This window comes from Cannabis sativa, chromosome 5 (assembly GCF_029168945.1).
Source record: "Cannabis sativa cultivar Pink pepper isolate KNU-18-1 chromosome 5, ASM2916894v1, whole genome shotgun sequence".
Lineage (NCBI taxonomy): Eukaryota > Viridiplantae > Streptophyta > Magnoliopsida > Rosales > Cannabaceae > Cannabis > Cannabis sativa.
In genome coordinates, this window is record NC_083605.1 from 72,223,199 (window position 1) to 72,287,301 (window position 64,103).

Consider the following 64,103-nt stretch of genomic DNA (forward strand, 5'->3'; position numbering starts at 1 on the left):
TACAATTTTTGGAGAGGTTTAAGTTTACACTAAAGAAAAATGTCATATCATTATTCACTAACTTATTATTAGAAAATGTCACATTGCTTAAAAATACTTTAGGTGTTGCTCATGAAGTCTATAAATAAAACTCTTATTTTTTTTATTTTGATGTGATACAATATTATTTGTAATTTATTTTTACTTATACATGTGATTGATTAATGACTTATCAAGTTATAAATATTTTGTAGTTCAACTAATATATTATTCTTATATTTAGATTTATTTACTTGTATTTATATTATATATATCGAGTTTATTGAGAGTTGGTAACTTATACTTAAGATTATATTTATTATTATTTTAGATGAATAATTTAGTAGCTAAAAAATATATATATTTTTATTTTATGTATGAAAATAATATTGAGAAATTGTAATGAATCTATATATTTATATAAAAGAAAGTTTAAGAGTAATGAGGTGTCATCTCATATTTTTTTCAATTTGAAAGTTTTATTAAGTTTCACTAAAAAAATCTTATATCATTTTTTACTATCTTGTTGCGATCGAACCTCACTCCTTAACAATCAAGATCAGAAGCTTACGATAGCTATGAACAAGAACAATTACAGCAACAAAAACCTCAGCTTAAGAGATTGAATAATTATGACTTTTATTGATTTTGAATGGAGAGAATTATAGAGGGAGAGATAACAATCTGCGCAAGGCTCTATATAATCAAAAGGAAGAATGAGTAGCTAGCTATATATATACATTTTAAACAAAAGTTAAAAAATAAAAACTAATAACGAATAACTAATTACTAACCAACAAAAACAGAGTGTGGCATGAGATAGATCATATCTCAAAAAATTCTCCTTGATTTGTTTCATGCCAATTTGAGAATCAACAAAGAAGTTGATTTGCCAAGTAGTCTAGTAGAAGGAGTTAACCATAACCCCTTAGATGTAGAAGATGTGTTGGAATTTGACTTGAGTCACTGTCTTGGTAAACATATCTGTAGGATTGTGGTTGGTGTGAATTTTCTGGACTTGAACTTCTTGGCTTGAGATTACATCCCTAATGAAATGCATCTTAATATCTATATGCTTAAGCCTCTCATGGAACATAGGATTCTTCATTAGATGTAGAGCACTCTGATTATGACAGAAAACAGTGATATAGGCTGTCTTGAATCCCACCTCTTTTGCAAAACCTTTTAGCCAGATAACTTTTTTAATTACTTCAATAGCAACCATATACTCAGCTTCTATTGAGGATAGAGCTTCAACCTTTTGTAGATTTGCCTTCTAACTTACACATCCTCCTTGCATTGTAAACACATATCCTGTGAGGGATCTTCTTGTGTCTATACAACCTGCATAATTTGAGTCTTCATAGCCTAAGACATCAGTTTGTGTCTTGTAATTTGTGTTGTAAGTTAGACCTAGATTAAGAGTGCCTCTAATGTATCTTATTATCCACTTAATAGCATCCCAATGTTTCTCATCAGGATCTGCAATGAATCTAATAACAATGCTCATTGCATATGCTATGTCTGACCTTGTACATACCATAGCATACATCAAACTTCCAACCCCACTGGCGTAGGGCACTAAATCCATGAATTCTCTCTCCTATTCTATCTTGGGAGCTTGCTCTTTGGACAGTTTGAAGTTAGCTGCTAAAGGAGTTGACATAGGTTTTGAGTTGTCCATTTTGAACTTCTGTAGTACCTTTTTAGGTTGTTTCCTTGTGTCAAAGTCAGTGATTCAGGTACGCTTCTTTTAATCTTAATGCCTAAAATTTTCTTAGCTTCACCTAGGTCTTTCATCTCAAATTTTGAGTTTAGTAATGACTTTATAATTTTGAGTTTAGTAATGACTTTATTTCTCCAATTTCATTCTTACTTTTCCATATTAGCAGTATGTCATCTACAAAGAGAAGGAGGAAGAGTGTGTTGTTGAAGTACACACAGGGGTCATACTTTTTTGGTGAAGCCACTTCTCATCATAAATTCATCAAATTTGAGATTTCACTATCATGGTGCTTGTTTCAGATCATAAATAGACAAACCTTGTCTTTATCTTCATCAAAGCCTTTTGGCATCTCCATGTAGATGGTCTCATCTAGTTTTTCATGAAAGAGGGTAGTTTTGGCGTCCATTTGCTCAATTTCTAGGTCCTTAGAAGCAGCTTTAGCCGTGATTGCTCTAATTGATGTCTGTTTTACAACAGGTGAGAAGATTTCAATTAGTAAATTCTTTGGATACAAGTCTGGCCTTGTATCTCTTGCAATCATCACTTGATAGCCCCTTTTTTTCTCTAAAGATCCACTTGCAATTGACTAGTTTACATCCCTCTAGTTTTCTAACAACAATCCAGGTCTTATTCCTTATTAGTGACTATTTTTCCTCATCATTTGCATGTAACCACTTATCTCTATTCTTGCAGCTAACAACTTCTTCATAAGTGGCAGGTTCAACATTCTCAATCTCACTGGCTATAGTTAAAGCATAGGTAGTGTAATCTGCAAAGCCAAATCTAGCTGGTGCTCTTATTTCTCTTCTAACCATATCTCTGGCCAATTGATAGTTTTCAAGAGAACTATCTTGTGTCTGATCAATTTCTTCAACAAATTACTGTTTATCATAGTGATCACTTGTAATATCCAGATTAAAATAGTATTTAATTTTTTTTCTCTCTCCTTGGGATATTAATTGTGTGAGGATAATTATCTTATATATTTGTGTTGTTAGTGAGTTGAGATTGTTGCTTAGATTATTGTACCAATTTTCTAGAGAGAGTTAAAGTTATATTAACTACGAAAGTAAAATATTATGGTATTTTTACAAGGTAGGTAATCATTTAATTAAAGCCCAATATGAAAGTTTATTAGGGTTTTATAAATTATTTAGTGGATTCTAATTAATGGTATAAGTGATATTAAATAACATTATTATAGAATTAATGTTAAAAATTTGTAGGTTTGGATAAATTCGTAGGATTAAAAAAACTGTTTTACTAAAACGATCATATCTGGAGTTCTAGAGCTCGGATTGAGGTGATTTCAGTGGCGTTGGAAAGATAATTCAAAGATCTATCAATTATGTAGAAATAGATTTATCGTAATTTTAACTTTATTGGAGTCAAAATTAAGGTACAAAGTGACGACCTGTTAAGTTTAGTATAGAAACCCTAAGTTTTAAAATTCAAATTTAAAACTTATATCTAACAAATAAGATTTTTATTTAATTATTCTATTTAGAGTTAAATTAGTATCAAATTACAGGGGTTATTTTATTATTTTCTTTTATGGGTTTAATTAGATTATAAAACCTAAATCTATCACATTCTTGATACGTAATATGCAGAGCCTCTAACCCTGAGAAAAAATAAAACTCAATCTCAATCTCTTTCTTTCAGCCTGAATACAATTCTTAGAGAAGACACTCATAAAATCCTATACCCTACAAGTTATCCATCTCGTTATCTATCAAAGATTTATAATTTTCCTTCTTGTTTCATTCTCTTCGCCAAACAACACTCATGATTTTCATCAACATAACATTGAGATCATCATCACCATTCTAATAATTTGAGATTTCAAGATCTAGCACTGATTAAGAAGAGTCATCAAGAGGTAAGAGAGTTCTTCCATTTATTGTTGTGAACTTTTAGGTTAAACTATGAAATCTCGTTTTTTTTATTTTTTTTCTGAAAATTATTGTCTTAGTAAAATAGTCATATCTCTCTCAATATTGATCCGTTTCCAGCGATTTTTGTATTGTTAGAAAGCTTATTCGATGATCTAAAATTTTTATGAAGAAACTATTCACCATTTCGGTGATATTCTAAGTCAAAAATTATCATCTTTCTGATATTGTTGTAAATCGTTTTTTTTCATATTTCCAGAAAAAGTACTTTCACTTAAAATACCATAACTCTCTCAATTCTTGTCCATTTTTAATGATCTATATATGGTTTCAAAGCTTATTCAATTTTCCATAAGTTGCATGAAGAAACATTTCGTGAATTCGGAGTTATACTATGTCGAAAAGTTAGTTTCCTTCTGTATCATGTAATTCATTTCTTGAATCTTGTTCTTCCAAAACTGTTTTGGAAAAATTGTAATATCTCTTTGAATATAATTCCAATTTCAGAGATTTTGGTATCATTGAAAAGGGAATTTAATTTCCTAAAACTTTCATGAAGATGTTATCTTCTAGTTCTGAACCTTTCAATGCAAAAAATTTGTATTTTTGCTAAGTCGTATAATTCGTTACTCCATATTCCTTCTCAGAAATAGTTTCAGTAAAACAATCATAACTCTCTCAGTTTTAATCCATTTTTAATGATCTTTATATCATTGGAAAGATAATGGAATTTTCTATAATTTTTATGAAGACAACTTTTACTGAATTAGTGTAGTTGTTGGTCAAAAATAGTAATCTTTCTGCTGTACTGTAAGAGTACGAATTTTAATATTAGGGCCTTGACCCATGTCTTATTATAGGTAGTAGTGACGAGATAACAACTCTTAAGCAGCGGGATTTGAGGTAAGGAAATTAGATAGTTTTGTATGTGTTTATCTGCATAAATTTAAATTCTTTATGTATTGAAATATGATTTATGTTTTGTTATTATGAATATGTATATGGTACTGAGAATGTGTGGTATGGACACAATATGAGTTTGTGAATTGATACATAGGTTATGGTTGTATGACTTGTATATGTTGTATGTTGTATTTGTATGTTTCAGGTTGTATGTTGTATGATGTATTTGTATGTTGCATGTTGTATGTTGTATGTTGTATGCTAACGTCTCAGGTAAAGTTGGGGACCATGGTGGGGTATGATACGGGATAAGGCCGTTGAATGTAGAGATACCCTACCCTGCATTTTACTGAGTCGTGTATGAGATTGTTATGGTGGGTATGATACAGCGATGTTACTGTTGAATATAGAGATACCCTATCCTATAATAATGGTAGGGCTGCATAGGCCCATGTTATTATATGGACAGATTAGGCCCAGGATATTGTAGGGTCAGGCTAGGCCCGGGTTATGTAAGTAATGGCTATGATATGCCAATATTGTGATAATGACATTATTATTTATAGTATTGATATGATTATGTTATGAGTATGATATTGGAGTTATGATCTCTGTATATGTGTACGGTGTGAACAAATAGTATAGACTTGTATGATAAAGGTTTCCATATGTACAGTTATTTGGTTATAGTTATAAAAGAGCATGTATGATATTGCTAAAACTTAATAAATACATTAATGGTATGTGTGATATTATATGGTATTGTTTGATAAGCATTTCCTTACTGAGCTTTTAGCTCACCCCCCTTACTTTCCCCCTACAGGTATTAGACAGGGAAGTATGTGTAGTGAGCAGGGTCAGTTCTGGTACGTATACTGTGAGCGGCTACGGGCGGACAAACGATCTAGAACGTCGGTGGTGCCTTAGTTTTATTTTAAGCAATTGATAAATCTAACACAGTGGAAATGCATTATTTAAAATTACTTACTTAATGTATCTTGTTTTACAAATGAAGGATCCTTCTCTGTTGCATTTTGAATTTTTTTTTAAAATCCACTGTTGTATTTAAATTTTTTTTTTTTATCTTTTCAAATTATGCATGAAAATAGTATTTTTGTAAAATAAGGCAAAATATCGGGGCGTTACATCACTTGCCTTTCCTTCTGATCTCACCTTAACTTGTAACTGTCTTGTCTTAGTACTTAATTCAGCTTTATCTTCTGGTTTAATGGCCATCACTTTCTCATTGAAGATTACATCTCTACTCACTATGCATTTTTTGAACCCTTCTTCTAAGCACCATAGTTTGTATCCTTTAACTCCACCAGGATACCTTAAAAACATGCACTTGATTGCTTTAGGCTGCAATTTATCCTGTTTAACATGAACATATGCACACTAGGGGTGTTCATTGGATATTGGATTTTGCCATCCGATCCAATCCAATTGAATTGAGTCCTCCGATCGGATCTGATCCAATTGATGTATTGAATCGGATCGGTTCCATCCATTGGATGCTTTAACTGGTTTTTTATTGGATTGGATTGGATCCATTGGATGGATCCAATGGATGAATCCAATCCATTTAGCCACTATTTAGGTTGATTTCATTAAAAAGAAAAAATATATGGAAAAATATAATTTAAAACCTAATAATTAAATAATAAACAATAGTTTAATCCAAATCCAACCTAATTTTCATGATCCCATAATAAAAATATAACACAAATCTAACTTAATAAGCAAAAGTCTTAATAAACAAGTCCAATACATCAAATGTAAATATTATATAAAATATTAAATCAATGTGTCCAGGTGCATAGTAAAACCTATTAATAATTAATATATTTTTTAAAACAAAATAATTAAAGATATAAAATAATAAATATTGAATATGATTGGATGGACATTGGATGATATTGGATTGGATCGGTTCGGTTATCCATTGGATCGGATGTCTCACCAAACATCCGATCCGATCCAATTGGATTTTTAAGATTTGCATCCGATCCGATCCGATCCAATTATGGTTGGATATCTGATTTTATTGGATCGGTTGGGATTGGATCGATCGGTTGCGATTGGATCAGATGACTTTCTGCACACCCCTAATGCACACCCAAACACTTTCAGGTAATCTAGATTAAAAACTTGACATGTCCACATTTATTGTAGAGTTTTGAATCCAATTGAAGCAGATGGGCTTCTATTGACTAAGTAGCAGAATGTTGTAACAACTTCTTCCCAGAATTTTCTTTCTAAACCAACACCCTTTTACATACATCTAACCCTTTTCAATTAGAGTTCTGTTCATCCTCTCTGCTAAAAAATTATGTTGAGGAGTCCTTGGTGCTGATTTGTGTCTTCCAATCACAGCTTCTTTGCAGTAGTTTAAGAATTTTTTAGAGCGAAATTCCAAATCATTGTATGTCCTCAGTTTCTTAACTTTCTTTCCAGATTGATTCTCTACCAAATGTTTCCAATCCTTGAAAGTCTTGAAAGCTTCATCTTTGGTTTTGAGCAAGTGCACCCATACCTTCCTTGAGTAATCATCTACAATGCTCAGAAAATAGTTTTCTCCTCCCAAGGTTGACACCTTTGAGGGACCCAAGAGATCTAAATGTATGTACCCTAGTGGTTCTTGGTGGTGTGTTTGTCAGTATTGAATTTCTACCTACAACATTTTCCATAAACACATTCTTCACAGAAATTTAGCTCACCACCAAGTTTACCTTTAAGAATTCCTTATCTTTCTAACTCTAACAAGCCCTTTGGCTCACATGACCAAGCCTTAGGTGACATAGTTTAGTTTTATCAAGTTCTTGATTGGATGAAACAATATTGACACAACTAGTTACTGTTTCACCAATCAAGATGTAGAGACCATTCATGAATTCCCCTTTCATAACCATTTTAGAGTCTTTCAATACCTTAAGAGGCTTATCATCAATTTCAACCTTACAACCCCTCTCAGTTAATACACTAATAGATAATAAGTTTCTTTTGAGATTTGGAACATACCTTACATTTTGAATCTTTCTTTTGACTCCATCATGCAATTTAAGCATGATTGAACCAGTTTCGTGAATTTGACAGGCATTGTTATCACCCAAGAACACTATTCCACCTTTGCTTTCTTCAAGATCATTGAACAGCTCTTCGCTGAGGCACATATGAAATGAACCTCCTAAAATATGAACCCACGCATGACTTGAATCTACATTTGAGGCCACTAAAACATCTGCAGACTCATAGCCATTTGTTACAACACCAGCTTCTCCTTTTTCTCTGTATTTTTTGTTATCTCTCTTGAGTTTGGCTTTCAAAGCTAAAAAATCATATCGAAAATGATCCTCCTTCTTACAGTAAAAACACTTCTTGTTTGTAATTCCTCTTAATTCATCTTTTGACTTTAATTTCTAGCTCTCCTTTAGGTTCCCTTCTGGTTCTTGATATCTTTCTTTTGTGAATTTCCTCTAGCAAACAAACCTTCACCATTATCACCTTGATTTTCTTAATTCAGGGATACTTTTACTTCAGATATTGTATGGGGTTTCTTTACCATAGAGCATTGTATCAATAAAAGTGCTCATAGGATCTTGGCAAGAAACTTAGCAATATAATAGCTTGATCTTCTTCTTCTAATTTCATCCTAATTAATGTTTCTGAGATTGAGAGTGATTTTGTTGAATTTATCTAAGTGGTTCCTCAAGTCTTTTCCCTCATCCATTCTAAGAGTATACATCCTCTTCTTCAAGTATAGCTTATTAGCCAAGGACTTCTTCATGTATATGGAACTGAGTTTGTTCCATAATCCTAGAGCCTTGTCTTCAATAGAAACTTAATTAGAACTTCATCTCCTAAGCTGAATAAAATTACACTGTGTGCCTTAGTTTCAATCATCTTCAACTTCTTCTTGTCATCTCCAATCTCCTTAATGCCCTCTTCATAAATTGCTTCTGAGATTTCATTGTGAACAAGCAATGCCTTCATCTTGATCCTCCATAGCCCAAAATTGTTTGTCCCATTGAACTTATCAATCTCAAATCTTGCAGCAAACATCTTCTTGATGATTCTTAAAGTCTTCGAATTTTAATCTTGATTGAACTAATCCCTTGCTCTGATACCACTTGTTGCGATCGAACCTCACTCCTTAACAATCAAGATCAGAAGCTCACAAGAGCTATGAACAAGAACAATTACAACAACAAAAAACTCAGCTTAAGAGATTGAATAATTCTGTAACGTCCCCGCTTCAAGCCTCCATTGGGTCCTCATACCCACGGAATGAATGGCTCTCATACACGAGTACGTCACTCTGACTGCTTCATGGACTGACGACTGACCCTACAGACCAACACGAGTGTTTCCAACGTGCTTTGTCCTCACTCGCACGCTTCTTGGGAAAACTTCCCAGGAGGTCACCCATCCTAAAATTGCCCCACCTCAAGCACGCTTAACTGTGGAGTTCTTTTGGCCCAAAATTAATTAATAAAATTAATTTACAACAAAAAATATAATTTTCCTATTTAATTAAATATATAAGAAAAATTTCAAATATTTAAGTATGATGATGAAAATCAACTTAAATATTAATTTTCTATTTAATTAAATACACTAGAAAAATACTTCAAGTAAAAAATATCATCTATCTAGATTTTCCTTTGACTAATTAATTCAATTTCAAATAATATACTTTAATTTAATTTATTTTAAATTAATCAATAAATGAAAAAATCATTGATTTAAGTTGATCCAAGAATTAATTAAAATAAATAATTAATTTACAACTTAATCTATTTTTCAAGATAAAATTCGAAATTCTAGCATTTAAGAAATGCAATTTCGAAAATTGATTAATAAAATAAAAAATATATTTTGAAAATTATTTAAATTTAGTTGAAAAAATAAATTTCAACTAAAAATAATTTTCTATTTAATTAAATGTCATGAAAAAGAAATATTTAAGTATGATGATAAAAATCAACTTAGATATTTAATTTTCAAATTAATTAAATGTATTAAATTCAAGAAATAAATAATTAAGTGTAGAGAAGACTTAATTATTAATTTCTAGTTTAATACTAGGAAAAATATACTTAAAATAAATTGTACCAAAATTAATTAAATAATTAATTTCACAATTTATAATATTTTCCTATTTAATATTAGAAATAATAAGTAGTCTAGAAATAACTATCTAGAAAATATCTTATTTGACTAAGTATCTTTTCCACAAAATTTGAAAAAAAATGTCTAATTTAAGTTGTATTAGAAAAAATCTAGAACTTAAATATTTTTCAAATTTAAATTTAATTAAATATCAAAAATTAAGTTGTAACCACTTAATTTGAAAATATTCCATTTTAAGTTAATATTCGAAAAGATATTAACCTAAAAAATATCTAAAATATTCCATTTTAAGTTAATATTCGAAAAGATATTAACTTAAAAAATATCTAAAGAATCTTAATAACCAATGCCTAAAATTCCTCAACTTAATTTTGAAATTTGAAATTCAAAAGATATTCAGATTTAAGTTGGTTAGTTGTAGATAACTAAATATCAACTTAAATAGGAATATTTAATGAAAAATTTAAATTAAGTTCCGTAAAGAATCTGCATTTTCGTTATAATTCTATATTTAATTAAATACAAGAAAATACATACAGTTTAGCTTAGAATATAAAATTCTTTAAACTATGATTTTCTAAATTAATTTCAAAATAAATGAAATTAATTATGTTGCTAATCAATTTTAATTAGGTTAAACTAGTGTAATTAACCTAGTACAGTCATTCAAATCAGGCAAATGGGCCTTCACAATTGGGGTGGTTCATGTGAGGGGGTGCTGGGTTCAGTATGTCGTACCCACTTCTATGGCTCCCAACTCTCACACAAGGCCCAAAAGAGAGGAATTTAACCTTAATAAGAACAACTGTTATTAATTGAATAGGCCCAAAAACTAAATGGGCCTAAATAAATTCTATCAATAACTATGATAATTTATTTTAGCAACATTAACCTATATGCATCTATAATAAAATTAAACACATAGGCTCACACAGGCACACTTTGGATGGGTCCTATCATGTTGCTAGGTCATACACAGATGAAAGAAGATTGTAAATATACCTGTTACAAATTATTATCTTGACCAAGGGAGCCATCAGATCATTAGATCTGGCAAAAGGTAACCATGGCTATTTGCAATCAAGTAATAATAGGTTTTAAAAACTTACATACAAGCTAAAACCACATACTCCTGCAACAAGGTTAGCTGGATAGTTGGAAGTAGGATTTATTTAATTTTAAATAAATAATTTCGAAAAATAAATAATTAAAAAATATTTTAATATTCGAAAAATAAAATAAAATTTAAAAAAAAAATTAATTTCGGAAATAAAATTTAAATTTCAAAATTTTAAAAAATATATTTAAAATTAAACCTACTTTTTTGAAAAATTAGGTTTCAACCAACCTAAATATCATTTCAAAATTTGCTAACTACTTTTAAAAATTAAATGTTATTTTAAAAATAAAAATTAAATAAAAATTAGAAAAGATAAATGAAATATCTTTTCAGATTTTAAATTTAATTTAAATAAATAAAATAACAAAATTTAAAAGTTAGCAAAATATCTTAAATCTATTTAAAATTACATGATTATAAATATCTTATTTTAAATTTAAATAAGGTCAAAATATCTAAAAAGATTTAATTTTAAAAAAAATATCTTAAAAGATAAGATATAATTAAAAATATCTTAAAAGATAAGATATCTTAAAAATATCTTAAAAGATTTTATAAATATCTTATAAAATCTGACCTTAAATTTTAAAAAAAAATAAGATATAATCAAATTTAAAAATAAGATAGATACTAATTCTATTCAAATTCAAATTACACTAATATCTTGAATTAAATTTAAAAAATATTAAATTAATTCAAAATGATAATTAGAATTGAATTAGGAATAGTAATAGTATAAATACAAAACTATACAAAAAATTGGAAGTTAATTCCATGAAAAAGCATGAAAAATCGAAGAAAAACAAAAAAAATCGAAACTGTACGGACAGATTTGCGATCGTAGGAAAAAAATCAAAGATAAAATTTCCGATTTTTTTCAAATCTTCAAAAAATCATAACTAATTCAAATAAAATCCAAATTAAGTTCTGTAAAAGGCTAACTTGCTTAATTTTTTCCATACTATCCAATAAAAATAATTCCAGAGATAAAATCGCAATTATTTTTCACGAAAATTTCACAAACATCAATCAATCATCAAATAACACTCAATACAACATGATACCATCCAAAGAACATACAAACAATCGTTTTAAAGTCCAAATTTCTTGCAAGTAAATCAATTACCATGGCTCTGATACCATTTTTTGGAAATTATTTTACCAGGATCTTAGATCTACTCACAAGTATGTTTATTAACACCCTAAATATGAACTTTCTAAAACGATGAAATAAACACATATAAAGTTTAGGAAACCTTACATTGGTTGCAGCGAAATAATATGACTCCTTCCGTTCAGATATCTAGCCCTTGATTCCTTTCTGTAGCAGAGCATTATCAATATCTGAACCTGGATCTCTTTCTCTGAATCTTTGATGCTGAATCTCCTTTGCTGATGATCTTTCTTCACGATCTTCCTCACTATGATTGAGGTATTGCTTGATGTGTGTGGGCACTACTCTAATCACTAAGGATTTCGAAATATTGAAGAAGAAGAGAGGGAGTGGTCAGCCAGATAGGGAGAGAGAAGGCTCAGTTTTTCTGATTCAGAAAGTCTCAGAAGAAAAGTCTTCTTTTTCTGAAGCCTTCACTATCTATTTATAGCATTCCACTAGGGTTAGATTTGAATTATATGGCATTAAAATAATGAAAAAATCAACTTAAAATAGCTACAAAGGTGGCCGGCCATGCATTAGTGGATTGGGCCTTGGGTTTTGCAATTTTGCAATTTTAACACCTTTTGTATCTGATTTTCTCAAAAATGCCAATTTCCTAATTCAAACATTTAAATGCCAATTCTAACTATTTAATAACTATAAATAATTATTAAATAATATTGTCATTTATCATATTTATTAATTGAACCATACAAAGTATCATAATTAACAAATATGCCCCTATAAACTCTTTCTTTACAATTTCGCCCTTACTTAGTGAAAAATTCACAAATAGACATAGTCTAATTTGAGAATTATAATTGATTAATCAAAACCAATTATAATTCTCAAATAGACATAGTCTTACAAGCAATATTATCTCAACTAGTGGGGGGACCATGGGTCTATATAACCGAGCTTCCAATAAGTAGATCAAGAATTTAGCACTAAAATTCACTAACTTATTAATTCTTCGTTGAATCCACGCATAGAACTTAGAATTGCACTCTCAGTATATAGAATGCTCTATATGTTCCACCATATAGACACATCATTAGTTATCCATTGTTATAATCCTAATGTGATCAATGATCCTCTATATGAATGATCTACGCTGTAAAGGGATTAAATTACCGTTACACCCTACAATATATTTATTCCTTAAAACACTTGACCCCGTATAAATGATATTTCAGCTTATGTGAAATGAGTACTCAACCATTTATGTTCGTTTGGTCAAGCTCGAAGGAGATCATCCTTTGCTTACTATTCGCCAGATAGAAGCTATAGATTCCATGTTTATGATAGCGCTCCCACTCAATTGCACTACCGTGTTCCCAAAAAGTACGTATCACCCTGACCAAAAGGTAGGCTTAACTAACAATTCAAGGAACACGAATATCCTTTCAAGATTGAGCCTAATCATAACAGGATTAAGATCATTTGATCTAGGATCAACTAGGCGATATTGACTTGAATAGATTTTACGGTAAGTTTAATTAAATCTAAGTCAAAGTTCAATATCGGTCCCTTCCGATGCATACTCCATGCATCCAACCTGAGCTTTACTTTAACAAATGCTCTGGAAAGAACATAGCACTTCTCCAAATACAAGTAAACTCTTGTTGTAGATTATCATATCAGTAAAATCCTGTGTCTGATAAATCTAGGAAACTTTATTCACATAGTCATGTTTACTTTCCAATGTGTTGACGGCACAATAAACAAGATCAAGTATGTGAAAAGGGTTTCAGATGAATTTATACATTATGTACATATAATCATGAAATAAATCATGTGAACCATGCAACATTAAATGTTATTTCTGATCTATATTAATAAGTAAATCTGATTATATTGAAATGAGTTTTATTTAGGGCATAAAACCCAACACTGACTTCACAATCACCCCCTTACGAAGTCCGACGCCCTCGTCGACCACACTTTCGGCTGGGTCAAGGCTCTGATAACATTTGTAACGTCCCCGCTTCAAGCCTCCATTGGGCTCTTACACCCACGGAATCATGGCTCTTATACACGAGTACGCCACTCTGGCTGCTTCATGGACTGATGACTGGCCCTACAGACCAACACGAGTGTTTCCAGCATGCTTTGTCCTCACTCGCATGCTTCTTGGGAAAACTACCCAGGAGGTCACCCATCCTAAAATTACTCCAGGTCAAGCACGCTTAACTGTGGAGTTCTTTCGAGATGGGCAACCGAAAAACAAGATGCACCTTGTTGATATAGGTAGTACCAATCAATGCATTTAAGCCCTCTTCAACTGTGTAGTCCCATACCTATACAGTCTCAGAATCATCCTACTTGACCTTCCCTACTGCGATGTGGGATTGCAAATATTTGTGTGTATTTTGATTTAAGTACTCCTTTTTTAGGTAGTACGTGATTAGTGGTAGTTGTAATATTTTGGAATAATTACATAAGACACCATTTTTTGTAAAATATTTATATTTTTACGTTCAAAGAATGTTTTTTTTATATTTTTACGGTTTTTTTAAAAAAAACGAAAACAACATAAAATCAACAAGAAAACTACATAAAAATAACATGAAAATAACAAAAAATTAACAATATTACAACATAAAAAGACCGTATTTTATGTAAATAAAATAAAAAAAAAATCGTAAAAATATTTAAAATTCCATAAAACCGTGTTTTTGTTATTTTTATGTTTTTGTGAAATAATTCTTAATATTTTTGTGTTCTTTCTTATGGTGAAGAGGTTTGACCTAAGGATGGACAATGTCATATTGATGACTAATTATAATTAAATTTAGAAAACACTAAGTTCAAAAGTATACTCATTAATTTGTATCATGATTTCAAAACAATAATAATAAGAATATGAATTACAAATTTTTACATGATAAAATATGTAAAAAAGAAAAAAAAATGCTTAAATTATATATAATTGAGATTATTTTAGATCACTTATTTTGTCAAACCAAACATGATCATTATCAATGCAATTTTTTTTTATCACAATCAAAGACAAATCAACCAAAACTAAAGTAGTAAAAGACAATGAACAACATGAACATACATATACGTGGTTTGACTAATGTGATCTAATAGAGCCTCTAATTCAGATTTCAACAACTACACAAAATCAATTTTAACAAGTTAGCTTTCAAATATATATATGTATAAAAAGAAAATTCTCTCTACACTTGTTTTGTATTCTCACCTAAAATGATGATTTAAACAATTTGAAACTAATTATTACTTGTATAGTAGAAATTAATATTTTGTCAAATTATTAGTCACACTTATATATCCAATTTAAATATATACTTGACAAATCACACTTATTAATGATATCAACAAAAATTTCCCAATTAAAATTGAGTAATAACAATCTTATTATTCAATCTAGAATAAAAAGAAATAATCAAATTACCAACAATAGCAATAATAATCATAACAAATAATCACACTATAAATTATAAGACTAATAAAAATTTGAGAATCTTCGAGAAATAAACATGACAAGGATAATTATGTTACTAATGTATTGTATCAATTGAGATTCCCACAATATTATATCTTGTGTCAAATTTAACACAATTTTTAACATAATACTTTTTAGGGGACATGATTTTGTCCCGTAATTGTACTTTTACGGAATGTATTTCGTGACGTACGGCAGCCGTTAGATGAGACAGTTATTTGATTTGAGGGCTGAGATTGATTTATAAATAATTAGAGTTAAAAAATAGTAATGACACTCATCTAATGTACCCTGAAATCTATCTAATGTACCACGGAATACATTCTGTAAAAGTACATCACATGACAAAACCGTATCCCTACTTATTAAGACACCATTAAATCAATAGTTTTTTTTCTTCAAGTGTGTTAATATATATATATAAAAAAAGAAACTAAGATTTTGGGTAATTGTGTAATTAAAAAATAGGAGAAGAAGTGTAGGAGTTGGGAGTAGATTTGAGGGAGTTTGTGGTTGAAGATTAATGTTGATGTATGCACATTGGAATAAGTGCCTATCACAACTCATAAACTCATAAACTCATAAATAGGAACCAAAAACCAAACTAAACCAAAACCACACTCCACTCACCACTAATAGTACACACTCCGTACTCATCTCCCACAAAATCACATGTGCAAACACAACACAACATAATTATTATTTATTATTATCATAAATCCTTCTTCTTCTTTCTTTCTTTTTCTTTCAAACCAAGAAAAGCTGGAACCTTCCCAATCTTCTTCAACTTTTTCCCCATTTTTTTTGTCATCATCATTATCCTATATTATTATTTATCTATTAAAAGAAAAAAAAATAGCTAAAACAAATACAAAGAAATATGAGAACAGTCCTACCATACCATACCATACCAAAAACCAAATTACCAATCTATTTCATTTCAATTTTTATTTTTTCTATTTGTTAATTTTTGCCAGCCAAAAATGAGATGGGTTTTCCTTGTATTTTACTTTTAAAAGTTGAAAACACAACAGAATTAATGGCTTTCACACATAGTGCGCCCAAGTCCATTTTTGTGGTCCCTACTTAATTTTTTTTATTGTAACACATTTGACCAAAATTCTGTAAATTTTATCGTCAACCCCTTCATTTAATTAATATTTCTCTAAAAGTTTAATTTTTCTTTTTCCTTCTAATTGGTAGGGTCACTTAAAATCTTGGCTCTGATTGCATGAACTTAAATTAAATATCCATTATGGTTTTAATTAAATCACACAACTCTAATATTAATAACTATTGCTTTCTGGTTTGTAGTCCTAATCATGTATTTATTTTTGGCTTATTTAATAAATAAAACATAAAAAAGTTTAGAGATTTGTGGTGGGCAACAGTCCATAGTTGTTGGGTCACTAAGGCAATCCATGAAGAAGATGAAGAAAGATGAAGCTCTATATATATATATATATATATATTGGTACAACTGTACATGATAAATAATTATTGTAATTTACTATTATTATGATGTTTTGTAATAATAATAGTAATGCCCAGTTATGATCAGTAACATGTCAAGGGCTTATCTTGCCCACTAAACTTAAAGATCAATGGTTGTATTAATAAGCAAATATGAAAAAATGATTTGTTATGATGAAAATGACAGTTTTTGCTTATTATTTTTAGGGAGGCTGTTTTGTTTTGTTTTGTCTTGTTTTTTCCCATAGTGAATTTTCTATAATATCATTTCATCTTATTTTTTAGGCTGTTTTGCCTTTGTTGTATCAGAAAGTTGCAAAGGTGGGGAGGGAGGACCATTTATTGATTATTCTTTTTTCATTGCAAGTTGGGATTTTTATTTTTGTGGATTACATCCATACTTTATTCTCACTTATATAGGACCTAATTGTTTTTTTCCTTCTGAAAATTTTGAAATACTAAATATTATATAATTGGAGTCTTGTGGGTTGCTTCAAATATTTAAGTTCTTCTCTTGTTTCATGGTATTTTGCATTTAAGTCCCATCATCTTGCTTAATTCAAGAATAGATTTTTGACCTTTGACAACATGACAACAAAGAGAGGAAAGCACTCCCAGGTACACTTACTTTAATGTGTGTGTGTGTTTTTTTTTCCTTTTTTTGTGAACTTGAATCATATCAATACTAATTATTGTCAATGTCTTTTCTTGGTATGGTTGGCAGCCTTTTTGGCCTTCTCTTGTGATGAAAAAATGGCTAAATATTCAGCCTAAGGTGTATGAATATAGTGAAGATGAGGTTGACACAGAAACTGAGAGTGAAGATGATGGTATTGTATATACTATATACCTTTGAATAATGAATGTTCATTCTGTAATTTCTCATGTTCATCACATTTCTACATTATGCTTCTTTCAGCTTGCTCAGTTAAAGATTCTAGAATGCATAGTTGTGAGAGCCGTGCCAATAGGACGCCATGGAATCAACCTGTTTCGATTCAAACTTCAGGTACAAGAACTGAATTTGTTGTAATTGTTTAGTTTAGTTTGTGGTTTTGATCATTCATAACTTTGTCAAGTATGTATGTTGGTGTTTCAGATAAATCTTATAACTGTTACCGGTCAAGACATAGGAGAGGAAAATCAGAAACCTTGCGAGTTCAGTACATAAACACAAAGGATGTGAGGTTTGTTTGTGTCTTTGTTGCTTGAATTGGAACAAAGTATGGTTTGATTTGATGAAACAAATTGAGGGTGTTTTTTGGTTTTGTTGTAGGGTGACAATTGGCACTTGGAATGTTGCAGGGATTGCTCCAAGTGGCGATCTTGATATCGATGATTGGCTCTCCACAGAAGAACCTTCTGACATTTACATCATTGGGTGAGTTTTAGTTTCTCATTAAGATATGTAACTTTGAACATAAAAGATCATTGAGTGTTTTTGCTTTATAGGTTCCAAGAAATAGTACCTTTGAATGCTGGGAATGTGCTTGGAGCTGAAGATAACAAACCAATTCCGAAATGGGAAGCAATCATTCGAAGAACTCTAAACAAGTCCTCTGAACCTGAAGGCAAACACAAAAGTTACAGTGCTCCACCTTCTCCAGTAATGAGGACATCTTCTGTTGCTGATGTTCTTGCAGATGAGATTGATGCTCATCCATTAGAACTACAAACCAATGATTTTGATGATGGTTTTGACATGGAAAGGGAAGAGTTCAACAAAGCTATTGGTTTAGGAAAGAATTTACAGGTGAAAAGATTATATGGGATTGATGATAGTAAGTTGGATTGGCCCGAACGCTCACTAGAGCCAACTCAACAAGTCATCTCTACTAACTCAAAACTAAGAAGAGTTCTCAGCAGTTCTGCAAGAATTGGGTTTGAGAATTCTCTTCTGGTCAATCAACATGTACCACTCAATGGTAGTAGACTTAAAAGGTCTAGCCATAGCTCGGGAAACCTCGGGTTAATGTGGATGGAGAAAGAACTGGAGCCACAAGTCCTTGATGTGGCTGAACTATCTTCTGAAGATGAAGATGAAGATGATGATGATGACATGTTTCCTGATCTTTCAAATGATCAAGTTGTTGGTGATGATGAGCTTGTTAATACTGTGAAATCACGACCGAGATATGTTAAGCTTGTGAGCAAGCAAATGGTAGGGATATATATCTCAGTTTGGGTGAGAAAGAGGTTGAGAAGACACATAAACAATCTGAAAGTTTTTCCTGTTGGAACTGGCCTAATGGGATACATGGGAAACAAGGTAATGATTTGCATAGTAGTAACAATCATGTAATGTTTGTTTCTATGTATGTTGAATCCTAGGATTTTATGGTTTTGTTGTCATTGCAGGGATCTGTTTCGGTAAGCATGTCGCTCTTTCATTCGCGGTTGTGCTTTGTTTGTTCTCATCTAACCTCTGGTCAGAAAGAAGGAGCTGAACAAAAACGCAACTCAGATGTGAATGAAATCATAAGGCGAACACGTTTCACATCAAGTGTTTTTGATGGTGAACAACCTTTGACAATTCCATCACATGAGTAAGCATCACATGAAACATTCATATTGTTTTATTCTTCAGTTGAACTACTTCTAAATCTAACATGGTGTGTTTATGTCAACAGTCAAATATTCTGGTTTGGTGATTTGAATTATCGACTCAATATGTTGGATCACGAGGTAAGGAAACTCGTCTCTTTGAAAAGATGGGATGAACTACTAAAGACTGATCAGGTGAGATCTTCATTTCAATGATGAACTTTGTTCTCTAATGAATTCAGTTTTCGGTTATGTTATCATGGAATTTGGAACTTTGATGTTGCAGCTAACCAAGGAGCTTCGAAGAGGACATGTTTTCGAGGGATGGAAAGAGGGAGCCATTGAGTTTCCACCTACATACAAGTATGAAATCAACACTGATAGATATGTAGGCGAAAACCCGAAAGAAGGAGAGAAGAAGAGATCTCCAGCATGGTGAGTAGAGTACAGAACTAGCAAAGTTTTAGTTCTTCGGTTCTGTTTTGCTAAGCTTTTGTTTTCGCTATTAAGCTAAACCTTAGAAAACTACTAAAACTGACTTCTGTTAAAAGAACTTTTTAGAGCTAAAACTAAAATTTCGTGTTTTTTGAGCTTCAGAAGCCTAAAAAAGGCTTTTAAAAGCGTAGCTTAAGAAATCTATTAAAATTGACTTTTGTTAAAAGAACTTTTTAGAGCTAAAACTGAAATTTCGTGTTTTTGAAGCTTCAGAAGCCTAAAAAAGGCTTTTAAAAGTGTAGCTTAAGAAAACTATTAAAATTGACTTCTGTTAAAAGAACTTTTTAGAGCTAAAACTGAAATTTCGTGTTTTTGGAGCTTCAGAAGCCTAAAAACAGCTTTTAAAAGCGTCGTTTAACAAAATTACTAAAACTGACTTCTGTTAAAAGAACTTTTTAGAGCTAAAACTGAAATTTCGTGTTTTTGGAGCTTCAGAAGCCTAAAAACAGCTTTTAAAAGCGTAGTTTAACAAAACTACTAAAACTGACTTCTGTTAAAAGAACTTTTTAGAACTAAAACTGAAATTTCGTGTTTTTGGAGCTTCAGAAGCCTAAAAACAGCTTTTAAAACCTGTCTTTCGGTTTGAAGTTGACATGCCTAACCACCGATGTTGAATGCTTACAGGTGTGACCGAATACTATATCTCGGAAAAGGCATAAAACAACTTTCTTACAACAGATCAGAATTAAGGGTCTCAGATCATAGACCAGTCAGTTCAGTATTTTCAGTTGAAGTTGAAGTCTTAAACCAAAGGAAGCTTAAAAAAGCTATTAAATTCACCAGTGCTGTAGTACATCCTGCTGTTTTTTCTGATGAAGAGAGAAACTAATAACATTTTAGGTAACCATCTTAACATGAATAAGTATTGGTGTTTTTTGTATTTATGTTCTTTCATCTCATAGTCATAACATCAATTTTTCTTGTTTTTTTCTCAGTGTGTTGACAATTACACTAACAAGGTTGGGAAGTGTTGTGAATTTTTGACCAATGCATTGGAGAATGCTGCAGCATCATGAAGATTATAGTGTTATATATGACCAAGCTATACTGAGATACTATACAGAGAGATTTAGTGAAAGAGAATAAGGTGTGAATGTACATACAAAAGCCAAACAAATCAGGTCTATTTTATCATAAGAGACCTCTCATCAAGACACTTAAGTTCATTACTGATTTTTGATGTGGTTTTTCATTCTTTTTTTTGTTTTTAATTTTGGTGTATGTTTATTGGACAGACAACAATTATGTCTCTTTATTTAAATCCTTATTTTGAGTAAAGATAATGTATATATATAGTTTATGACGTGTAACTTTTGTTTGCCTTAACAACTAAATAGGTGGGGATGGCTTATATTGTAAAATATATAGGAATAGTTGGAGAAATTGGTTTTGCCAAATGAGACCAAAACTCATTATGTTTATTATTATAGTTTTGTCTTGCATGAAAAGTTTGGCCAATCTTTATTTTTATTAGTGGACTTAGATTCTCACAAGTCGGCAGAACTTTAATAATTAAAATTTGAAATTTAAACAATAAATACAATTTGGCTTTGAGCTTGACATATCTTGTTCCTGGCCCTATCTAAGTTCATTCATTCCTATATACATAATACATTGCAAAGTCATTTCACAAAGTTGATTATATATCTCTTAACATTTTTCATCCAAATGGTCCCACTATATACAGTTTGCCTTGTGCTTAAAAATACAATCATGTTATCGCCAATGTTATTATTAAAGTAAATATCGGTATAAGTATCCAAAGTTTTAAGTTTGTAAGCGGCATAAACTCAATGTTTATTTTTAGCGGCATAAGTACCTAATATTTGTAAAACCGTAATTTTTTTTTCTAATTTTGTCAATACAGACTCTATTATTGTCTTAAACAGGGCATATATAAAATTCAAAATTCTAGATCATTAGATCTAGATAGAAATATGTAGTATCAGTTACTTCCAAATATTCTTTTAATAAATTTAAAATAGAGTCTGTACTGACGAAACTGGAAGAAAATTACAGTTTTACAAACATTGCCGCTAAAAATAAACATTGGGTTTATGCCGCTTACAAACTTAAAACTTTGGATACTTATGCCTCTATATACCCTTATTATTAATATTATTTTATTTTTTGGGGGGTCTAGTAGTCAAATAATGAGTTTGTGATAAATGAGTCTCTCACTGTATAATAATATTGAGTTGGGACAAAACGGTTATTTAAGAGTCTTAACTCGTGATCTGGACTGTTTTCCTCTCGACGATGAAGCTTATATTTCACCGAACTAAAAAAAACAAGTTTAATTTAAATTAATCACTTTTACTTACTGTTTTTACATAATCCAGGACAAAGATAATGAAATAAATAGAAAAGACTAATTTGGTATGGTTGGTTGGACCAACTTTGTTGTATAATATTAACAACACTCAAAAGAAATAACTTTCAGATGAGTTGGGTTTGAAACTTAAATAAAAAAACAAAATGGTAAAAGAAAACATAACCCAAAAGATTGTCTAAGATTTTAACAGCTTATAGTTATGATAAACAAGAATGTGTCATTTTCATCCTAACAGAAAAACAAGAATGGAATACTTGATGAGGATAGTATTCATTCTCTTAGCTTTTGTTTTACATTGTAAAAATACATCTAGTGAAGATGTAACACCACCTCTTGTCCATAACTATTACAAAGAAACTTGTCCCCATGCAGAAGAGATCATCAGGCGCCAAGTAGAGATTGCGGTGCTCAAAGAGCCTCGAATGGCTGCTTCTCTTCTTCGCCTTCATTTTCATGATTGTTTCGTTATGGTAATCTTTTTCATTCTCATCTTTCATATTTGGATGTTTAAAGGGTTTGAATAGTTTTCAAGTATTGAACTTTGTTTTATGGTTGGGTGTTGAGTTAGGGGTGTGATGCATCAGTACTTTTGGATAACTTTGAAGGAATAGTGAGTGAGAAGCAGGCTACTCCTAACTTGCATTCACTAAGAGGATTTGAGGTCATAGATGATATCAAGTACTACTTGGAAATGTCATGTCCTTGTACTGTTTCTTGTGCTGATATTTTGGCTATTGCTGCTCGCGATTCTGTTCATCTGGTACATCTCTCTCTTTTTCTCTCATACTTTCAGGGCGGCCACGAGTTTAGGTAGGACTCAAAAAAAGTAGAATTTTTTTGGCACGACCTTGTATAGGGTGTTCATCCTATCCAGTCCATACAATGCTATGCTACTCATAAATATACTTACATATTTTTTTATGGGAAAGAGAGTATAGTTATGGTGAGGCTAGAAACTTCAACATGAAGTAATGAATTAGATTTGATAGAAGCATTTGTTCAAGTATATTTTGCTTTTGTGACAAGTTTTTTCTGTTCTTCATTTTCTTCTCCATTTGAATTGTCATTTGGTACTAGAGAGGAGGACCAAATTGGGAAGTTTTGTTAGGTAGGAGAGACTCATTAGAAGCAAGCTTCAGTGGAGCCAACAAGTTCATCCCTGCACCAAATTCTTCTCTTGAGACTCTCATTGCCAATTTCAACCAACAAGGTCTAGATGTTGGAGACTTGGTTGCCTTATCAGGTAGCAAGGGACATAAATTATACAAATCTTCACACAAGAAAAAGTAGAAACATTGAAATTCTTTTCATTGAAACAAAGGTTGTTTTTTTTTTTGTTTGTGACCACAGGAAGCCACACAATGGGGCAGGCAAGATGTGCAAGTTTCAGACAGAGAGCTTATGATGTGGATTTCTTCCATGAACAATTTGACAGGTACAAGAGATACACCACATTTAGAAGAATTCTTCGGTCCATATGCCCGGCATCTGGGAAAGATCACAGATTAGCTCCTCTTGACCTTGTGACTCCAGCTCAATTTGACAACCATTACTTTCACAACCTTTTGCAAGGAAAAGGCTTGTTAGGATCTGACACTGTACTCATCAGCCAAGATCATGAAGGGATAATCCTTAAACAGGTTTTAGCTTATGCCTCAGATGAGAAGCTTTTCTTTGATTCATTTGTGGAGTCAATGGTCAAGATGAGCAACATCAATGTCCTCACAGGAAACCAAGGTGAAATCAGAAGGAATTGTAGATTTGTAAATACTTAGATGGTAAATCTCACAGCTTGATTCTTATTGCAATCTACTGCAGTATTGTTTTGCTTTATTTTTGTATTGAAAAAAAAAAAAAAAGCAAATTGCAATTAATATACTAGCAACAAAATATTCAATAGAACTAAGAAGAACATGACATTTGTTTAATATATTTATTTAAAGAAAAATGTTTTGCTAATTAGACACTAGTACTTAACACCACCACCACAACACTTTGCAAATGTTATTAATTTTTTATAATATAAATTAAAATATATAAGACTTGATATATGTTAGAACATCTTCAATGAACGTTGCCTATTGAAGTGATCTTGCCACTATACAATTTTCAAGAGTAATTTGAAGTGAAAAATTACTCAATATTGTCAATGGACACATACTCTTTTTTTTCTTTTTTAATTTTTTTATTAGAAAAAAATTATTTTTTTCACCTTAAAAGTAATTAATTCAATATGATGTAAAACTAAAGTTGATTTATATATATTTTAGAATGATATATATTTTGACAACTATAAGTGTTGCTTCTATTAGAGATGCTTAGAGTGTTCTTAACTTTTCTCTTAATTTTTTTAAGTTCCTCTCTTCGTAAATTTTAGTGGCTTATTATCAAAATATATACATAACTGTAAATTAAAATAAAAGAAAATGAAAAACAAAAATAAAAATAAAAACTAAAGTCGATTTAACTCTAAAATTTCATTATATGGAGAAAAAATCAGAAAAGAATTAAATATGGTAGACAAAGATCCCAACCCAACACCTTTCGTCTCACCAACTATCTCTCTTGGTTCTTACCAAAACAATGGATTTAAACTCTTATCAATCTGACCAACACAAAGCCTAATATTTTGCTGTGTGTGCAAATGTGGTTATTAAAATATCTCTATTCTCTAGTATTAAAAAAGAAAAGAGGGGACAAGATAATTGGGAGGGACCAAGAGAGAATGAATTCACTGAGGGATTAAATATAAAAGGAGTGGCCTATCGCTATCAATGCCTTCAAGTCTTTCTTTATATGATTTCACTGAAAAATGCTACTCACAGAACTATCATCGTGAACGCGCCAAATAGTTTCGCCCAACAAGTTAGCCACTGTAAGAACAGTTAACTGAGGAAAGTAATTTTTCTCTGGGACGGGAATGGTGTTTGTCACAATCACCTCCTGAAACAACCCACCTGAAAGCCTCTCAATTGCTGGCGGGCTGTCACTCCAAAAAAAAAAATGAAGATTAACGAGTGTGCACAAGTTAAATTTTCAGTGTTTCCTTAACCACCAAGAGTCAATGCAAAGGTTAAAAGCTATAAAAAGGAAAATGTAGATACCTGAACACTGCATGGGTGCAGCATGCGTACACTTCCCGAGCCCCCTCTTGGTGCAAAAGGGCTGCACCTTTTGAAATTGTGCCTACAACCAGAAGCAACCACCAAAACGTTATATTTCCCCCACAACACCACACAAACACACAACAAATAGCAGCCTGAAAAAGATCAAAGCTGTGCAAAAAGAGCTGGGCTTATAAACAAAACGAGCATATTACCCGCTGTTGTAATCACTCTAAAAGGTGAACTGAAAAGAGAGAGGCCAGTCCAATAAAGGAGAGGAAATGAGACACGAAACTTAAACTAAAGTGACCAAATAATACTACCTGAGTATTAAATCCCATAGCTACTTCAAATTCTGTTAGGCACTATGGATTAGTATGGTGTGCTAGCATATAATAAATAAAAAAAGTATTTGAGTTTTTGTTTAGGAGAGTAGTTTTGAATGAGAAATTACTATATGTAGGAGAGTATGGTTAGAAAGGAGGTATGCAATGTATTGAGTAAAACTCTTTGCATCTAAGGGGGGCCTAAGAGCTCTCATAAGTCTATAATTGTTATTCTCATATATTCAATATTTGGCTACTGTTTGGCCATTGTGTTATTGGTTTTCTTGAGCTTGGAGTACTAGGTTCTCATCAAATTCCCCCCTTTTTTTCCTTCCTATGTATATGCAATGTTTTCAGCATTTTTCTTGCGTAAAGTGACAAATAGAGTTAGAGTTTGACATCAATAATCGCTTTGACTCACCAGCAGTATCAATCATATCATCAACCATAACTGCAACTTTGCCTTTCACATCACCAATCAGATTCATAACCTACAAATATAAAATTAAAATAGATTCTAAGATGAGAAAAAAAATCAGTATTTAAACATAATCAGAACCTAAGCTTAATGCGAAAACTTATTAACAATTTGTCTTAAGCAAAATGATTAAAAAAAAATCTTCAATAGTACATGTTCAGAAACTACCTCAGCCACATTGTGCCCATGGCGTCTCTTGTCTACAATGGCTAAAGGTGCATCAGATAATTTTTTCGCAAATGCACGCGCTCTGGCAACTCCACCAACATCAGGTGAGACCACTACCAAATCTTCAGAACAAATTTTCTTGCTAGCAAGATAATCAAGAATCACTTGCTAGAAAGCACATAATAAGAAAAATGTCAGTCCTGAATAAAATTATTGGCATCAGAAACATAAAAAGACAAAAATATTTACCTCACAATACACATGATCCACTGGAATATCAAAATAACCTAGTGACTGCCCAGAATGAATATCACAAGCAAGAACACGGTTTGCACCTGCTTCTGTAATAAGGTTTGCAACCAGTTTAGCTGCAATTGATTCACGTCCTTGGGTCTGCAATAAAGACATAAATGTTTAGCAATGCAACATAGTTTGAATGCTCAAACATTCTGAGAAATCAATACATGGACAAAACTTACATTTGAGCACTTACAAAGTATAAAAAAAGGGACTAAAATTACCTTCCTATCTGCTCGGGCATACCCAAAATATGGAATTACAGCAGTAATATTTTTCGCAGATGCCCTTCGACAAGCATCAATCATTATTTCTAGTTCCATGAGATGCTCATTCACAGGAGGACATGTTGGCTGCAAAAGATAGACATCACATCCTCTTACACTCTCTTGCAACTGAACATAAAATTCACCATCAGCAAATCTCTTTATGTTGATCTTTCCAAGTTCAAGACCCATGTACCATGCGATTTCCTACGAGAAAGTAACTGAATGTCAGTAAACATAAAGCATAAGAATTAAGAAATTCAATTACATATTATCCACTCACACTTGATTTACACTTGCATACAACATATATTCTTCACAACAATATATACAGTATAACGAATATAGAAGAAGAGTCCAATAGCAAAATTATATGGTAAATAAAATCGAAAGGTTAATTACCTGACTGAGTGAAGGATTGGCTGAGCCAGAAAACAACTTAATTTTGGAGTTGTTTCTGTCAACTTGTCTCTCCACTGGAACCGATTCCAAGAACCTAGGCAGTGTTCTATCATTAAGAATAGGAATGGTCGGTTTCACATTCCCAAGCCTGTTTGACTCGGCCATATCACACCTCTTCAAACAACAATCATACACACAAAAAAACCATGTCAACACAACTCTTAATTCTCAGGTTCCAATAAAAATACACAAAACAAAATGCAAATTTGTACCGAACACTCGTTTTCTGCCATTACTATCTCAATCAAAGCCCCTATTCACGGTCAATAAAAAACGAAAGAAAAAGGAACTACGTCGCTTACCACGGTGTTAGTAGCATAAATTCGAGTGAAAGAGTCACACTCAAACAAAGTTCTACGACAGAGCAAGGAGCGAGACGAAGAAGAAGACAGAGAAGCCGCCGCCGCCAACGCCGCTGACGTCGCCGATGACGACGACGAGGAAGGAGAAGGCATAACCAGCGAGGCAGCCATGCCTTAGTAATTACAGGGCGTGAGATTAAAGCTTCGTTAGGGTTAGTGAGGAGAAAAAGGAGAGGTGTTTATCAATGGCGGAGGGCACTCGGAGATTCCACGACACACTCGGACTTAGAGAGAAGAGAGGGACTTTTGATTATCCCACTTGACACTTTTTCAACAATTGACCCGCGCCCTTATCAACCAGAGTTTCTCTTTATATACAACCCCAAAACGTCGTCGTTTTAGCTCTCGTAACGGTGTCGTTTTTGGTCCGTTAGTGTCGTTTTGTCGTGCTCTTTTAGCTTCTTAATTTGAGAATAGAGTGGGACCCACCACCAGAATCTAAGTTTGAAAATCAAAACATGGACGGAAGAATGGAAGAGGTTTCTTTTCCACGTGGCAGAGGTCCAAATCCCACATTTTATTTCGTTTGATTATAATTTTTTAATGTTAATTTTTTTTTTGTGTGGTCAACTGTCTTAGGATTTTGTCATTAGAAAAGTATTAGGTCGTATTGTATTGTATTGTATTGTATTATATTGAATTGGATTATATATCATATTTTTATATAATATTATGTTAAACTTTAATTTATACTAAAATATTATATATTTAGGTATCCATAAAAGATAATACCACATATAGTTTTACATAAAAATATTGTATAAAATACAATTTAATATAATACAATACAATACGACCTAATACAGCGTTCCAAACGAGCCCATTAAGAACTATATTTAGAATATTTGTTTATGGTCTCGCAAAAGTTATAGCAATAAAAAGATAGAAAAAAAAAATAGTATTATCATTTTTTATTATAATTTTTTAGTTAATTTTTATTCTTCGTGTTTAAAAATATATGTTGGAATATTTATTTTCTTGACGGTGTTTGTTATGGTTACAATATTATTTTTATAAATTTAAAAATAAATTGAATGATTTATTGTGCAAAAAATAAGTTTAAAGTTTTTTGAACAATTATAGTAAACTGAAATATCAATAACTCTGCTTTTGGTATTATAAATTATTTAAAAAAAAATAAAATTACAAAAATAATATTATAAGTATAGTAAATACTGATATGAAAAAAATATTCTACATTTCAGACATAAAATTTATTAAAAACTTGTAATTAGTAATGCTAAAAAAATCTATATAATAAAGAAATTGACTTGCAACATAGAATCTGATAGAAAATGATAACACCCAATCTAGATGAGTATATATAATCAATTTAGAATTTAGAATATAATAATAGTAAATAACATTAAATTAAAAATATTTACTTTTCCTTTCCATAAATCTTTACCCTTATTCCAATTTTAGCCTATAGGTGAGTTTTTGTACAAAGGAAAATAATTTATATGGTTTTAAATTAGTATTAGAGAAGTAAATACTTTACTATCTTTTGCATTTACATTGATTACATTAGGATGTGGCAGAGTGGAAATTCCTCAAAAAGTGACAATAATATATGTGGAATTAATTATGATATATATACATATATTTCCTCAAAGTGAAAACTAATTATTATGATATATATTTTTATGAGTACTAAAAAAAGAAGAAGAGATTCTGTAGAAGAAAATTGAAAGCTTTTAAAAGCTTAGCTGTATATAATAAAAATAATCTGTATCTGACCTTGCTAAAATTCTGGCTAGATTCATTCCTATTGAAGAAACAATGTTTGTATTTAATAATTTATATTTATTTTTAGGATAAAGACAGTTTTTTTCTCTTAAATTATAATAGACAAATTACTGTTTATTTAAATGGTTATATGCTAACACTTATGTTATTATCCAAATTCTTACTCTAATTCTCTGTTTTTTTTTTAATGAAAGTAAATACTTTCATTATACAGCTAAATAAAATATTATTCTAAGTGATAATATGATCAAATTATAAATAAGAATTACGAGTAAGATAAGACACAACTTTATTTACAGATCATAAAACAAAACAAATAACAATATTAAGAATAGATAACAAATTTTTACAAACACTAATAATTAAACCAAATATAAAAAGATATAAAAAGTATTTGGACACAATTTTGAACTACTTAAACAATTAACAAACTATCAGTTTCAACCATCACATCGGATTAATTCTTCATTTTTATTCCACTTAAAAGCCTTATTTAAATTTAGTCTCATCAATAATAGGCTGAACACACCCCAAATTATGCATAGCAAAAGCTTCAAGTAAGAGACCATTCGGCCCCCCAAGCAACAAGAACAACCCCATAAGAGTTTTGAGCTTCGAAAATAGTCCAGTTAACATTAATCTTTGATCTTATTAGTATTTGGTTAATGTTTTTAAGTGTTATTGATTTCTTCTAAACATAAATAAATAAGTATTTATTGTAAAAAATATTTAAATTATTATGTTGAGTTGATTTAATTATTTTAGCAGCAAAAACATTGAAATTACTATATTTAGTATTCATTTTTTTTATTTGGAATAAAGTTTAGATTTATTAATGAAGTCACTCAACAAAATAAGAAATGTTCCCTTCATCTTCAGCATTCTTCCAATCCAAATTATTTGTTAAAAGGACAAGTACCTAAATAATTACATTTGTAAGACTATATAAAAAAAGAAAAAAAAAAACGACCTAGCCTCATTAAAACTCATGAGCAAATTCAGTGGGGGAAATCTCATGTTACGAAGAAAAAAAGTGTCAAAATAATATTATCAATCAATAAGAGTCGGTTTATAAAGAGGCATTGATACAACCGTGTAGACAAACCATCAAACAAAATGATCATTCAAAGAAAGATCTAGTTTTTTCAATGAGTGAGCAACACTATTCACAATCCTAAGAGAATGAGCAAAAGAGAAAATCACTAAAGTAATTACAATAAGTCAAAGTATCTATAATAATGTAGCCTAAATAAAAATGATACACCGAATGATTTTTGAGAGTGTTTAAGATATTGAGACAATCTAATACCACCATAATATGAACATAGCCAAACCAAATGCAAACTCCATTATCATATAAATTGATCATAACTCTGACCATTACAGGAGTCAAGACACCACTAAAAAGTAAAATGATCGTGGCTAAAACACCACCAGAAGAATCTATATCACACCAAAACCCATTCTAACATTTGGAATATTCAAACCAGCATCACAATTAATTTTAATAATCCTAGAACTTCACCCATCACTAGCTCTAGAGACTATTGTAATACTTAAGTAACTATGTTATTATTGCTTTTTGCAGTAAAAATACTCATTATAAACAAATTACCACTTAGGCATACATAAGTACCAAACAAATTATTTAGATACTGGTTATATATATAATAGTTTGATTATTTTTGTCATTAAATAAATAATTTGGCTACTCAAGAGTTAAAGTTGAAGACCATGGAGAAATGATGCAAAGTCCACAGTGATGCCACAGGAAGAATAGCGACCGGGGAAAGAGCCTTAGGAGCGCGAGGAGTCTTTTGGTTTGCCTCCTAGTAGTTACGGGAAAATGACAAAGCCCACCCCGAAACTCCTTCAGTGTTGAGAAGTTTATGGTGATGAACTCATTGGTTTCGGCGATACAAAATTCGCCACAAGAGAACCAACATAAGTTCCATATCTTCTTTTGCATAAACAACCTCATGTTCTGAAGAAAAGAGTAGAGGTTAGTTTTAGGCAAATAAGAGGAAGGAGTCACAAAACCAACCAATTTCACATTAGACCTAAGGCTAGAAGAATCCCAAAGAGCTTGGAATGAGGTTTCATCTTCAATCCCACAAACTAGACAGGCATGAACTGTGAGAACTTTATGAAGAGCGAGATTATAAGTAGGAAACTAATCTAAGCAAGTTTTCTAAATAGACACTTTAATCTTAGGAGAGATAGAAAGACTCTAAAGATAATTCCACCAAGAAGAGGGACCTGAAGAGGAGTCATATTGCCCCTTTCTTAAAAGTCTAATTACATTCCAGTACCCGCTCTAAACCGTGTACCCACTCGATGAGTTGTAATGCCAAATCAAACAATCATGTTGTTGTTGGGAACGGGGTAGAGCCCAAATCTGGAGAGCTTCATCAATCGAGAAGAGTTCATTAATAAGACCGTCATTCAAATCCCCATTAACGAGTTTAAGATCACTAACCATAGTCACATTCGGTTAGTCACGAAAAGAGTAAAAGAGAGAAGCAAACCTTTTTGAAATCCAAATTTAGGACTTAATACTTACGTTGGAGCCATATGAGCCACCGACCGACCACCTTTCACAAAAATTTCCCGACCCTATAAAATGCTCTTCTAAAGAAAAGAGCCTTTGGATGTCCCCTCTACATTTAGAAAATCCCCATTCGAAAAATAAGTATCTTTTATAACTCTCGCAGCAAGAGACTTTGGAACAAAGTAGAGTCTCCAAGCTTGTTTAGCTAACAAGGCTTTATTAAACACAGATATCGCGAAAGCTCGTGTCACCATCCGACTTGTGCCAGCAAAACCTCTCCTAAGTACACCAATGCATTATCATCATCAGCACCCCACCAAAGTCTGGCGCAAAGTCTATATAATTCCTCATTCAATTTCACAGGAAGACAAAAGATTCATTGCATAAGTCACAATATCATGACTGATTTAAGAAACACCTCACGACTTCCAGTAGAAAAAGATTTAGCCTTCCACCAAAAAAAAAAATTTGTTCCACACCCTATCCTGTATAGACTGAAAAAGGTTGGATCTATTGTGTTCCGCAAAACAAAGGAGCCCCAAATACTTCTCATAATACTTAAGTTTTACATAATAATTTAAGTATTTTCAATGCAAATATATATATTATATTCACATTTCATTGTCTATCAGAATTGTCTTTTCAAAAAAAATATGAAAAAAGTTGTTCAACAAAATAAGAATACAAAAATAGCATTGTTATATAGGCACGTCGTATGTAACACCATAAGATACTATAGCAATTCTAAAAAAACAAATGATACCAATTAGGGGAAAAAAAACAAAAGTAGTTGAAACTAAAATTATTCATCTACAAGGTGGAACATCATTTGAGTTACAATTATGTACAATGAAATTGGACTAAGAAAGGCCAATACTTCTACATCATTGATTGAGAATATTTGCCACAACAACTAAGCCTATCTTTTCTCAGTCACTAACAAATTCAGATTTTTGGGAAGGAAAAAAAATGGATGATTTTCTTACTCCAGTTCAGAAGGTTGATTTTCTGCAATATGCTCCTGGGAGAAGGAGCAATAAGGGTGTCAAAATAAGATATCTTAATGAACAATATGAAGTGATTCACAGAAAATGGAAACAATAAGAAGGGAAAAAAAACAGTTATAACCTCTCGAGGGCGATGCACTTGGGAGAGGGAACTAAGCTGACTGCTTTCCATGTTTGAAAGTAATTGGATTACAGTTTGTAGATGAGGAGCACTGCAAATGTTGTAAATCAAGTAAGAACAATTAGGAATAGAGATATAAGCACTCCAAGTCTGTTACAGTTCTTGGTTTACCATATTCTTTACTGAAAAAGTAGTGTAAATATAAAATGATAAGCACAAATAAAGCATCATCACAACCTTTGCATTGCATTTTCCATATGTACATCCAGGGACGAAATCACCCGAGGCATATGCTCTAACAACTTCATAAACCCAGAGGAAAAGTTGAAATTAGAGACTTAAAATCTTCTTGATTAGTTTAGTCAAGCTAAAATCATTATAATTCTGCTGCCCTACTTACTTGTCCAGTATTCTTAATTGTAGGTGTTTTTGCCAAGAGATTCTTTGGAAGCTTCACCAGTTGGGTCTGCACAAAACATTAGAGTTTTGAGGATTAGCAATTCAAAAGACTTTTAGAAGGGGTCAAACTCAAAATACAGTATCAAAGCTTGCCTTGAATTGTATAATGAGATTTGTTAACTCTTTCAGTCTAATTCAAATATGCTAAAAACTTTGAGTCCTAATATATGAAGCCAATAATTCAAGTATCTAGCATATCAAACTGAGAGGTTCCATTATGTAGCAAGCCTTACAGAAATATATATGTAAATTTTGATAAACAAAAAGATTATCTCTTCAGGTCATAATAAGAGTTTAATACATGTACCCAGATACATAGAAAAGCTAGCTAACCTAATATTTTACTAATACAATTTCAGTGAATCCTCCTAATAATGGTCTCAGCAAACTTTTCATATCCTCTGTCACAATATAGAAATCTCAATACACTAAAACCTAAGTTTACACTTTCTGTATCCAATTCCAGGATCTTTTCATGTAAAAAAGGTCAATTCAATGAAATTACGAAAATTTCAATTATCAAGCCATAATTACTTTAATTCATCTTTGAAATTATTGCTTTGAATTACTCAACAACCCATCCAATGTTCTATTTTGTTTTCTGGAAATTAGATTAAATCAATCTATTCTAGACCACTACAACGAGGGTCCCTCCAACACTTATAAATATATACATAAATAAGTGGACAAGCAAATAAGAAATGTAATTTGCAGTAAAAATGAGGAATTTGATTTTGAGAGTTGTATGAACTATAAATGAAAATGGTGATGGGTTTGGACCTGGGAAGGAGAAGATGTTTGCATGAGATGGAGGAGATTGGAGGTGGAGAGTATGGCTTGAGAGATCTGATCAGTGACCATTGATTTGGCCGTATTACTTCCTGTAATGCTTCCACTCCCACCTCTACTGCTCGCCATTTTCCTGAAACTATTTCTCTCTCGATTCTCTATAAGCTGATATTTATTTATATACGTTTTAGAAGAAATGAATGATACCTCTTCTTGTGGTTTTTATATAAACAAAAAGTGTAATACTTTAGTTTTTTAAATTTTTTAATCACATAAATAAAGGTAAGTGTTCTATAATTAGTTTTGTTTTTTAATTTTAAAAACAAAACATAAAATTGTGTTTAATAAATTATATTTTATTTGTTGATTTTACTTAAGTCGGGTTTGAGTTCAAGTCTTGGTCGAGTTCAGGACTAGATCTCGACCTAGGTCCGAGTCTAGATCCCAAGGTCCAGGTAAAAATCGGAGTCCAAAATATTGATTAAGAAAAAAATTGAAAGTAACTTTACTTTTCTAATTAAAAAAGTATTACCAAATACATTCAAATTTTTTTTGTTTGTTCTAAAAATTCAGTAAATAATTTGAAGTGACAAAGAAATGTCAAAAGCAAAGAGAAAATAGAAATGCTAAAAGATATTAATAGTGCTTAACATTTTATAGAATTGTCATATAGCTATTAGTATAAATAAGTATGTCTCAAAAATTTAATTTAATAATTATTATTAAATATCCCTAATTATGATGGTACTAGATATTACTGATGTCTAATATAAATGCTCGGAAACAAAATATTAAGCTTGTAGCGATATTCTAAAATTATCATATATTATTTACGCTATGTTTGAAAGTTTAATTTTGGTGAGGAAAAAATTGTGGAGAATAATTTTTTTTTTGTACATTTCTTTTTTTACCACCAAAATTAAACTTCCAAAAATAACTTTAAAAAAATGGAAAATCTGTACAAAATTCATTATGATTATAATAAACAATGTTATATATCACAAAAAAAAAAAAGTTTTGGATGAATAAACCCTCTTAACTATCGTTTCACTTGTATTTAACTTTTAGCGGTAAAATCTTCTAAACTATTGAACTTTTAGCATATTGAAGGTATCGTCCGGTTAATTGCCACCATGGACTGTTTATAAGTACACTCTTGTACATGTGTTACGTTTATATTGGTACACCGAATACTATTATTTCAAAATTCATCTTAAAATTAAATAAAATTAAAAAATTAAAAAAATATTATAAATATTAATATAAAGGTGTCACGCTTACTAGAGTGTATACATCAGCAATTCATGTTGGCAGTTAACTGTGAAAATAGATGACACCTTAAATGTGCTAACAATTCATTAATTTGGAGGGTTTTACCACCAAAATTTGAGTTTAGAGTATTAAGTACAAGTAAAATAATAGTTGAGAAGGTTTAGTCGAAAAAAAACTCATATAAAAAATTAGGATTATGTAATGTAGTGTTTATAATTGCAGTTACGCCCATAGATAATATGTCTAACACTATTTAGGTGGTGTTTACATGGGAAAAATAAAAATATAGGAATAAAAATGAAAATTAAAATAAGAATATAATGGAATAAAATTTAAAATACATTAAAAAAGATTAATAAAAAAATAATCAAATTTTTTCTTATCTTTTATTGGGATCCTTTAAAATAAAATAAAATAAATGAATGAAATAAAAAATAATTTATTTCCATTCCATAATTCATTACCTCCCATTAGTATTGGAAATACGGTTCGGACTTTTTGACACTGCACGAAATCGATACGAGCCCAAAAGGCACAAGCATGACTAGGCACGAAAAAATACGAACTTGGACATGACACGGCACGATGCTACAAGTTGGCATGACATTGCATGAAAAATATGTCTTTAAACACGACACAACACAAGAAGTACACGTAAGCACGAACAGACTAGCTCGAAAAACATGACATGCAACAAATCTAAAAAACACCAAACGACATATTAAAAAATATTATAATTTAATAATAATAATAATATGAATTTATCAAGATAAAATAATAATAATAAAACTTAAATATAATACTGAATATTACAATTCTATAATTAAAATTAAAACATGAAAAATTAAAATTATATATTAATTTATTTATAGGATGTAATATAAAGGGCTTTTTTTTATAAATGTACAACAAAAATAACATAATTACAAAAAATGTGCAAAAAAAAAATTATTTTAAAAACTTATATATTTTGAAAACTTATTACATGAAACCATACATTTTAATCATTAAATAATAAACTATGTTTATTAAAACTCAAAATAAATAATTTTGTAAAATTAATTAAACAGTTTAATAAAAATAAACAAGTTAATTTTTTTTATTAAAAGATAAATGTTTATTATCTATTTTAGTATGAATTATTATAATTTAATAAGATTTTTTTTAATAAAATACAATATCAAAATTATAAACATTAATGTATATAAATATAAATCAATACTTAAAATTACAAAAAATAAACATGACACATAGAGTGATATAATAAACATATATGAATATTATTATTTTGTTTATTAAATTAGTATGTTTAATAAATAGAAAACAAAATAAACATATATATACAAAGTATTTTATATTATTAGTATGTTTATTACAATTGTAAACATAAAAATAGACATAGACAATTTATACTATACTAAAATAAGTATTTTTTTTTTCTATTGTTTCTATATATATTGATTATTTTCTAATGAATTAGTGAACGAATTTTCTATTGAAGTATAATTCTTACATAAAAAAATAAATAAACAAACATAACTTTATAAACTCCAAAAATTATTTAATTAGAAAAAATAAACATGACACAATAAACAAAGAAAAAGATAAAGATAAATAATTTTTTTATATATATATTATTTATTTTTTAAAAAATTACTAAAAAATAAACATAACACACGTAAAGTGATATAATAAACTTATGTGAATATTATTATTTTGTTTATTAAATTAGTATGTTTAATTAATAGAAAATAAAATAAACACATATATAAAATGTTTTATATTATTGATATGTTTTTTATTATAATTGTAAATATAAAAATAAACATAGCTAATATTACCATATATATAATAATCAATAATTATTACCATATATATATTATAAAAGAAATTGAAAAAAAGTTTTTAATTATATATAAAAATGTATAAGAAAATGATAATAAATTTTTTTTGCACATATTTTGTAATTAATTAAAATAATGTATACAAAATTGTAAAATGCCCTAATATAAAAAGTTGAGTATTTAAAAATAAATATTTAAACTTTAATGATGTTAATAATTTTTCTATATTATTATTATGTATACAATTTTGTTCAAAAGTTATAATAAGTATAACTAAAGCTTTAAAATATACATATAATTTAATAATTGTAAAAGAAAAATGAAAAAATAAAGCACGAATTTATGTTTGGATATAAAACTAGGTTGGTCTGTTTAAGAAATATGGGCCGGTAAGAGCAAAACATAGCACAAATCCGAGCAAGACACGAAAATACCGAACCTATAAGCTGTGTAAGACCTTGAGAAGGCCCTGCATGGATCCTACCTGTTAAATTTTTTAAAACATAAAATTATTTTCAAATCTTAGAACAATCAAGCCCAAACTTTGAGCAACCTAACTTCAAGCATATGAAAAATGCATGACAAAAAGCCAAGCATTCATCTTCAAAAGTTAGGGTCTCCACTCCTGTACTGATTTTTACTGATTGTTTTGGTTTTCAACAAATCAATCAACTCCTAATTTTTTTTACTCATCGTTTCACTCTTATTACTGCAAATAAGAGCAGCAAAATTCCTATTTGCAAACTTATACAAAATCTTTTAACTCATTGGAATGTAGCATCTTTTTTGCCACTACAAACTAGTTTTATTTTCCAATATGTTTGTTTCAATGAACTTTCAGTTGTATATACATAATAAATAAATAAACATTCATGTATATTAACACTACTAAAGGTTCCATATAGAAGTTCCATGCAAAATGTTATAACATTAATATTTTTATTTTCTTTACATGATTTTTTTTCTCACTAAAAGAGTTTATATCATATTTGTCATTGTTTTGAATTTATGTTTTTTCTTGGAATATTGCTAAATAATAGCACTATATTTATTTAATTATATATATTGTATAATAATTTATAATTAGCTTATATATAGCAGTTTGTTTGTATAAAAAAAAACTTATATATTTCTATTGTAATAATAGAAAATAAGTTTTCATTGTAAAAAATTAAAAACAAATTGATAACAAGATCCGACTTTTCTGTGTGAAAAATAGGAAAGTAAAATAATGAGATAATAAAACACACTAAAACAACAAAAACAATAACAAATCAAACGAACCAAAACAATTGTAAGCACTGAAAAAAATAGAAGAATTAGGCATTGATAGTATGTGGTTAATCATTTACCAACTATCAAATTGCAAATTTAGACAAAAGCCACCAAAATCCTCCCTAAATTTAGAGCTCTTTTTCTAAGAAAATAAATAAAAAATAACAAACATGAAAACCAAAGACAGGAGATAAATGTTTGCTTTGTGGTGCAAAAGAATAAAAACCAAAACCATTCATTAAAAGGTTCTTAAAGAGAATTTGTTGCATAACCCCACAAACACCTCCTTTTCCCTTCTCAATATAACACATTCCTCATTCACCTTCCTTTCCTTGACTTCCTATAAGCAGCCTTGGGCCTATCCAAGGTGGCGGCGCTCTGCAATTTCCTCCCAAAATGCAGGCCTCAGGCTGCTTCTTTTTCTTCTTCATACTTATCTTCGGTACTACTTTGTTTTCTTTCTCCTCTGCTCTCACTGATGCTGAGGCGTCCTTTATAGCTCGTCGACAGTTGCTGACTCTTAAAGAGGGCGGGGATTTACCTGATGACTTTGAAGAGACGATTCATTTGATAGGTGTTACTTTTCCAAACGCTAGACTCAAACGTGCATACATTGCACTCCAAGCATGGAAGAATGCTATCTATTCTGATCCACTGAATGTTACGGGCAATTGGGTTGGTGAAGATGTTTGTTCGTACACTGGAGTGTTTTGTTCGCCGGCTTTGGATGACCCGAGTGAGGAAGTGGTGGCTGGTATTGATCTCAACCATGGTGACATTGCTGGCTACCTTCCTGTGGAGCTTGGATTGTTGACTGAAATAGCTTTGTTTCACATCAACTCAAACAGGTTCTGTGGTGTCATTCCTGAGAGCTTCTCCAGGCTCACACTTCTTTTCGAGCTTGATGTTAGCAACAACAGATTTGTGGGTCCTTTCCCAAAGGTTGTTCTATCCATTCCAAACATCAAGTACCTTGATCTCAGGTACAATGATTTTGAGGGAGTTGTGCCTGGAGATCTCTTTAATATGGACTTGGACGCTTTGTTCTTGAATAATAACCGGTTCACATCTACCATTCCTGATACTCTGGGCAACTCTCCTGTTTCGGTTTTGGTCATCGCCAATAACCACTTCTATGGATGCATTCCCAGTAGCATTGGAAATATGGGGAACACTCTTAATGAGATTATTGTGTCAAACAATAAGCTTCATGGGTGTTTGCCAACTGAGATTGGTAACTTGGGAAATCTCACAGTTTTCGATATTGGCTCCAATTTCTTGAGTGGGATTTTGCCTAAAAGCTTCAAGTCCCTCCAGAAGGTGGAACAAATGAATCTTTCACACAATACACTAACTGGGTTTGTTCAAGATAGCATTTGTCAGTTGCCCAATTTGGAGAGCTTGAAATTCTCTTACAATTACTTCAATGGTGAGGACCAAAAATGCAATCCAACTAAGAATAAAGGCATTGTGTTGGAAGACATAAGCAATTGCTTGCCAGATAGGCCAAAGCAGAAGACAGCAAAAGAATGTCAACCGATTGTGAGCAAGCCAATAGATTGCAGCAAGGCAAAGTGCGGTGGACTATCTTCATCAACGAACGATCCAAATAAACCATTACCCGTCCCAATTCAAAAGCCAACACCACAACCACCAAAACAGGCACCTCCAACGCCAAAAGAATCACCAAAACCCACTCCAAATCCTCCCAAACAAAACCCGAAATCACCACCTGTGGAGGGGCCTTCACCTTCCAAGCCAGTTCCTATCCCTCCACAAACACCCTTACCACCATCTGATCCCACAAAAAGATCTCCAATTGGCGTACCGAGAAGCCCACCGCCACAATCTATTTCCTCTCCTCCACCACCAATTCGCTCACCATCACCACCATCACCTGAGCCCCATAATGGATCACCTGTTAACAACCCCCATTCACCACCACCACCACCAGTACACAACTCGTCTCCACCACCCCCTGATCCCACTAGACGTTCACCAATTGATCCAAGTCGGCCACCACCCACACCAATAGTTCATTCTCCCCCACCTCCACCAGTTCAATCCCCCCCACCTCCAGTGTACTCTCCACCACCACCTCCACCAGTTCAATCCCCCCCACCTCCAGTGTATTCCCCACCACCACCTCCACCAGTTCAATCCCCCCCACCTCCGGTGTACTCTCCACCACCACCTCCACCAGTTCAATCTCCCCCACCTCCAGTGTATTCCCCACCACCACCTCCACCAGTGCAATCTCCCCCACCTCCAGTTTACTCCCCACCACCACCTCCCCCGGTTCAATCTCCCCCGCCTCCAGTGTACTCCCCACCACCACCTCCACCAGTTTATTCCCCTCCCCCACCGGTACAATCTCCACCTCCACCAGTCCATTCACCACCACCACCGGTACAATCTCCACCTCCACCAGTCCACTCACCACCACCACCACCAGTCCATTCTCCACCTCCACCAGTTCATTCACCACCACCACCACCAGTCCACTCTCCACCTCCACCAGTCCATTCTCCACCTCCACCAGTCCATTCACCACCACCACCAATCCGCTCTCCACCTCCACCAGTACATTCACCACCACCACCACCAGTCCACTCTCCACCACCCCGACAAGTTCCCTCACCACCTCCACCAATTCAATCTCCACCACCACCTTCCCCATCTCCTTCAACTCCTCCTCATCATTCAACATTCTCACCACCACCACCACCTCCAGATGAGTTGATTCTACCACCAACCTTTGGGTTCCAGTATGCATCCCCACCACCACCAATCTTCCAAGGCTACTAAACGGCGCAGCATAATTATTAAACAAAAAATGTCTGTTTTGTTTTTAATTTGCCTCTGTATACAAAGTTTTACAAGCCTGCAACATACACCCACTTTTGTTAGTTCATAGTTTGTCACATACAGAACATGAAAGTGTAAATCTACTCCATCCTTTCATGCAACAAAGCAAACGACACTATCATCCAGTATATTGTACTTCCAAAGTGTTCATCTTTATGCTGCCATTTATCTTTATTAATATTTATATATAATTTCTTCTTAATGTAATAAGGATCATGATTCATAGGTAATAATTTTAGTATCAATGTTGTTTTATTCAACTTAATAGCTTTAGTTTCTTTGGCTCAAACCTTCATTCTCACACCATCTGGAAAATAAATTTGATATATTTCGTAGACAATCTAGCTTCAAGATTAATTTATTTGAAACTAGTAGGTGGTGGTGTTGGTATTATTAATATTTTCAAAAATTAGAACTTTTTCTGTTTAGACAAGAAAAGCATTTTTAAACAAGTAAATCAAACAAGAGAGGGATAACAAAAAATATTCATACACCTGTAAGTGTAACAATTGAAAATAAAACAGTGATCTTGTGCTGGCACATAAACCACAAATCAATAAATTACATAGAACAAAGATACATAAAACACAAATGTGGATGTACTTGAGTTGGAAAAGACTCACAAATTCATCAATAAGTGTAATCTCTTTTTCTATATAAATATATGTATATATATATAGATAAAATGTAGTCTCTTTTTATTGTAATTTATATATTTTATCATCTTCTCTTTTTTTTTTTACCCTGTGATTTGTTATTCAAATATTTATTTTTCCCTAGGAAATTCATTGTTCTTACAGGAGAGATCTCATGGAAACTCAAGCCAGAATATTACCAACTAATAATTTATATGAGAAACTATAGTTCCCTGAAGTACATCACTAAGTACCACCAAAGAAGGGGGATTTCAAAATTTCAGAGCACTTAGAATAATACAATAATTTTATGCTGCTAATAAAGTTCAAATTCATATACAATAATAATCAAAGAAGAAAAACTCCCCTAGCAAAGACTTCCCCCCAAAAAATGTAAATGAATATAGGCAAAAAGAAAAGTTTTAATTTACCTGATAATAGTAAGAGGGCAAATACCACTTCTGCAGTTGGGCACCATTGTTTCTCTAAAATTGAGATTAGAGAGATTGAAGTCTAAGTTTAATGAGACAAAACGTGTGCAATTTTTTCTCTGCTAATGGGGATAGATAGTTGGTTTTTGTCTATCATGTCATCTAGAATAGAGAGTATGTTTTGGGAAAAAAGAAAAAAAGAAAAACTGCATCAACATGATCTCACAAAATCATAAAATAAAATTTCATCAAATTTATTTTCATAGATACATTTAATAGACAAAAAATTCCAGAAAAAACAATAAATCAATAAACAAGCACTATCTAATTTTATCCCACAAATAAACCAGAAAGTAGTAGCTACATTCCATAGAATTACACTCTTTTATTAAAAGGAGGTACATAACCCATATCCTATATGCTAAGCTATAGATTGACATGGAAACTTTCTTATACAAAAACCTAAAACTACAAGAAAAATTAATGGGCAGTTGATAAATATTCATCACTATGTAACCTACCATGAAATGTTGAGTTGAATGTGATTCAACATATATCACATATACAAAATATAAAATAAAAGAAAGGGACAGAAGTATTTATCAAGTTCTTACATTTTTCCTTGGTTGTTTCGTTGAAATTTTCCTACAAGCATCCAGCAGCTATACCAGCCCATATTATAGTGACTTATAAGAGTTTTAACAAAGCTAGAGAGAATGTAAAGTTTAATTTCCATAACCGTTCGCCTTAAAGCTCATCTTTCTATGCAGATGTATGCACAAGAGTAAAATCCCTCATATAAATTTGAATAAATTAAACCAAAACTAGAAAACACAGCAAAACCATAACATTAAAAACAAATTGTTCATACATTAAGAGCATTTGAAAAAAAATGAAATGTGGAATCAATGGCTGCGACCATTGCAAAGATTTCCCCTATTCCATTTTCATTCTATAGGTTACAATTACACTACCCTTAATTAATATATGAACAAACCCCACCAACCCCATCATTGCATCTGAGTACCGACCCTAAAGTTAAGTTTTTTTTTTTCATATACAATTAAAACTTATTAAAGAATAAAACTCAAGATTATATAACTACCCCACCTCAAGAAGATGAAGCAGCCTTGATAGCCTTCTCCAATTCAGATTCCAAGTCACTCGTCTGATTGGTAGAACAATTCTTCAAATCTCTTTTACCATTCTCATCTTTAGAAGTCTTTTTATTCTTCTTCCACTGCTCAAACCCGCTAGTGCTCTCCCCTGAAGACAACTGCATTACCTTCCCGCCATTATCACTCCCACCTCGAAAATGTTTGCCAGAAGCTCCAAACTTCATTTTCTCCAAGCTTTGCTTCATCTCATTATTCTCTTTCTCCAACAACTCCAAATCCCTTTTCATCCAAAAACACATACCTTTCAACAACTCCAAATCACTCACAGTACTCTCCTCACTCTTTTTCTTGCTCTTATTCTTATTATTCTTCTCCTCTTCACTTTCTTCCTCAACTCTCTCTATCCCAATTTTATTCAAAGTCAAACAAGGCAATTTCGATCCCAAATTCGAGGGTAAACCCACACCCCATCTCATATTCATTGACACCCGTTTAGTCACCGGCAACAGAGTCTTCGCCATTACAGCTATCCCAGTAAAAAAGCTATCTTTTTCAGGCTCCTTCCATGAAAGAGACCTTTCAGACTTACCCTCATCAGAATCAACCCCAATTTTGCCACTACAAGGCTCCAATTTCAGCTCCTGCCATCCAGAAGATCCTCCAGGAACAAACCCATCTCCCGACGCACCAGAATCCAAAGGGATATCCCGAACGAAGGCAGACCCACCAGAAACTCGATCGCCGCCATTAGGGTTTGAGAAAGTGGTCTTCCTAAGAGAGAAATTTCCGAACTGGGGTTTGAAATGGAGAGAGAAAGAGGGATTGGTTGAGGAGAAATTGAAGTGGGCTTTGAAAACGAGAGGGGACTGGTCTGCTGATCCGAATATGCCGAGACCGGACTTGAGGGAAAGAGAGAAAGGTGGGGAAATGGCGGAGGTGGGAGAATAGGTGAACTTGATAGAAGGACCAGATTTGAAGAAGGATGAGAGAGAGAAAGAAAGGTGAGAAGACGGTGAGGTGGTCGTGGCGGTTGGGGTTGTGGAGACGGAAGTGAGGAATGGTTGGTTGAAAATGGAAATGGGTACCTTGGCTGTTAGCAGAGGGGTTTGGTGGTGAAGGAGGGTGGTCTGGTCATGGTGGTCGCCTTGGAGCTTAAGAGAGAGCTTCATCACTTCTGCAGAGTTTGGTGAATAGGAAAGAAGAAGCTTAAGAAGCCATTGATGATGATGGTTGAGCTTGAGGAAGAGAGAGAATGGCTTCCAAAAATAAATGATTTTTATGTTTTTTAACAGAAAAATTGGGGAAATATTTTGGTTATTTACTTTTCTTGTAACTAAAATATAAGCTATATTCCTATTCCTCAGCTTCATGTTGAAAACTGTTACTAAATCTAATACAATTAAGTTGGTGTTAATAACTGTTAATCAATTGTTTCTTTTTTTTTTTTTGTTTTAAAAAGGACTTTTAATCAAATTCTTTTTTTTGAAGAAAAGCGTGCATGCATTAGAAAAAAAAAACCGTTAGACCTCGCGGTCATTACAAAATATAGTATCAGGCATAGAGGAAAGTGGCATGATGCCAAACCTCTGACAGGAAAACGCCCACTTGGCCACATTATGGGCCATAAAATTACATTGTCTACTAACATATTGAATCTTACAACCGATAAAGAAAGGGGAGATGCTTTTACAAAAAGAGACATAGTTATCAATCTCCCAATGGGACTCCTTCCCATTAAGAGCGTTGATCACCACCCTCGAATCACTCTCCAGAATAATAAATTTAACTCCTCGAGCTTTAGCTTCCTCCAGGGCAAGACAGCACGCTGCCGCTTCCCCACAGAGAGCATTAGAGAAAACCAACTTTGAAGTAACAGCCCAGATCACCTTGCCGACGTGATCCCTTGCAACCACCGCAGCACACATACTATCCGTCCCCACTCTGATATCGCAATTTAATTTCACCCAGTCTTCCGGGGGGGAGCGCCAACCTTCCGTCGGATTCGGTAGGGGGCAAGGGAGCAAGTAAGCATGATGATCTGCAAAAGAAAAACGAACGGTGTCAATACATTTAAGAATATCCACAGGACTATTATTATGTACCTTTTCATTTCGAGTCCGCCAGATCGTGTCAATAATCAGAGAAGCATACAGAAAAACTTCCTTCTCATTAATGCCTTTGTTCTTCATGTCCCATAAAAATTTAACCCAGTCCCACATTCTTATACCAGTGTCACAGATAGGAAAGATCCCCCAAGGAGAGGATCGCCATAGGTGGTAGGCGAGATTACAAGAAAGGAACAGATGCTCCATAGATTCAGTTCCCGAGCCACACAGGGGACAGCTCTCGTCCTCTAAAGGAAATCTTCTTCGAAGGACCGAGCGGATTGGTAGGGCCTTGGACAAAATACACCACCAAAGAACCTTGAGCCGCTCAGGGATTGTGCTATTCCAAAGTTTGTTCCACATGGAAGGGGCCACCTCTGACCCGCTAGATCTATTCTCCGCCAGGACCCTATACGCAGATTTGCACGAGAATCGCCCATTACTTTCCAAAGTCCAGAACCAGCTATCCTTGCCAACACCAGAAGGAGCACCCCCTTTCAAAATAGCAGCTATACTTTCTTGGTCGAACAAATTGTTAAGCTTTTGGGTGTCCCACCTGCCATTGTCTAGCAGGAGCTCAGCTACCTTTAACCCTCTTCTCAAACCCCTCTCCTTTGGTGTAGGAATGAAACCTTTTAGGTGTGCAATCCAAGGGTCAGACCAAATGAAAGTCTCCTGACCATTAGCTACACGCTTACAGGCACCCTGACGAATGATAGATCTGGATTTAGTCACATTCTTCCAAAACCAAGAGTCAGAATCCCTTGGTTCACATTCTAGGAAGGGCTTACCCTTCAGGTACTTAGCTTCCAGAATCCGACAACAAAGAGATTGGTTGCCAGTTAGAAGGTTCCACCCCCATTTAGCTAGGAACGCCTGATTCATTTCTTTTGATTTCCGGAAGCCCAAACCCCCTAAAGATTTAGGAAGGCAAAGTTTGTCCCAGGCTTTCAGATAAAGTCCACGGTTACCTTTCTCAGAACCCCACCAGAAATCACGCACCAAACCATCAATCTTAGACGCGAGCCGATTGGATAACTTAGTAGCTTGCATAGCATACAGCGGAAGAGAGAGTCCCACAGACTTGATTAGCGTAGCTCGTCCCGCTTTCGAAAGAGTTTTAGCTTTCCAACCTTGCAGCTTTTCAGAGAGGTTGTCCAGGATAAAGTGAAAATTTGCATCTTTCTGCCGAGACCTGAACAGGGGTAGCCCTAGATATTTAACATTTCCTTCCGGCGAGCCAATTCCCAGCATATCCTTTATTCTCTGCTTCATACCATCAGGAGTGTTCTTGCTGAAAAAAATTGAAGTCTTCATTTTATTTACCTTTTGACCCAACCAAGAACAAAATTTCTCAAGGCAATCCCAGAAACCCCTAGCCTCCTCTAGATTGGCTTTACCGACTAGGATAAGGTCATCTGCAAAGAATATATGAGATATAATAGGACCTCCCCTACTCAGTCTTATCCCATTAATGATTTTCGACTTTTGGGCGTCCTCCAGAATTCTAGACAAAATTTCCGCAGCCCAAATAAATAAGTAAGGGGATAATGGGTCACCTTGGCGGAGGCCCCGAGTGGGAGCGAGATTGCCAACAGATCCCCCATTCAGGCAAATATTAAGGGAGGTGGTAGAAATACACTGAGTAACCCAAGTGCGGAACTCAAGGGGAACACCAAAACAATCCAGCACATGATCAATAAATCCCCAACTCATCCTGTCATAGGCTTTCATCAAATCAATCTTGATTGCAAACAGACCTTCTCTACCTTTTTTCCGATTGAATGAGTGGACAATTTCCTGAGCTATGACGTTATTATCCTGAATAGCCCTTCCTGGCACAAAGGCCGCTTGGGTAGGGCATATAAGCTTAGGCAGCAGCGGCTTTATCCTATTCGCAATGATTTTACAGATGACCTTATACACCACATTGCAGAGAGAGATTGGCCTAAAGTGATTTGGTCTCTTCGGATTCTGGACTTTAGGAATCAAGACTATATTCGTGGCATTGACTCCTTTATGCATTCGCCCTGTTTGGAAGAAATCCGAAACTGCATCACAGAAGTCGTAACCAACAGAATCCCAGTAGTGTTTGAAGAAAAGAACTGACATTCCATCAGGACCCGGAGCTTTATTACTACTCATGGCAAACAGGGTAGTCCTTATTTCCTCATGGGAGGGCCTTTTAATAATCTCAGTTTGCTCGTCCAACGATAACCTATCCTGGACTAGCCCACTACAGTTTAGCTCAGGGTCATTTTCCGTTCCACAGAAGATGTCTTGGAAAAATTCCATAAATTCCTTCCCAATGAGCTCCCTTTTGGAAATCCATATGTTGTCTTTATTGAGGATGCTCTCAATGGCATTCCTTCTACCTTTAATTGAAGCTGACAGGAAGAAGAATTTGGAGCATTTATCCCCCTCCTTCAGCCAGGAAATTCTAGCCCTTTGATTCCAATACACCTCTTTTCTAGCTCGAGCCTCATTTAGAGAGTTACGAAGATCCTTCTCCGCTTCCCACACTCTAGATCCCACAGGCAGTTTCTGTAAGCTATCCAGCCTTCTTTCTGTTGGGTTTAATGCCCTAAATAAAACTCATTTCAATATAATCAAATTTACTTATTAATATAGATCAGAAACAACATTTAATGTTGCATGGTTCACATGATTTATTTCTTGATTATATGTACATAATGTATAAATTCATCTGAAACCCTTTTCACATACTTGATCCTGTTTATTGTGCCGTCAACACATTGGAAAGTAAACATGACTATGTGAATAAAGTTTCCTAGATTTATCAGACACAGGGTTTTACTGATATGATAATCTACAACAAGAGTTTACTTGTATTTGGAGAAATACTATGTTCTTTCCAGAACATTGGTTAAAGTAAAGCTTAGGTTGGATGCATGGAGTATGCATCGGAAGGGACCGATATTGAACTTTGACTTAGATTTATTAAACTTACCGTAATATCTATTCAAGTCAATATCGCCAAGTTGATCCTAGATCAAATGATCTTAATCCTGATATGATTAGGCTCAATCTTGAAAGGCTATTCGTGTTCTTTGATTTGTTAGTTAAGCCTACTTTTAGGTCAGGGTGATACGTACATTTTGGGAACACGGTAGTGCAATTGAGTGGGAGCGCTAGCATAAACATGGAATCTATAGCTTCTATCTGGCGAATAGTAAGCAAAGGATGATCTCCTTCGAGCTTGACCAAACGAACATAAATGGTGGAGTACTCATTTCACATTAGCTGAAATATCATTTATACGGGGTCAAGTGTTTTAAGGAATAAATACATTGTAGGGTGTAACGGTAATTTAATCCCTTTACAGTGTAGATCATTCATATAGAGGATCATTGATCAAATTAGGATTATAACAATGGATAACTAATGATGTGTCTATATGGTGGAACATATAGAGCATTCTATATACTGAGAGTGCAATTCTAAGTTCTATGCGTGGATTCAACGAAGAATTAATAAGTTAGTGAATTTTAGTGTTAAATTCTTGATCTACTTATTGGAAGCTCGGTTATATAGACCCATGGTCCCCCCACTAGTTGAGATAATATTGCTTGTAAGACTCGTGTAATTGGTTTTGATTAATCAATTATAATTCTCAAATTAGACTATGTCTATTTGTGAATTTTTCACTAAGTAAGGGCGAAATTGTAAAGAAAGAGTTTATAGGGGCATATTTGTTAATTATGATACTTTGTATGGTTCAATTAATAAATATGATAAATGACAATATTATTTAATAATTATTTATAGTTATTAAATAGTTAGAATTGGCATTTAAATGGTTGAATTAGGAAATTGGCATTTTTGAGAAAATCAGATACAAAAGGTGTTAAAATTGCAAAATTGCAAAAAGCAAGGCCCAATCCACTAAGTTTAGGGCCAGCCACTTTTGTAGGAAATTTAAACTGATTTTTTTCATTATTTTAATGCCATATAATTCAAATCTAACCCTAGTAGGAATGCTATAAATAGATAGTGAAGGCTTCAGGAAAATTACACTTTTCTTCTGACTTTTTCTATTCAGAAAAACTGAGCCTTCTCTCTCCCTATCTTTAGCTGACCACTCTCTCTCTCTTCTTCCTTGATAATTTCGAAATCCTTAGTGATTACAGTAGTGCCCACACACATCAAGTGATACCTCAATCATAGTGAGGAAGATCGTGAAGAAAGATCATCAGCAAAGGAGTTTCAGCATAAAAGATTCAGAGAAAGAGATCCGGGTTCGTATATTGATAATGCTCGCTACGAGAAAGGAATCAAGGGCTAGATATCTGAACGGAAGGAGTCATATTATTCCGCTGCACCCAATGTAAGGTTTCTTAAACTTTATATGTGTTTAATTTATCGTTTTAGAAAGTTCTTATTTAGGATGTTAATAAACATACTTGTGAGTAGATCTAAGATCCTGGTAAAATAAATTCCAACAACTGGCCTCAGAGCCATGGTAATTGATTTATTTGCAAGAAATTTGGACTTTAAAACGATTGTTTGTATGTTCTTTGGATGGTATCATGTTGTATTGAGTGTTCTTTGATGATTGATTGATGTTTGTGAAATTTTCGTGAAAAATAATTGTGATTTCGTTTCTGGAATTATTTTTATTGGATAGTATGGAAAAAATTAAGCAAGTTAGCCTTTTACAGAACTCAATTTGGATTTTATTTGAATTAGTTATGATTTTTTGAAGATTTGACAAAATCGGGGGAAATTTGTCTTTGATAGTTTCGCGATCATACAGAACTGTCCGTACAGTTTCGGATTTTTTCCTTTTTCTTCAATTTTTCATACTTTTTCATGGAATTAACTTCCAATTTTTTGTATGGTTTTGTATATATACTATTACTATTCCTAATTCAATTCTAATTATCATTTTGAATTAATTTAATTTTTTTTAAATTAATTCAAGATATTAGTGTAATTTGAATTCGAATAGAATTAGTATTTGTCTTTTTGCTTAAAAATCTATCTTATTTTTAAATTTGATTATATTTTTTTTAAATTTAAGGTCAGATTTTTTAGATATTTATAATATCTTTTAAGATATTTATAATATCTTTTAAGATATTTAAGATATTTTAAAAATATCTTTTAAGATATTTATAAAATCTTTTAAGATATTTTAAAATATCTTATCTTTTAAGATATTTAAAAATATCTTATCTTTTAAGATTTTTTTTAAATCTTTTTAAGATATTTTGACCTTATTTAAATTTAAAATAGACATTTATAATCATGTAATTTTAAATAGATATAAGATAAAAAGTAGGTTTAATTTTAAATTTTTTTTATTTTCGAAATTTAATTTTAAATTCCGAAATTAATTTTTTTTTTAAATTATTTTTCGAATATTAAATTTTTTTTTAATTTAATTATTTATTTATTCGAAATTATTTATTTAAAATTAAATAAATCCTACTTCCAACTATCCAGCTAACCCTGTTGCAGGAGTATGTGTTTTAGCTTGTTTGTAAGTTTTCAAAACCTATTATTACTTGATTGCAAATAGCCATGGTTACTTTTTGCCAGATTTAATGATCTGATGGCTCCCTTGGTCAAGATAATAATTTGTAACAGGTATATTTACAATCTTCTTTCATCTGTGTATGACCTAGCAACATGATAGGACCCATCCAAAGTGTGCCTGTGTGAGCCTATGTGTTTAATTTGATTATAGATACATATAGGTTGTTGTTGCTAAAATAAATTATCATAGTTCTTGATAGAATTTATTTAGGCCCATTTAGTTATTGGGCTTATTCAATTAATAACAGTTGTTCTTATTAAGGTTAAATTCCTCTCTTTTGGGCCTTGTGTGAGAGTTGGGAGCCATAGAAGTGGGTACGACATACTGAACCCAAGACACCTCACACAAACCACCCCAATTGTGAAGGCCCATTTGCCTGATTTGAATGACTGTACTAGGTTAATTACACTAGTTTAACCTAATAAAAATTGATTAGCAACATAATTAATTTCATTTATTTTGAAATTAATTTAAGAAAAACATAGTTTAAAGAATTTTTTTTATTCTAAGCTAAACTGTGTGTATTTTCTTGTATTTAATTAAATATAGAATTATAACCATCTAGATTCTTTCTGGAACTTAATTTAAATTTTTCATTAAATATTCCTATTTAAGTTGATATTTAGTTATCTTCAACTAACCAACTTAAATCTGAATATCTTTTGAATTCAAAATTTCAAAATTAAGTTGAGGAATTTTAGGCATTGGTTATTAAGATTCTTTAGATATTTTTTAAGTTAATATCTTTTCGAATATTAACTTAAAATGGAATATTTTCAAATTAAGTGGTTACAACTTAATTTTTGATATTTAATTAAATTTAAATTTGAAAATATTTAAGTTCTAGATTTTTTCTAATACAACTTAAATTAGATATTTTTTCAAATTTTGTGGAAAAGATACTTAGTCAAATAAGATATTTTCTAGATAGTTATTTCTAGACTACTTATTATTTCTAATATTAAATAGGAAAATATTGTAAATTGTGAAATTAATTATTTATATAATTAATTTTGGTACAATTTATTTTAAGTATATTTTTCCTAGTATTAAACTAGAGATTAATAATTAAGCCTTCTCTACACTTAATTATTTATTTCTTGAATTTAATACATTTAATTAATTTGAAAATAAAATATCTAAGTTGATTTAATCATCATACTTAAATTTTTCTTTTTCATGACATTTAATTATAAAGAAAATTATTTTTAGTTGAAATTTAATTTTTCAACTAAATTTAAATAATTTTCAAAATATATTTTTTCTTTATTTTATTAATCAATTTTTCGAAATTGCATTTCTTAAATGCTAGAATTTCGAATTTTATCTTGAAAAATAGATTAAGTTGTAAATTAATTATTTATTTTAATTAATTCTTGGATCAACTTAAATCAATGATTTTTTCATTTATTGATTAATTTAAAATAAATTGAATTAAAGTATATTATTAGAAATAGAATTAATTAGTCAAAGGAAAATCTAGATAGGTGATATTTTTGCTTGAAGTATTTTTCTAGTGTATTTAATTAAATAGAAAATTAATATTTAAGTTGATTTTCATCATCATACTTAAATATTTGTAATTTTTCTTATATATTTAATTAAATAGGAAAATTATATTTTTTGTTGTAAATTAATTTTATTAATTAATTTTGGGCCAACATTAAATTAGAATAATTTTTTCCAGGATTTATTTTTTATTTTAATATGCATTTTTCGAAAATTGTATTCTTATATATACTTTAATTTTTCGAAATGCAATATATATTTATAGAAAATTAAATTTGAGTTGTAAATTAATTTAAATTAATTTTGTAACAACTTAAATATTTTTTTTCTAAATATTTATTGGAAATTATTACTAAGATGGAAATAATTCATGTTATTTTCATATCCATCTAAGTAAAATTTATAAATATTAAATTAAAATTTATATTTAGAATTTTTCATTCTAAATTGAAGATTTTAATTAAATAAATATATATTTAAAATAAATAGAATAAATAAAGAGAATAAAAGAAAATACAACTCTTTTCAAATAATGAGCTTTATTATAAGATATTCGATCTCCATTGTTGGTCTTACAAAAGTTAAATTTTTTCAATATAACCTCGAGACGCTAGACTTCGTCCCCCTATGGATGGTTATTCGTTGAACGCATTTAACACCGTAAGATTTCATTTGATAAGTGTTTTGTAAGTTTTCGTCTCTATTAGACTCTCCCTACGGTGACTACTTAGAGATAAACTTATGAAACATGAAACAATGGTGGAAGCTCATAAAATGAGAATAACCTTGACTCTCGCCTACCGGGACAACGTTGGATTCTTATTTTGATCGAATAAAAGGTTGCTAGAATGGTTTCTATTTTAGATGAGTCGACAACTCTATTCAATAAATGATGCTTTGACTCTCGCCTCCCGGGACACGGTATCAGTTTATTGAAAACCTTGGAAATTATTGAGGATTGTATGTTTTAGTATTTTCACTAGTCATTCCTACTTGCTATATGTTTATAATTTCTGAATTGTGTATGAATTTATATTGAACCATGTTATTTTCTGTTATTAAGTTGTAGTTTAATTTCGAATCTTCATTGTTGGTCCAACATGTTTGTTTATCTAATGAGATAAATCCCTAGTGGATTTTCACCATTAGACATACATAATAGTGTAAGATCTCAAAAGATAAATATTGTATATGCGACATCTAGCTGTTCATCAATTGATGACACCTTAGACTAGTATTTTTACGATATGAAACAAGAAGATTGTATAAATAAGATTACTTTGACTTTCGCTAATCGAAGCATCGTTGGATTCTTATTTATAAACGAAATTATCCTAATTCCTCTTAGCTTATTCATTTTGAATTAGCTTCAAAACATATCATTGGATGAATGGTCTATAAATCATTTCATGTCATTCTATATTTTCTCTTAAGAAATTAAATGATGTATATGATTATAATCCCGAAATTCTATTCCCAATTGATATAAATCCTCAATCCTAGAAATCTCCTACTTGTATGGGCAAATCGACTTAGAGTTTGTATTAGTAGTGGTGGTCCAAGAAAGAATTACTCATTATATTTGGTTGAATTTAAGTCTTTGACTTTAATTTTAGAATCCAAACGAAATTTTCTTATATTTCTAATTCCGTATACAATACGATTACACTTTCTCAAGTGTTTAATATCCATCTTTTATTAATGGATTCAAACCGTATGGAATATGAGTTAGGTGATTCTGTGACCAGGATCCACTTGCACTATTCTAAGAACTCTTTGATGTAACTAAACCTATGTCATCAAAAGACACTACCACATTTTTTTTAATCTATGGCATTTGTATCTTGTTCATAGTGAATTTGACATGATCAATCTCTGCAAAGAGATAATATGCCTATATCCACTGAAAGTAGTTCATCTCATTCGCAGATGGATGTACATTCAGGGGTGGATATGAGTTTTTCGTTGTATTCTTAAGACGATAACTCTAGATTATACCTTTTAGCAAAGAAATTTGAAATGTTTGAAAAATTTCATTAATTTCTAAAGCAATGGTTAAAACCATTAAGGTAAGTGGTTAAAGATCTTGCGAACCGATAGGGGTGGAGAAATAGTTAGTTGTTATGCAGTTCAAAGATCATTAAATTTATTTTTGAATTATATCCAAACTTACCTCCTCAGAAATTTCGATTTGCATATTGATGATTAGTTACTAGTCGTTGCCTAAGTCCTTCTATGGTAATACAATTTCAGAATGATGTAATGGTTGTATACTTAATGTAAATCATTACTAGATTCATGGATGACCTAATCAAAATCTTAAGAAAGGCTAGAACTCGTTAACCATGGTTTGTTAGCTTTTCTAAGTGATTAGGGGTGGACCATCCCATTGTCAATAGATAAGAAAGTGTTTGTTCAAACAAATACTACTTTTCTAAGAAAATGACTAAGTCTGAAAAACAAGTAGCAAATAAAGGAGATATTTATTCTTGATTCCAAAAGTGTTCTATCATCTTATATAACATATGATGATCCCACTGCCTCTGTTGTCTTGTCACAACCGAAGAGATCAATACCATTTAGTTTTCTTCGACATAATTCACGATACCTTGTCGTAGTGGGAGAGTTTCTAGGAACTCACCTTCTTATGACTTGGGAGACACAAGTGATTAAAATCCATTGTGAGTTTAAACAAGTAATGGATTGTCAAGATAAGAAACTAAGAAGAAAGCCAATAGAACTATGGTTTAATCCATTCACATGGAATGACCTAAAGTTTTCTATTACAAGGACATAAAAGGAAATTTTCGTTAATAAGTCTATTCTATGGACTTAACAAAACTTCCTGTTCCTAGTATTATAGGTTTGAGTTTATCTAAACCTATGGCTTGTGGTATACCTGGTAATTACTTACTCTAATGCAAGCAACTTACTTTAGTAAGATGCTGAAGCATTTTCTTTCTAATGGCAATCTATAGAAGCTTCACAACTTCTTAGGTATAGATTTTATTTATCTAAGGAAAAGTCTTAACTATTCCGAGAAAGATAAAACCATGAAAGAATTTCTTACATCAACGGTGAGAGGTCTTAGATATGCTTTTGTATGCCTTAGACCGGACACCTGCTGTTGAGTGGGAGTAATGAGTAGGTATCGATTAATCCAGAGAAGAACATTGGAAGACAATCAAGTAAATCCTAAGATAAAGAAGAGGAACTATATGTTAGTCAATAAGGGTGTGTTTAAAACTCTTAGACTACACCATATCAGATTTCGAAATTTGCCTATGTGCTAGTAAATCTTTCTGATAAGATGGTGATTACTCGGGGTGGAATAGTGATTTCGGAGAAGTGTAAAAACCTATCCGAAGTCTCTAGGTCTACCAGAGAGAGACCGAATGTTAAAGTCATAGAAAGGTACTTATTCGGCCTAAGGAAAGTTCTATACATCTTTGGCACCATTCCAAATTGCCTTAAACTACTAGTGTTAATTTCACGATTAACCAAAAGTAGTTGCCAAAGGTATAGAATCCAAGTATCCCAAGAGAGTAGACATATAGAGAGGAATTTCACATTATCAATGGTTTTGTGATTAAGGAAGAGTAATGGTGGAGAAAAGGTTGTGTTTAATTCAACCTTTCGCATCCTATTACGAGGAGTTTACTACTACTACACTTGATTTGTATATCAAGGTGTTGAGATTATTTGAAACGCACTTTTTGTTTTATATTAGTGCAAGTGGGAGTTTGTTGGGTTTAATGCCCTAAATAAAACTCATTTCAATATAATCAAATTTACTTATTAATATATATCAGAAAAAACATTTAATGTTGCATGGTTCAAATGATTTATTTCTTGATTATATGTACATAATGTATAAATTCATACGAAACCCTTTTCACATACTTGATCCTGTTTATTGTGCCGTCAACACATTGGAAAGTAAACATGACTATGTGAATAAAGTTTCCTAGATTTATCAGACACATGGTTTTACTGATATGATAATCTACAACAAGAGTTTACTTGTATTTGGAGAAATACTATGTTCTTTCCAACATTGGTTAAAGTAAAGCTTAGGTTGGATGCATGGAGTATGCATCGGAAGGGACCGATATTGAACTTTGACTTAGATTTATTAAACTTACCGTAATATCTATTCAAGTCAATATCGCCAAGTTGATCCTAGATCAAATGATCTTAATCCTGATATGATTAGGCTCAATCTTGAAAGGCTATTCGTGTTCTTTGATTTGTTAGTTAAGCCTACTTTTAGGTCAGGGTGATACGTACATTTTGGGAACACGGTAGTGCAATTGAGTGGGAGCGCTAGCATAAACATGGAATCTATAGCTTCTATCCGGCGAATAGTAAGCAAAGGATGATCTCCTTCGAGCTTGACCAAACGAACATAAATGGTGGAGTACTCATTTCACATTAGCCGAAATATCATTTATACGGGGTCAAGTGTTTTAAGGAATAAATACATTGTAGGGTGTAACGGTAATTTAATCCCTTTACAGTGTAGATCATTCATATAGAGGATCATTGATCAAATTAGGATTATAACAATGGATAACTAATGATGTGTCTATATGGTGGAACATATAGAGCATTCTATATACTGAGAGTGCAATTCTAAGTTCTATGCGTGGATTCAACGAAGAATTAATAAGTTAGTGAATTTTAGTGTTAAATTCTTGATCTACTTATTGGAAGCTCGGTTATATAGACCCATGGTCCCCCCACTAGTTGAGATAATATTGCTTGTAAGACTCGTGTAATTGGTTTTGATTAATCAATTATAATTCTCAAATTAGACTATGTCTATTTGTGAATTTTTCACTAAGTAAGGGCGAAATTGTAAAGAAAGAGTTTATAGGGGCATATTTGTTAATTATGATACTTTGTATGGTTCAATTAATAAATATGATAAATGACAATATTATTTAATAATTATTTATAGTTATTAAATAGTTAGAATTGGCATTTAAATGGTTGAATTAGGAAATTGGCATTTTTGAGAAAATCAGATACAAAAGGTGTTAAAATTGCAAAATTGCAAAAAGCAAGGCCCAATCCACTAAGTTTAGGGCCAGCCACTTTTGTAGGAAATTTAAACTGATTTTTTCATTATTTTAATGCCATATAATTCAAATCTAACCCTAGTAGGAATGCTATAAATAGATAGTGAAGGCTTCAGGAAAATTACACTTTTCTTCTGACTTTTTCTATTCAGAAAAACTGAGCCTTCTCTCTCCCTATCTTTAGCTGACCACTCTCTCTCTCTTCTTCCTTGATAATTTCGAAATCCTTAGTGATTACAGTAGTGCCCACACACATCAAGTGATACCTCAATCATAGTGAGGAAGATCGTGAAGAAAGATCATCAGCAAAGGAGTTTCAGCATAAAAGATTCAGAGAAAGAGATCCAGGTTCAGATATTGATAATGCTCTGCTACAGAAAGGAATCAAGGGCTAGATATCTGAACGGAAGGAGTCATATTATTCCGCTGCACCCAATGTAAGGTTTCTTAAACTTTATATGTGTTTAATTTATCGTTTTAGAAAGTTCTTATTTAGGATGTTAATAAACATACTTGTGAGTAGATCTAAGATCCTGGTAAAATAAATTCCAACACTTTCAAGATCACGAATTTGGTTGTCAAACTTACCAAATTGAGTTCTTTGCCAATGCATAAGAGCAACCCTAGTAGCCCCAATCTTCTTAAAAATCCTGGCCGGGGCCCAAGGGTAAGAAACAGACTTCCAAGCAAAATCTACCACGAAATTGCTTCGCTCATCCCTAGTCCAGGCTTCCTCAAACTTAAAACTTCTTCGGACGTTCTCTCCTAGACCACCAGAGTACAGACACAGAGGACGATGATCCGAGTTGGAAGTCTGGAGGGAACAAATAACCGCTTTCGGGAAAAGCCCAAACCAATCACCATTCACAATACCTTTGTCGAGGGCCCACTTAACATGATTGGACCCAGATCGATGGTTATCCCAAGTCAACTTATCTCCCTGGATGGGCATATTAATAAGACCTCTATCATTCACTAAATCAGAAATTACAGGGATAAAAGGGTCTTTTCCTCTTGACCCGACCCGCTCCGAAGCACTGAAGACAAAATTGGTATCACCGAAAATAAGCCAAGGGCCTCCAAATCTGTCCCCTATCTTCATTAAATTCTCCCAGAAAGCTTTTTTTGCATGGAAATACGGAGGGCCGTAAACACAAGACAGGAGCCAAGGTTTCGAGGGAGGGTCTGAGTAAACAAATCTCGAGATATGGTTTTGTGTACAAGCTATACATTCAAAATCAAACCCAATTTTCCAAGCTAAAATGATGCCTCCCGCCGTACCCACAGCCGGTACAATAATATGAAAATAAAAATGGAGGGAAGTTAGAATACGTACCAAGAACGTAGAGTCAACTTTGAGCTCGGTCAGAAAGATGAAATCCGGTGAGCGCGACCGAATCAGGGACTTCAACTCGCGAACTGTAGAGGTCTGCCCTAACGCTCTACAGTTCCAAGCAATACCTCTCATGGCTCATGTGGAGGAGTAGTTGTCTCCTCCACAGGGGTATGAGAATGGGCCGACCCAAAAGAACCAGATTCCTCAACCACGAAAGTGCCCTCCATAGGCCTAGATGAGATCGCATTTTTTCCTTTTGTCCTCCACTCATCTGGGCCAGAAAAGTCATTGTTGGATAGTGAGATGTCCTCTGTAGGCTCTTCCTCTGAATAATTAGTATCATTTGCTCTACCCTCCGAGTCCCAAGGAAAGTCGCGGATGGCCCAAGGATGAGGGCGGAGAAGCTTCCAAGGGCGGGAGCAAAGGGACGCTGAAGCCCCATCAAATTTCCGTTTCTTAAACGGAGTAGTGCGTTCATTAGTCTCAGAAGCAGTTGGGACCCCAATGTCACCTCCAATAGCTTTAATCTCATAAAGGTCCAAGTTACCAAATTTCTTAAGCTCTTGTACAAGTGTATCTTGAGCTTGGAAAAAATTAGTCAAAGCTAATTTTTCATCATGATGGAAATTTACCTCTTGACCACATATAGAGCTTTCATTAGAGATAGTTGTGGTCAGCCCAACATCCATATTACCAATACCAAATTTCTTAGTGAAATTATGTAGGCCCTTATCCTTAATAACCAGCCCATTAGACTCCAAACCAAAGTTAGGCCCATCCCCCCTCACGTGCAGCTCATTTAATAAAATGGGTGGGGTCCCACAATTTAATAGAGAGGCTTCAGCTTTTTTTAAAATCCCACTTGGCATACTCGGCCCACAGCTAGGCCCCTCCCCATTTAACTTCTCCTTGTCAACTATAATCGGCCCAGTGGATGAAAGAGCTGGCCCAATGTCTTCCTTACTAAGCCCAACACCCTTATTTGACCCAAGGTGCAAAGTCAAGGTCCGGTCCACCACTTTTGAATTAGAACAAGGAAATTTCTGAACCCCCTTTTTCCTATCGTCTTCTCCAACGTGAACCTTATTGCCCAGAGAGGAAATGGTAGGCGTGCGATTGACAGGGAGCCGTTTGGGACGCCACAATTTCTGAGACGCCAGCTTTCCCATAGCAGAGGACTGACCTGTCCCCTTCACCGTACGCTTCGAGCCGCGCACCATCCCAATCGGACGAGACGATTCGAACCCCCTTCCATCCATGGTCGACGGCAAGGACTTCCTCTGATACACTTCACGCTCAGACCGAGGAGGAAGATCCAGAGCAGGGGAGAAAGAATTTGCACCAGAAAAAACATCACGATAGGAGGAAACAATTGATAGCCACGGTCCAAACATTGGAAAGGGAATACCATTAACATTTGCCACTGTGACCGGAGAAGAGAGAGCACATCCTCTCCTTTGGTGACCCAGTTTACCACAATTATAACAAAAAATTCCCATCCTCTCATATTTAAATTGAATCCATTGACAGCCCCCTGTTTCCATTTCAAAAAAACAACCAGAGAAAAGTGGTTGCTGGATATCCAACTCAACCAAAACTCTTAGAAACTTACTCCACAGAGCCGGCGCACCCTCTTCCAAGGCCACTGTGATAACCTTGCCAGCCTTGCCCCCCAAAAGCTTACCATTCTCCACTGAAAAATAATCTCGTGGGAGGTTGTGGATTTGTAACCATATATTCATCGAATCAAACGACACCGAGAGCAAGTTTCTAGGAGACCACGCTGTGAGGATCAAAGAGTAGCCTCGGACACACCACGGTCCGTTATCGAGAGCCCAGGCACGATCTTCTGCACACACAAAACCAAACTCAAAGCAGTTTGGAATATTGGTAGCCTCAAACAAAGCAACCACATTCACGTTGAAACTCCAAGATTTGTCTACAAAATCCTTGACAGATGCTTCATAGACATTCATGGGGGCCACAACTTTTCCCAAAAGACACAAGGAGGAGAGTGCCTGATGAGAAGAAGCACACGGAGCCAACTTTATCGTTGATTCCACACAAGAAAAGCACTTCCCCTTTCCATTAAATGCAGGGTTGGTGGCATTAACTAACTCCATACCGACAACAAAAGACAAGGCACCAAACACCAACCTTAAAATAACAATAAAAAGCAAACAGCCAACCCACCAAAGACACCCCAAAGAACCACAAAACTACACAATCTCCCCCCAGAGAAACAGAACTAACCCACCCAACAAAGGAAACCAACAAAGTCACAAAGGCTCACAATAGCTACACACAACAAGACACTCAAGCACGGCCACTAACCAAACAACACTGACTACAACGAACTAGACCCGAAGAAACAACAGGAAGGCCGAAAGCAACAAGAAAATGGTAGAAGACCACTCTCTAGACTCACTCACCACCCTCACAGACACTCTCTCTCTCTAACACTCTCTCTCTATTCCTAGTTAATGTATAGTTATGTTCCTCTAACACTCTCTCTCTCTAACACTCTCTCTCACTCACCACCCTCACAGACACTGACTTTTAATCAAATTCAAAACATAATAATTATATCAATCTTAAGCTTTCATGTTCCTTTCTTAAAAATACAACTTCTTAACATGTAGCAGATTGTTTCTCAATGGTATTATTACTTACCCACGCATAATTACTTTAAAAAAAAAAATTGACATGTCAAAATAGTCACTTATTATAGAACAAGTTATTACAATGTGAATTTCTCTAAAATGAAAAAAAAAAAAAAAAAATTGCTTTTGAAGTGTAAAAATAAAAAATCTCTAATTAATTTTACACCCCAAAAAAATTTAAGGAAATTTTAATAACACCCCAAAAACTTTTAAAGACACTTTATTTTAATAATTTAAATTTTAAATGGTATCTTTATATATTAAAAGTGTCTATCTAACGGCATTTCTTGGTTTAACAGAATATACTTAAAAATAAAAGAATATTCTGTTAAATTTAACGATTAGGTTTGATCTCCCGTTAAAAAATAAACCCAATAATTAAACCCAAAAAATTAAACAATCTTTTAAATATTAATAATCTCTTTTTAAATTAAAAAAATCATCTTAGCCATATATCTCTCTAACAAACCTATCTTGGGAGAATATTAATAATTTTTTTATTTATTTTTTAAAAAAGAAAAATATAGATAAAATATCTAGAAAAGATAATATAAAAGAAGATTGATTGTGTTGGCTTAGAGATTTTTGGGCTTGGGCTTAAAAAAATAATTAAAAAAAAAAAAGATAAAATGGGCTGTAATTAGTATTTACCTTATATGTTTGTGCTTATTTTTAGTTTTATTTTTAATTTTACCACCAAGAGGAGAAGGTTGAAAAATATTAGAATATGAAAATATTATTGGTGCTTATTAGTAATTTGCAAAGAATGTGAAAGTCTATAAATATATAGTTGTGTAGTTATTATTAAATATGAAATGAGATAATAGAACTTTTTTCAATTAGAAGATTAATGTACATTTTACTATTAATAACATACATTATTATAACACAACTATGTTTTACTTACTAAATATACTGACACATATTTTATTTTTATAAAACAAATCGTTCAAATAATTATACTATAATAATTATTAATTAAAATAAAAAACTAAAATATTAAATAAAACTAACACTACGTGGCTTGGCACGTAACAATCACCTAGTATAAAATATATATATGTACTAAGTTTTTCTTTTAATTTTTTTCTATTAATTTATATTCTTAAAAAATATACCTATCAAATAAAAATAAATTATATTTAAATATTATATATGATAAAAAATTAAAATAAAAAATTATATGAAATTTTCTTAAAAAATACAAAAATATATATATGATTTAAAAAAAATATAAAAATAAAATCAAAATAAGTATTGGAATCAATATAAAAAAATGTGAGGAAAAAAATTTTAAGAAAAAAATATTAAGAGTTATTTTTAAAAATTAAAGGGGTGTTTGGTATGAGGTGTTCAAAATAATTTGATTATAGGGAATATTATGAAAGAGAATATAATTATAAAGAATTTTGTAAACTGTGTTTAGCTGTGTAGGGTAATATGTAATTATATTCCTGTTAATTGAATTACACTGTTTAATTGAGTACATGAATCTTATATATTATTTTAAAAAATTAAAATAAAAATACTTTTTTATTATATATAATGTTAATTATATATAAAAATAAAATAATTATTCATTAAAGAAATATATTTATTAATTAGAAAATATTATCTTTTATTGTATTTTTTATTAATTAAAGTGAATACTTCTATATATTTTATCACTATGTTATTTATTTTTGTTCGCTATGTTATTTATGTACATCATCCTCATAAAATTTATGTATAATGCATATATAAATATATATTGTATAATACATCATCCTAATAACATAAAAATAACTCAGTTAAAAAAAAAACCGATCTCACTGACTAAATATATATCATAATATTTTGTTTATAATAAATCGTAATATTAATGGTATTTAAATTTATTTATTAATTCAAAAATACTATTTAAATTAATATATTGGAAGGGAATAATTAATCCCACTCTTTTTTAATTCATCAACATTACCCTCATCAAGTGTATTAATATTACTAAGTAA

General features: G+C 32.2%; 6 protein-coding genes across 6 annotated transcripts; 3 read left to right on the top strand and 3 right to left on the bottom strand.

Annotated features, from left to right (window-relative positions):
• Positions 1-16,638: 16,638 nt before the first annotated feature.
• On the top strand, positions 16,639-21,213 carry LOC115715716 (type I inositol polyphosphate 5-phosphatase 2). The gene is made up of 11 exons (XM_030644380.2): positions 16,639-17,514; positions 17,621-17,726; positions 17,816-17,905; positions 17,996-18,083; positions 18,173-18,277; positions 18,349-19,165; positions 19,255-19,442; positions 19,527-19,635; positions 19,727-19,875; positions 20,560-20,775; positions 20,871-21,213. Exons 1-10 carry the CDS (start codon positions 17,485-17,487, stop codon positions 20,762-20,764), a joined length of 1,887 nt encoding a protein of 628 aa, XP_030500240.2. The 5' UTR covers positions 16,639-17,484; the 3' UTR covers positions 20,765-20,775; positions 20,871-21,213.
• A 1,140-nt stretch (positions 21,214-22,353) lies between these two features.
• Positions 22,354-24,134, top strand: LOC115715866 (peroxidase 20). Its single transcript, XM_030644535.2, has 4 exons — positions 22,354-22,740; positions 22,839-23,030; positions 23,348-23,513; positions 23,621-24,134. Exons 1-4 carry the CDS (start codon positions 22,483-22,485, stop codon positions 24,043-24,045), a joined length of 1,041 nt encoding a protein of 346 aa, XP_030500395.2. The 5' UTR covers positions 22,354-22,482; the 3' UTR covers positions 24,046-24,134.
• Positions 24,135-24,728: 594 nt separating this feature from the next.
• LOC115718174 (ribose-phosphate pyrophosphokinase 1) lies at positions 24,729-28,198 on the bottom strand. Its single transcript, XM_030647136.2, has 8 exons — positions 27,674-28,198; positions 27,312-27,485; positions 26,868-27,116; positions 26,596-26,739; positions 26,347-26,514; positions 26,122-26,191; positions 25,375-25,456; positions 24,729-25,253 (listed from the first exon to the last, which is right to left on the bottom strand). The coding sequence occupies exons 1-8, from the start codon at positions 27,842-27,844 to the stop codon at positions 25,073-25,075; spliced, it is 1,239 nt and encodes a 412-aa protein (XP_030502996.2). The 5' UTR covers positions 27,845-28,198; the 3' UTR covers positions 24,729-25,072.
• A 4,605-nt stretch (positions 28,199-32,803) lies between these two features.
• LOC115715857 (tobamovirus multiplication protein 2B) lies at positions 32,804-34,622 on the bottom strand. The gene is made up of 5 exons (XM_030644524.2): positions 34,401-34,622; positions 33,562-33,627; positions 33,399-33,463; positions 33,162-33,252; positions 32,804-33,054 (listed from the first exon to the last, which is right to left on the bottom strand). Exons 1-5 carry the CDS (start codon positions 34,536-34,538, stop codon positions 33,016-33,018), a joined length of 399 nt encoding a protein of 132 aa, XP_030500384.2. The 5' UTR covers positions 34,539-34,622; the 3' UTR covers positions 32,804-33,015.
• Positions 34,623-38,833: 4,211 nt separating this feature from the next.
• On the top strand, positions 38,834-41,909 carry LOC115718061 (pollen-specific leucine-rich repeat extensin-like protein 4). Its single transcript, XM_061116087.1, has one exon. It carries the CDS (start codon positions 39,197-39,199, stop codon positions 41,606-41,608), a length of 2,412 nt encoding a protein of 803 aa, XP_060972070.1. The 5' UTR covers positions 38,834-39,196; the 3' UTR covers positions 41,609-41,909.
• A 1,936-nt stretch (positions 41,910-43,845) lies between these two features.
• LOC115718062 (uncharacterized) lies at positions 43,846-59,581 on the bottom strand. Its single transcript, XM_061116665.1, has 3 exons — positions 58,702-59,581; positions 45,379-48,524; positions 43,846-45,108 (listed from the first exon to the last, which is right to left on the bottom strand). Exons 1-3 carry the CDS (start codon positions 59,579-59,581, stop codon positions 43,846-43,848), a joined length of 5,289 nt encoding a protein of 1,762 aa, XP_060972648.1.
• Positions 59,582-64,103: the final 4,522 nt, after the last annotated feature.

Excerpts from the sequence above, each read along its gene's own strand:
- LOC115715716 (XM_030644380.2), top strand. The coding sequence starts at position 17,485 with ATGACAACAAAGAGAGGAAAGCACTCCCAG. Across the intron at positions 17,515-17,620 it reads AGAGAGGAAAGCACTCCCAG|CCTTTTTGGCCTTCTCTTGT; the intron begins GTACACTTACTT and ends TATGGTTGGCAG. Across the intron at positions 19,166-19,254 it reads TGGGATACATGGGAAACAAG|GGATCTGTTTCGGTAAGCAT; the intron begins GTAATGATTTGC and ends TTGTCATTGCAG.
- LOC115715866 (XM_030644535.2), top strand. The coding sequence starts at position 22,483 with ATGTGTCATTTTCATCCTAACAGAAAAACAAGAATGGAATACTTGATG. Across the intron at positions 23,031-23,347 it reads CTCGCGATTCTGTTCATCTG|AGAGGAGGACCAAATTGGGA; the intron begins GTACATCTCTCT and ends ATTTGGTACTAG. Across the intron at positions 23,514-23,620 it reads AGACTTGGTTGCCTTATCAG|GAAGCCACACAATGGGGCAG; the intron begins GTAGCAAGGGAC and ends TTGTGACCACAG.
- LOC115715857 (XM_030644524.2), bottom strand. The coding sequence starts at position 34,538 with ATGGCGAGCAGTAGAGGTGGGAGTGGAAGCATTACAGGAAGTAATACG. Across the intron at positions 33,628-34,400 it reads AAACATCTTCTCCTTCCCAG|ACCCAACTGGTGAAGCTTCC; the intron begins GTCCAAACCCAT and ends TGTTTTGTGCAG. Across the intron at positions 33,055-33,161 it reads AAGTGCATCGCCCTCGAGAG|GAGCATATTGCAGAAAATCA; the intron begins GTTATAACTGTT and ends TCCTTCTCCCAG.
- LOC115718061 (XM_061116087.1), top strand. The coding sequence starts at position 39,197 with ATGCAGGCCTCAGGCTGCTTCTTTTTCTTCTTCATACTTATCTTCGGT.
- LOC115718174 (XM_030647136.2), bottom strand. The coding sequence starts at position 27,844 with ATGGCTGCCTCGCTGGTTATGCCTTCTCCTTCCTCGTCGTCGTCATCG. Across the intron at positions 26,515-26,595 it reads TGGATCATGTGTATTGTGAG|CAAGTGATTCTTGATTATCT; the intron begins GTAAATATTTTT and ends TGTGCTTTCTAG. Across the intron at positions 26,192-26,346 it reads ATGGGCACAATGTGGCTGAG|GTTATGAATCTGATTGGTGA; the intron begins GTAGTTTCTGAA and ends TTATATTTGTAG.
- LOC115718062 (XM_061116665.1), bottom strand. The coding sequence starts at position 59,581 with ATGAGAGGTATTGCTTGGAACTGTAGAGCGTTAGGGCAGACCTCTACA. Across the intron at positions 48,525-58,701 it reads TTGGCAAAGAACTCAATTTG|AAAGAAGGCTGGATAGCTTA; the intron begins GTAAGTTTGACA and ends TAAACCCAACAG. Across the intron at positions 45,109-45,378 it reads TATTTTGTAATGACCGCGAG|CCATTCTCTCTCTTCCTCAA; the intron begins GTCTAACGGTTT and ends TATTTTTGGAAG.